At 45.7% G+C, this 60,948-nt stretch overlaps 2 protein-coding genes across 3 annotated transcripts; one reads left to right on the top strand and one right to left on the bottom strand.

Annotated features, from left to right (window-relative positions):
* Window positions 1–43,518: 43,518 nt before the first annotated feature.
* LOC123155923 (uncharacterized) lies at window positions 43,519–59,581 on the top strand. 2 transcript variants are annotated; one of them, XM_044574074.1, is made up of 10 exons: window positions 43,519–44,035; window positions 44,168–44,320; window positions 44,416–44,570; window positions 44,741–45,016; window positions 45,137–45,264; window positions 45,758–45,875; window positions 52,923–53,015; window positions 54,873–54,941; window positions 55,046–55,136; window positions 59,529–59,581. In XM_044574074.1, the coding sequence occupies exons 1-10, from the start codon at window positions 43,654–43,656 to the stop codon at window positions 59,564–59,566; spliced, it is 1,503 nt and encodes a 500-aa protein (XP_044430009.1). In that variant the 5' UTR covers window positions 43,519–43,653; the 3' UTR covers window positions 59,567–59,581. The 2 variants fall into 2 exon arrangements, with proteins under 2 accessions (XP_044430009.1, XP_044430010.1); XM_044574075.1 differs by lacking the exons at window positions 52,923–53,015; window positions 54,873–54,941; window positions 55,046–55,136; window positions 59,529–59,581 and adding an exon at window positions 47,649–47,934 and having other exon boundaries at window positions 43,520–44,035.
* LOC123155924 (uncharacterized) lies at window positions 48,953–51,025 on the bottom strand. The gene is made up of 3 exons (XM_044574076.1): window positions 50,319–51,025; window positions 50,077–50,223; window positions 48,953–49,900 (listed from the first exon to the last, which is right to left on the bottom strand). The coding sequence occupies exons 1-3, from the start codon at window positions 50,544–50,546 to the stop codon at window positions 49,856–49,858; spliced, it is 420 nt and encodes a 139-aa protein (XP_044430011.1). The 5' UTR covers window positions 50,547–51,025; the 3' UTR covers window positions 48,953–49,855.
* Window positions 59,582–60,948: the final 1,367 nt, after the last annotated feature.

A 60,948-nucleotide genomic window follows, 5' to 3' on the forward strand; every position in this document is an offset into this window, starting at 1 on the left:
TAACCATAAGCAATTATAGAAGACTATATGATAGTTGAGTATGTGGAGTTTGCTAAATCAAAGCTCTGACATAGACCCTTCCTGAAAATAGGATGAATTGTAATTGTTTGATGACTGAGAATGAAGTTTGCTAGCTTTCAAGAAAGTTTATGGTCTATGCTTTAACATGTGAATTGCTTGTTACTCGTTCGTGACAAGTCTTATGAGATGAACTACTGTTATGACATATAATCATGCTAGAAAAGGTGATTGAAATTATCATTGATCAAACTTGTGCACCTACTAGCATTCACACTTCATAAATTCTTTCTTTTATCATTTACCTACTCGAGGACAAGCAGGAACTAAGCTTGGGGATGTTGATACGTCTCCAACGTATCTATAATTTATGAAGCATTCATGCTATATTATTATCTGTTTTGAATGTTTACGGGCTTTATTATACACTTCTATATTACTTTTGGGACTAACCTATTAACCGAAGGCCCGGCCCATATTGCTGTTTTATTGCCTGTTTCAGTATTTCAAAGAAAAGGAATATCAAATGGAGTCCAAACGGAATGAAACCTTCCGGAGCGTGATTTTTGGAACAAACATGATCCAGGAGACTTGGAGTACAAGCCAGGGAAGCTTCAAGGAGGCTAGGAGATAGGAGGGCGCGCCCACCCACCCCCCACCCCCCACCCCCCTGGGCGTGCCTCCTTGTATCGTGGGCCCCTTGAGGCTCCCCCGACCGACTTCTTTCGCCTATATATTCCCTTATACCCTAAAACCATCAAATACAAAGATAGATCGGGAGTTCCGCCGCCGCAAGCCTCTGTAGCCACCAAAAACCTCTCGGGAGCCCACTGGTGGCCATCTTCATCACCCGGCGCTCTGCATGACAAGGAGGGAGTAGTTCACCCTCGGGGCTGAGGGTATGTACCAGTAGCTATGTGTTTGATCTCTCTCTCGTGTTCTCTCTATGGCACAATATTGATGTATCGCGAGCTTTGCTATTATAGTTGGATCTTATGATGTTTCTCCCCCTCTACTCTCTTGTGATGAATTGAGTTTTCCCTTTGAAGTTATCTTATCGGATTGAGTCTTTAAGGATTTGAGAACACTTGATGTATGTCTTGTCGTGCTTATCATTGGTGACAATGGGATATCACGTGATCCACTTGATGTATGTTTTGGTGATCAACTTGCGGGTTCCGCCCATGAACCTATGCATAAGGGTTGGCACACGTTTTCGTCTTGACTCTCCGGTAGAAACTTTGGGGCACTCTTTGAAGTACTTTGTGTTGGTTGGATAGATGAATCTGAGATTGTGTGATGCATATCGTATAATCATGCCCACGGATACTTGAGGTGACAATGGAGTATCTAGGTGACATTAGGGTTTTGGTTGATTTGTGTCTTAAGGTGTTATTCTAGTACGAACTCTTGAATAGATTGATCCGAAAGAATAACTTTGAGGTGGTTTCGTACCCTACCATAATCTCTTCATTTGTTCTCCGCTATTAGTGGCTTTGGAGTGACTCTTTGTTGCATGTTGAGGGATAGTTATATGATCCAAGTATGTTATTATTGTTGAGAGAACTTGCACTAGTGAAAGTATGAACCCTATGCCTTGTTTCCTACCATTGCAATACCCTTTACGCTCACTTTTATCATTAGTTACCTTGCTGTTTTTATAATTTCAGATTACAAAACCTATATCTACCATCCGTATTGCACTTGTATCACCATCTCTTCGCCGAACTAGTGCACCTATACAATTTACCATTGTATTGGGTGTGTTGGCGACACAAGAGACTCTTTGTTATTTGGTTGCAGGGTTGCTTGAGAGAGACCATCTTCATCCTACGCCTCCTACGGATTGATAAACCTTAGGTCATCCACTTGAGGGAAATTTTCTACTATCCTACAAACTTGTGCACTTGCAGGCCCAACAACGTCTACAAGAAGAAGGTTGTGTAGTAGACATCAGAGATCATGTGAGCAAAATTTGAAGTGATTTAGAGGAGGTCAAATAAATTTGAATTTGAGAAAATGTGCTCCAAATGAGCTCCCAGGCTAGGGTAAACAGCCCATTTGTAATCAAGTTTTTTTGAACCTACTCTAAATGAGCCAAATGTTTTTTTATTAACACATATTCACTTTCCATAGTGTAGATTCGAAGTCTCACTATTTTTTGAATTAATCTTCATATTTTTACATTTTCTTTTGAAAACATATGCTTTAATATAAAAACTATTAAAAACACGTTTTGAAATATGAAAATGGAAAACTAACTGCAGATCCTTCTTATTCACTTTAAAATAAAGCTTTAGTGATTTTTTTTGATTTTTTTAAAAAACAAAAACAGAAGATAACACCACCTCCTCTCCTTGAACTCTATGAAATCATGTTATGATAGCTCATATGTCTGAAGGTTTTCTCATGAAAATGACCATATACCAAGTTTATGATTTTTGGTTGGTAACATGTCACATAAGACAACATTGTGTGCAGGTTTTATATTTTTTTGATTTTTTTTAAAATTAATGGTGCTCATTTGACCTCAACCGTGCTAGCTAGGGTTTTTTTCATGAAAATGACCATAGACCAAGTTTAGTATTTTTTTTCTCATTAGTTTGTCTTATAAAACAACGAACGGCCAAGATTCATATTTTTTTGATTTTTTAAAATTAGTTATGCTCAGTCAAAGCCATCGAAACCCCGTTGACGAGCTCAAAACCCCTCTAAACCCCGCGGGGTTTCGCCTAACCCTAGCTCCCAACGTTAGCCATCCGATCATACCCTCGCACCAAGCGAAAACCCTCAGATCTGGCCTTCTATAAGGAACTAGGTGGGTTGGTTGTGTGCAGGCTCCGTGATGTTGGATCACAAGGACGGCTCCGCATCGTTGGATCGTGGGGAGATCCGCGAGAGGCAATCCTATTGGTTGTGCTCGGCTGCTCGCCCACCACTGACTCCGTGAAACAAAACGTTGTTATTGGTCCCAAAAGGAGACCAAGCTCTGGTTGGGCCGTCGAATTGCGTCATTTTTTTTGCATCGTTTGCTCTGTTTTTTGTGAACGTGCTGGCTCTATATTTTTGCATCGTTTTTTGCATCGTTTGCTCTATTTTTGTGAACATGGCGACTCTGTATTTTTGCATCGTTTGAAATCAATTGACATTGCATAGCAAATGACCAATTTTTAAGGGCCAGATTTATTTTTATCATGCAAAATGGCCACAAACTATTCAAAAATTGTCTCTTTTTGTTCATATAATATATATGACCACGGATTCCCACGCGTGCAATTAGCTTCTTTTTCTTCTTCTTATTCAAACCACTGTTTCCCACGCGTGTACACTCCCGATGCTGTGGTGGGTTTGAAAACGGGTTACTTCACATTTGACCCCATTATTGCCACGGCCAAATAACACGTAGCACTATAGCTATTTAAGCCACCCTCTGCCTCTGCCATCCCTCATCCATCTCCCTTCTTGCTCTTCGACCCCTGCTCCGTCTTCTGCACATCCCTCATCCATGCAGTACATCGGACCAACCTACCGCTTCCCACCCACCGTTCCAGAGAGGATCTACCCTACCGGTGTGTATGTTGATCGCACACTACATGCGTGGGAGATATCAAGGCTGAGGACCGCAAGGAACTTCACCGAGTTCTTCCTCGCGCCCGGCTACAACCACCTCCCGAGGGGATCTCCAACGATGTTCCATGTCGAGGAGGTCATCCAAAATCGGGTGGTGGTTGCTCTCCTTGCCCACTTCACTAACACATTCGACGCCTTCTACCTCCTAGGTCGGGTGTTTTGGTGTGGCTCCGAGTTCATCGCTTTCACCACCCACAACAGGTTCACGGAGTACAACAACATCTTCCCCACCGCGATGCGCATGCACACTCTTCCGTACCCCATCGACAACGCCCCGGAGGAGCAGTGAAACGGGCGCCCGGAGGAGGAGCGAGGTGGAGAAGGCGACGGCTAGGGTTCTAAACCCTCTATCTTTTTTTAGTCTATGTTATATTAAGTTTTAACTGAACTATGTTAGAGTTGCTATGGGCTTGTTGGCCCTTTTCTTCAATTCTATTATTAAGTTTTCTATCTATTCTATTATTAAGTTCTTCCTAGTTTGAGATATGTGATCGTGCTATGGGCTTGTTGGCCCTATATTGGGACTACATATTTGTTGATTATTTTCTTAGAGAGCTCGGCTTGTTAGTAGGGTTCCCTTGTTAGTAACCATCTAGTGCATGCAAGCAAGCTTTGTTAGTAGGGACGAATGAGTACAACTAAGCAAAGTGGCTCTTTTTTACACAAGCCACAAATATGTAGCCACCTAGCTAGAAGAGAGGAACCAGTGGCAGTGCCATCGCTGCATCCGTGGCGGCTGGCGTGCAAGAAAGGTGCTCGGTTAGTGCATCATGGCGGATGCATCGGCGCATGCAGGCTCAGTCGGCGCATCGTGGGATTGTGGCATCGACGCATGTAGGCTCGATCGACGCATGTAGGTAGGATTTGTTGGGTGCATGCATAGCAGGCTTCTGTCCTGGCGGCACGCGCAGACGTTTAATACAAGGGACGACCCAATGAAACCACGGCCCAACGGTCGAACAGTGACACCACCCAACGCGGCCCCACTTTTCAGGTCGAACGGATGACACAGTCCAGCGTGGCCCCACTAGTCAGAGTTAACGGTCAAGCCTTTGACCCGACGGCAACGTCCATTGTGCCCAGTTAAGAGGGTTTTTGGCAAGGGAGTGGGGAAATTGAGCAAAAGTTAAGAGCGCGGGGATGAATGAGTAGCGCTAAGGAACCAGGGGCACAGATGTAAAAATCCCTTAAAATTTATGGGCCACTTTTGGGCCTGTCCACGTATCAACATATCATAGGCCCATCTCGACCGTTGGATCAGTGATACCTGTGCCAACGCGGAGCTGATGCGTGGTTCCGTAGGCCAATGAGAATTTTACACATGGAAAATCAGCATTGGTCGTGGCTGTTAGCGGGTTATCGGATCCAAAATCGGACCCGATAGCTTAACGACACTTAACTGCGTCCCGTTATGGTGAATGCCACGTGTCGGTCACCCTTGACAAAAGGCGATTTATCGTCATGGAAGTGGACACTTCTGTGATGATAATTTTGGTAATGTTATGGAACACTTCTACGATGGCACAGTTATGACTATCTTGATTCTATCATAAAACCGTCATGGATGTACATGCATGACAAAAAACACGGCCTACTGTGACAAACATGTATCATCACCGAAGTGTATTTTTTTGTAGTGGCAAGCTCCAGCGATCCATTTATGGACTGGTGCAAGCCTCTCGGAGTTGGAATATACGCTTTGATAGTGTGATCAAAGCATATGGTTTTATATAGACTTTTGGAGAAGCTTGTATTTTCAAGAAAGTGAGTGGGAGCTCTGTAGGATTTCTAATATTATACGTGGATGACATATTGTTGATTGGAAATAATACATAATTTCTGGATAGCATAAAAAGGATACTTAAATAAGATTTTTTTTTCAACAAAAGACCTCGGTGAAGCTACTTATATATTAGGCATCAAGATCTTTAGAGATAGATCAAGATGCTTAATTGGGCTTTCACAAAGCACATACCTTTGATAAAGTTTTGAAGAAGTTCAAAATGAATCAGTCAAAGAAAGGGTTCTTGCATGTGTTACAAGGTGTGAAGTTGAGTCAGATTCAGTGCACGACCACTTTAGAAGATAGAGAGAAAATGTAGGTCATTCCCTGTGCCTCGGCCATAGGTTCTATCATATATGCAATGTTGTGTACCATACCTGATGTGTGCCTTGCTATAAGTTTAGCAGGGAGGTACCAAAGTAATCCAGGAGTGGATCACTGGAAAGCGGTCAAGAACATCTTAAAATACCTGAAAAGGACAAAGTATTTGTTTCTCGTTTATGGAGGTGACAAAGAGCTTGTGGTAAATGCTTACATCGATGCAAGCTTTGACACTGATCCGGATGACTCTAAGTCACAAACCGAATACGTATTTATATTGAATGGTGGAGCTGTCAGTCGGTGCAGTTCTAAGCGGAGCGTCGTGGCGGGATCTACGTGTGAAGTGGAGTACGTAGCTGCTTCGGAAGCAGCAAATGAAGGAGTCTGGATGAAATAGTTCATATCCAATCTAGGTGTAATACCTAGTGCATCGGATCCAATGAAAATCTTTTGTGACAATACTGGAGCAATTGCCTTGGCGAATGAATCCATATTTCACAAGAGAACCAAACACATCAAGAGACGCTTCAATTCCATCCGTGATCAAGTCAAGGAGGAAGACATAGAGATTTGCAAGATACATACGGATATGAATGTTGCAGAACCATTGACTAAGCTTCTTCCACGAGCAAAACATGATCGGCATCAAGACTCCATTGGTGTCAGAATAATTACTATGTAATCTAGATTATTGACTCTAGTGCAAGTGGGAGACTGAAGGAAATATGCCCTAGAGGCAATAATAAAGTTGTTATTTATATTTCCTTATATCATGATAAATATTTATTATTCATGCTAGAATTGTATTAACCGGAAACTTAGTACATGTGTGAATACATAGACAAACAGAGTGTCCCTAGTATGCCTCTACTTGACTAGCTCGTTAATCATAGATGGTTAAGTTTCCTAACCATAGACATGTGTTGTCATTTGATGAACAGGATCACATCATTAGAGAATGATGTGATGGACAAGACCCATCCGTTAGCTTAGCATAATGATCGTTTAGTTTTATTGCTATTGCTTTCTTCATGACTTATACATATTCCTTTGACTATGAGATTATGTAACTCTCGAATACCGGAGGAACACCTTATGTGCAATCAAATGTCACAATGTAACTGGGTGATTATAAACATGCTCTACAGGTGTCTCCGAACGTGTTTGTTGAGTTGGCATAGATCGAGATTAGGATTTGTCACCCCGAGTATCGAAGAGGTGTCTCTGGGTCCTCTCCGTAATGCACATCACTATAAGCCTTGCAAGCACTGTGACTAATGAGTTAGTTACGGGATGATGCATTATGAAACGAATAAAGAGACTTGCCGATAACGAGATTAAACTAGGTATGATGATACCGACGATCGAATCTCGGGCAAGTAACATACCGATGACAAAGGGAATAACATATGTTGTTATGCGGTTTGACCGATAAAGATCTTCATAGAATATGTAGGAGCCAATATGAGAATCTAGGTTCTGCTATTGGTTATTGACCGAAGATGTGTCTCGGTCATGTCTACATAGTTCTTGAACCCGTAGGGTCTGCATGCTTAATGTTCAATGACGATTTGTATTATGAGTTATGTGTTTTGGTGACCGAAGTTTGTTCAGAGTCCCTGATGAGTTCACGGACAAGACGAGGAGTCTTGAAATGGCTGAGAGGTAAAGATTCATATGTTGGAAGGTTGTATTCAGACATCGAAATGGTTCCGAGTGATTCGGGTATTTTACCGGAGTACCGAGGGGTTACCAGAACCCCCCGGGGGAATATTGGGCATACATGGGCCATAGGGGAGAGGGGAGGCAGCCCACAAGGGGTGGCCGCGCCCCCTCCCTATAGAGAGTCCGAATTGGACAAGGGAGGGGCCCCCCTTTCCTTCTCCTCTTCCTCTCCCTTCCCATTTTCCCCCCTCCGAAAAAGGAAAGGGAGTCCAACTAGGATTGAGACTCCTAGTTGGACTCCCCCTTTGGCGCGCCCCCTAGGCCGGCCGCCTCCTCCCCTCCTCCTTTATATACGGGGGCGGGAGGCACCCCAAAGATAGACCAAGATTTGTCTTAGCCGTGTGCGGTGCCCCCCTCCACAGTTTACCACCTCGGTCATATTATCGTAGTGCTTAGGCAAATCCCTGCGTGGATCACATCACCAACACCGTCACCATGCCATCGTGCTGACGGAACTCTCCCTCGGCCCTCTACTGGATCAAGGGCTCGAGGGATGTCATCATGCTGAACATGTGCTGAACACAGGGGTGTCGTACGTTCGGTACTTGGATCGGTTGGATCGTGAAGACGTTAGACTACATCAACCGCGTTAACTAAATGCTTCCGCTTTCGGTCTATGAGGGTACGTGGACACACTCTCCCGTCTCGTTGCTATGCTTCTCCTAGATAGATCTTGCATGATCGTAGGAAGTTTTTTGAATTACTACGTCCCCCGACACATGGATGGTGAGAAGAGAAGAGGGGAAGTGTGTGTTTGTGGTAGGAACACTTGGCTAGAGAGGTATATCAACCGGTGTGTGCGGGAAAGAAGGAGTCGGGGGGCCTAGACACACTGAGGGTGAATGACCTAAAGAGAAATAACAAATGTGCGCGATGGAGAGGACACTGAGGGAGGGTGAGAGGGGGCGGGCGTGTGCATGCACGATAGAAAGTTAGCGCTAGCTAGCTACAAAGACAAGAGGATCGTGAAGGTGTAAAAGACGAACAGAGATCATAATTAATTATAGAAAAGTGGATATGTATACTTGAAGAAGACATCTTAATATAGAACATTGATTACAATTTGGGATAATGTGTGGCTTTTGCAGCTCAGGGCTAAATACTTGTCATAATGTAGGGGGCGGGGCACTATACTTTGTGTGATAAACATGGTGTATGTATGGAACATGGCTTAGATTATGAATGTCTATTTAGTACATCAAATGTACTATTATCTGGAATCAACATCAAGTGTATTCAAAAAATTGAATTCGAGTTCATATAGTACACATAGTTCATATTTATCTCTATAGTAATCATGTGGTGTGTTGTTAGGTAATACACGAATGATAGTTGAAGTTGGCAACAATCATGATTGTAGATTCTTATTCAAATAGAGAAACGAATTCAAATTTAGTTTGAATTGCAGCGGTAGTATAGACATTTGGAATGCACTAAAATGTTGGTATGAGTAGGTTACATGCATTATATAGCCAGCAAAAAAAATTAATTGGACATAACATGGGTTCACAGCTCTGAATAGCATTTGTATAGTAAAATGGGACAAGACTCTCTCTTTGTGTGGTGTGAATAGTTATATTTTTTCGTTGAGGGAAGTGCGAATCGATTTGGTACGTACAAGTACAATATTGCACGTTAGGCTTGTCCCTAAAATTCAACCTGCGCCTTGTTATATCCCGAAAATTCAGGCCTCCTTTGGTTCATAGGGTAGGAAAATTGTAGGAATAGGAAAGTCAAAGGAAATGAGATGACATGTATCTCAAATCCTATTAGTAGGAATAGGAAAGGAGATGCCCTTTGATTCACATCGTAGGATTTTTTTTTCATTGAGTCTAGGATGATGTTTATGTTCCTATGAAATGTGAAGGATATGAAGAATTCCTCCATAGGAATAGGATTCCATTCCTACAAACCAAAGGGCTCTGAAGGAATTTTTCCTATAGAAATCATATCCTATGAAATTCCTACAAGATTCCTCTAAATGAAAGGAGGCCTCAGATATCGTGCTCCCAAAACTCGCGCCTTCACAACCCGCGCCTTGCTATCCCGAAATTACAATGCGCACAAAAACTCCCTCTAGCTGCCAAATCCCAAGACGCGATATCCCCCTTCTAACCCTGAGCCAAAAGGGTCGCTAGTTCAAATCGGTGAGGGTACTTTTGTAAAACACCCTACATTTCGGACAAACGCGTTCCTAAGTCAAGGTTCCCCCTCCCAGCGCCTCCTTTTCACCATTCGAAATCCCAGGCCGCCATAACCTCTCCACTCCATCCGTGAAACCCCACCCTCCTCCGTCTGCCACCTCACTGATGCCCAGCCGGAGCCTCTTCCCCGACGACGTCGTCCACCGCAACAGCTCGACATCCCTCATTCACCTCCCCGGATGAGGATCCATCATCCATCTCGTTGTCCCGCCGGTTTAGCCGCCCTGTCCTCCACCTCCAAGGAGTTGCTCCGACGATCGCCTCATCTATCGCGGCTGCTCCATCCACACATCGTCGCCTTAACCTGCTATACCAAAACCGCAACATCCTCACCGACTCCTCAAACAAAGCCAAGGCCTACTCGGCGCCACCAAAGAGGTTGTACACTCATCGCATCGCACCTTCTTCTTAACTCGACCTCCCGGGGCCGATGGTGCTCCATCTCGCACCCCCATGGCACGGCTACCTCAAAGTCGGCGCCGCGGGCGAAATCTCCATGGCGGCTCTCCCCATTGCGAGGGCCCTTCGGTGGCGGCGGCCATACCTGCCGGATCTGTTGTTGCTGCTCTGGCTCTCGCTCGCTCGCTCGTGCTGCTGCTGCACTCCCCCTCACTCGTGCTACTGATCTGCTCCGATTTAGCTACACTTCAGTCGACTGAATCGACTTTTGGGTCAGTCAATTTTCTGGGGGGGCTCACCAGAGTTAAGGAAGAACCACCCGCAGCGGGGAGTGGAGCTCGCCAGAGAGGTACCCCACTATCTATCTTAGGGTTCAGGGTGGGGGCGGTGGTCGCCGATGGTGGGGGGGCATGGTGAAAGTGCAACTATCCCTGGGTGGTTTTGGTAATTCCTAACAACATATAGCTCATTGAGCTAATGGTATTTCAAGATAAATATTTCAGGAAAGCTCAATGATTGCCATGGCATGGATGAGAAAAGTGGATCCCTCAAAATGCTAAGGACAAAAGGATTGGCTCAAGCTCAAAGAACAAGACTCTACATTTTCCATTTTAGTGATCCAAGGTCACATTGAGTCTATAGGAAAAGCCAATACTATCAAGGAGGGATGAGGTGTTGCTTAATGAGTTTCTTACTCAAAGTGCTTAGTGATATGCTCCAAAGCCCTCAACTACTTTCTCACATCCACATATGACCCAAACCAAAGTCAAACTCGGCCCCACCGAAACTGACTATCTGGCGCCACCGAGTTCAGATGTCATATCCACAGCCACAAACCCTAGTCTTTTCGGTCTCACCGATAGGGATCTCGGTCTCACCAAGATGGGATTGTAATCTCTCTGTTTCCCTTCGTAACTTTTCGGTCAAACTGAGATGAGCGATTGGTCCCACCGAGATTGCAATGTAAACTCTCTGTTTCCCTTGCGTAACGTTTCGGTCCAACCGAGATGAGCAAATCGGTCCCACCGAGTTTGCCTGGCTAACCCTCTGTGTGTCTATTACCAAAATCGGTCTCACCGAGTTTTTGTAATCGGTCTCTACGAGATTACGTTATGCCCTAACCCTAACCATATCGGTCCCACCGAGTTGACATGCCGGTCCCACCGAAAATCCTAACGGTCACATTATTTACTAAATCGGTCCGACCGAGTTTCACAATTCGGTCCCACCGAGTTTGGTATGTTGTGTGTAATGGTTAGATTTTGCGTGGAGGCTATATATACCCCTCCACCCACTCTTCATTCGTGGACAGAGCCATCAAAACATGCCTACACTTCCAACATACATTTTTTGAGACAGAACCACCTACACTTGTGTTGAGGTCAAGATATTCCATTCCTACCACATAAATCTTGATCTCTAGCCTTCCCCAAGTTGCTTTCCACTCAAATCTTCTTTCCACCAAATCCAAATCCTGTGAGAGAGAGTTGAGTGTTGGGTAGACTATCATTTAAAGCACAAGAGCAAGGAGTTCATCATCAACACACCATTTGTTACTTCTTGGAGAGTGGTGTCTCCTAGATTGGCTAGGTGTCACTTGGGAGCCTCCGTCAAGATTGTGGAGTTGAACCAAGGAGTTTGTAAGGGCAAGGAGATTGCCTACCTCGTGAAGATCTACCCTAGTGAGGCAAGTCCTTCATGGGCGACGGCCATGGTGGGATAGGCAAGGTTGCTTCTTCGTGGACCCTTCATGGGTGGAGCCCTCCGTGGACTCGCGCAACCGTTACCCTTCGTGGGTTGAAGTCTCCATCAACGTGGATGTACGATAGCACCACCTATCGGAACCACGGGTAAAAAATCTCCGTGTCAACATTGTGTTTGCTCCCTCAAACTCCTCCCTTTACCTTCATATGCAATTGTTTTACATTCCGCTGCTATACTCTTAGAATTGCATGTGTAGGTTGATTGCTTAACTTGTGCTAAGTTGCTAAAATCTGCCAAGAACTAAAATTGGGAAAAGGCTAGTTATTTATTTGGTCAAGTAGTCTAATCACCCCCCCCCCCTCTAGACATACTTTCGATCCTACAAGTGGTATCAGAGCTTGGTCTCCATTTGCTTTTATTTCCATAGTTTTTGGTGGTCATAGCCTTGGTTCCACAACCTAGTAGAGTATGGCGTCTAGGGAGGGAAATTACCATCGTAGAGGTCCTTACTTTGATGGTACTAATTTTGCTAGTTGGAAGCATAAGATGAAAATGCATATTCTTGGACATAACCCTCCGTTTGGGCTATTGTGTGTATTGGCTTTGCAAGGTGAATTCTTTGATGGGAGAGAACTGAACCATGAAGCTACCACAGAAGAGTTGAAGATGCTGCAATACAACACTCAAGCTTGTGATATCCTCTTAAACGGATTGTGCCCCGAAGAATTCAACAAAATCAGTCGTCTTGAGAATGCAAAGGAAACTTGGGATACTTAGATTGACATGCACGAAGGTACCGACTCCGTCAAGGAATCCAGATTGGATGTGCTTCAAAGTCAACTTGACGTTCACAATGAAGGATGGTGAAGGCATCGCTGAAATGTACTCTAGGCTTGCTCTCATCACAAATGAGATTGCCGACTTAGTAAGTGAAGAGATGACCGACAAATGAGATTGCCGGCTTAGGAACCACGGCTAAAAAATCTCCGTGTCAACATTGCGTTTGCTCCCTCAAACTCCTCCCTTTACCTTCATATGCAATTGTTTTACATTCCGCTGCTATACTCTTTGAATTGCATGTGTAGGTTGATTGCTTGACTTGTGCTAAGTTGCTAAAATCTGCCAAGAACTAAAATTGGGAGAAGGCTAGATTTTTTTTGGTCAAGTAGTCTAATCGCCCCCCCCCCCTCTCTCTAGACATACTTTCGATCCTACACACAGTGGTGGGTGGTGGCGTGGGGATCGCCAGAGAAAAAGCTCGGCATTGGGGGCCTAGAGGGTGGCCCGGGCGGCGGTGGACCGGCAGTGGCGAGTTGTTTTGGGGCAGCGAGGTGGCGGGGTCCGGCAGATCGGCCGATGGTGGCTGGCGGCTCAGGGTGGTGCAAGTTGAAGATGAACTGCAAGCCCTCCCTAAACTACATGTGAAGTGCCTCTCTCCTACCTTTGCGTTCAGTTTCGACAGTAGCATTCAGATTCCACAGTAAATTTCAGTTTCGACAGTTAAGTTCAGAGTCAATAGTGTTTACCTCATATGTTGTAGTCTGGTGGTTTTTGGTGATGTAAATTTTACATCTATCAGGTAATGTATTTTACACCGTCTATTGGAGATGCTATTAGAATCCCACTTGAGATTAACGATGTCTTTCTTGTGCTGCTTCAGCCTCAACGTCTTACGGTTCGCCGGGGCTGCTCCAACGACGAAACTATCCATCACAACAGAGCAGTGCCCAGATGACATCTACAGATTCCTCAGATCTTCCTCCACACCTCCAACAGCCACCTCTGCCTCAACTTCTTTAGTGACCAACCCAATGATGCTGAGGTCGACACGGCTATGGCAGAGAGGTTGTACACCTGTCGCATCACTTATTACTCTACATTCATGTCAATCCATTAGGGTTATTTTGGTTCAATGGAAAAACATAGCAATAGGAAATTTTCCTATGGCACTCTACTATTCAATTTTTCATGCATTTTGTTGAAAGGAATGGAGCAAAACATCCACCTGGACCTACTTTTCAAAATCCCATGCATGAAAACAAGACCAAGTGCATTAGTGGTAGAATAATATTCTAACTGTACACGCTTTCATATGGTTTCACTTTATTTTGGCCATGTTTCTTTGCATTCCTCTGCTCTTCCAATTCCTGTGAACCAAACACCCAAGTTGACAGAAATCATGTGTTCACAAATGCTCTGTTTCCCATGTGCATTCCTATCCTATTTTGGTGGTTTCCTATCCCTGTGTTTTTAGAATCATGCAAGCCAAATGAGCTCTTACAGAATTACTTCAGCTACAGGTAGGTGTCGAAGAAAACTTTGTGAGGTTTGTCCTGCTCCTGCCGCGATGTCGTCCACCTCACCTGAGCTGCTCCATCGACAGAAGCATCCACCAAACCAGACATCACGACTCCTGACCGCCTTTCGCCGCCTCAGATCTCCTTCCCTGCCACCGGCACCCACCACAACTGCATCACCATCATCGACTCAGAAGATGAACCTGAGGAGTACACGGGTCCATAAGAGAGGTCGCACTCTTTTGTTTCTGCTTATGTTATGCATTGCTTAATATTACATGCTACTTTATTGTCCTGTTCATCTCTTAGACTCCAAGTCAGGTCCAAATTAATGTTCAAACTTGAGTTCTAAATTAGTTGTGGGGAACATATCGAGGCAGCAATGAATAGTATCTCTGTCTAATATCTGGTTCACCCAGGGTATGCCTATGTTGTTCATCTTGGGTGGGAAACAAATAGTAAAGCAATCATCATCTATTTTTTTATTAAATTAAAGCAATCATCAGCCTGCTATCATTATTTTTTGATCCATCCACTAGTTGTTACCATCACTCTAGATTTCTGCATGCTCTCCTTACATAATCTCACTATATTTTTTTGTATGCATGTCAGATATTGTACACAGTCTTGCTGAACATGTAGAGAGAAAGAGAAGAGTTTCGCGCGGCAATACAATGTCATGCAAACATCGCTCCATGGTGGGTTCAATGGCAAACCCTCCCCCCTCTCCCGATTGTAATCCAGAGGAAGATATCTGTTCTGAGGTGGATTCAGACGCAGCTAACCACTCCTATTTGTTGGGAAACGCAGTAATTTAAAAAAAATTACCTACGACCACGCAAGATCTATGTAGGTGATGCATAACAACAAGCAGGGAGAGTGTGTCCATGTACCCTCGTAGACCGAAAGCGGAAGCGTTATATCAATGCGGTTGATGTAGTCGTACGTCTTCATGATCCGACCGATCTCAGCACCGAACGTACGGCACCTCCGTGTTCAGCACAAGTTCAGCTTGATGACGTCCCTAGAGGCTGACGGAGAGTTTCGCCAGCACGACAGCATGGCCATGGTGATGATGAAGTTACCAGCGTTGGGCTTCGCCTAAGCACAACGACGATATGACCGAGTTGGAATATGGTGGAGGGGGGCACCGCACACAGCTAAACAATCAACTTATGTGTCTTTGTGGTGCCCCCCTCCCACGTATATAAAGGGGGGAGGAGGAGGAGGGCCGGCCAAGGGGGGCGCGCCTCATGTGTGGAGTCTTACTAGGACTCCCTAGTCCTAGTAGGATTCCCCTCTCCTTTCCTTTTACGGAGGGGGGAGGAAGGAGAGGAGGGGAAGAGGGAAAGGGGGGCTGCGCCCCCTCCCCTTCCAATTCGGACTCCACTTGGGGGGCGCGCCTCTCCCTTGTGGGTTGTCCCCTCTTCTCTCCCATGGCCCATAAGGCCCATAATTTCCCAGGGGGGTTCCGGTAACCTCCCGGTACTCCGAAAAAATGCCCGAACCACTCGGAACCATTCCGATGTCAAAATGCAACCTTCCAATATATCAGTCTTTATGTATCGACCATTTTGAGACTCCTCATCATGTCCGTGATCTCATCCAGGACTCCGAACTACCTTCGGTACATCAAAACACATAAACTCGTAATACCGATCGTCATCGAACGTTAAGCGTGCGGACCCTATGGGTTCGAGAACTATGTAGACATGACCGAGACTCATCTCTGGTCATTAACCAATAGTGGAACTTGTATGCTCATATTGGTTCCTACATATTCTACGAAGATCTTTATCGGTCAAACCGCATAACAACATACGTTGTTCCCTTTGTCATCGGTATGTTACTTGCCCGAGATTTGATCATCGGTATCATCATACCTAGTTTAATCTCGTTACCAGCAAATCTCTTTACTCGTTTTGTAATGCATCATCACGTGACTAACTCATTAGTCACATTGCTTGCAAGGCTTATAGTGATGTGCATTACCGAGAGGGCCCAGAGATACCTCTCCAAAACACGGAGTGACAAATCCTAATCTCGATCTATGCCAACCTAACAAACACCTTCAGAGACACCTATATAGCATCTTTATAATCATCCAATTACGTTGTGACATTTTATAGCACACAAGGTGTTCCTCCGATATTCGGGAGTTGCATAATCTCATAGTCAGAGGAACATGTATAAGTCATGAAGAAAGCAGTAGCAATGAAACTGTAACGATCATAATGTGAAGGTTTTCCAATTTTTTGATTTTTTTTTGAATTTTTTATGCCCGTTTCAAAATGCGGTCAAAACGGCGGGAATGACCGTTCCTAGCTAGTGGTTGAATCTTGGATTTTTTTGGTGTTTCTCTGATTAAATAGATACTTATGTACCTAGAAATGATTTTTGGAAAAAATAAAGAGCAAACTACGAGGTAGCCGCAGTTCAAATTTGACCCGCTTCCTACTGAATCGGCGGAAATTTGTCTTTTTCACCAGAGGTGGATCAAAACTTTTTACACCCAACCATTTGGTCAATTGTGCATTAAATATGGCCTAGTATTTTAGAAAAATTATTTGGTCCAATTTTGCAACAATTATTTGGGAGGTCCTTCACAAAAAACCTCCTTTTGGGCACTCGAAAAATGGAAAATGGTTTTTTTGTGCAAAGAAAATGAAAACTTCCTCAGGCAAGATTGTTTGCCATTCCAATATGCAGCCTTGTGCACAATATGAGATCATTTGAACAAACTATGCCATGAATGTGGCCATAAGATTGATCATTTGGCTTGAAAGCCATTGATCTCCACACATGATAGCTCGTTTCTGAGAACAGATTTTTAAAAGAATTGCCGTATTACAAGTTTATTATTTTCCCTGATAACTTGGTCACATATAATGACACAATGCGAAGGTTTTCGAATTTTTTGTTTTTTTTAAATTTTATGCCCGTTTCAAAATGTGGTCAAAACCGCGGGCTTGACCGTTCCTAGCTAGTGGTTGAATCTTGGAAAACTTTTGATGTTTCTCTGATTAAATAGATACTTTTGTACCTAGAAATGATTTTTGGAAAAAATAATAACAAACAATGAGGACGTTGCAGTTCAAATTTGACCCGTTTCCTCCTGAATGAGCGGGAATTTGTCTTTTTCATGAGAGGTGGATCAAAAATTTTGACACCAAATCATTTGGTCAATTGTGCATTAAATATGTCCTAGTATTTTAGAAAATTGATTTGGTACAATTTTGCAACAAATATATGGTAGGTCCTTCACAAAAAAAAGTCATTTTGGGCACTCGGAAAATGGAAAATGTTTTTTTTTGCCAAAAATCATTTCTCATGACATATTTTTAAAGATATTTATCTTATTTCATGTTTGTTACTTTTCCTGAAAACTTATTCACATTTGGTGACACAATGAGAAGGTTTTTCATTTTTTTTGAATTTTCTCAGGTCATAAAATAGCTGATATGATTTTAACATGCTATTTTTAGTCAACTACGACCAATTTAAATGGTCATAACGTGGTATTGCATTCTGATTGGTCAGTGGACGTCTCACGCGGATCGTGCATGGAACACCGCCGGATGCTCGTGGATCCGACGGCAGTCCTCGGCCCACCACACCAACCCCAAGCCCACCTAAGCCGAAACCCTAGCTCTACTCGTGGACGTTTTCCATCCACCCCCCCCCCTCCCGCCTCCTTTCTTTCTCTGCCTCCTTTCTTTCTCTGCCCCTTGCTCCCTCACGCACCCACAATCCCTCCCTCGAAACCCTTGCTGCCGCCACCTACGCCTCTTGTTCCGGCGTGTTCCAGCGTGTTCCGGCAGGCCTCGCTGGCGCTCATCCCAGATCCGAGCTCCCCTGCCTCTGCTCTTCCCTCCCCTCCGGCCAGATCCGCCTCTCGCATCCCCGGTAGCTCATCCCCAACCCGGTAGCTCGTCCACCCCCTCCCTCATCTCCTCGTTGCCGCCACCTCCTCCCTGTCCTGCAGCGGCGCGTCCCGCCCCTGTCCGCCCCGTCCTCCTTCCTCGATGCGTCCCGCAGCAATTCCCATCACTCCCGCAGATGTCGTCCCTCTCCCTCAATCCCCACCGCGTGTTGATGCGCCAAAGCCCTCGCCTCCTGCAGCTCCCTTGTCCTGCCCGGTAATGAGCGCTCGCCTCCGCCTCCCTGCTCGCGCCTTGCGCCACCGAGCTATGGGGGCGGCGGATCTCCGGGGACGATCGCCGCCATCGTCACCGCCCTCGGCGGGGGCCTCGCGGCCGTCGGCATCGTTCGCATGTCCAGCGCCGACGCCGTCGCTGTCGTCGCCCGCATGTTCCGGACGGCCAGGAAGGAGCCGGCTCCCTGGAGGCCCCGAAGCCACTTCGTGGAGTACGGGGTCACGCTGGACGGAGATGGGGGCGTCATTGATGAGGTAACCGCGGCTTTACTGCTCTGCTTTCGGTTGGTTAGTGTTCCCCGCGCAAACTAGTGCCTTGATTTCCCATTTTGTTCGCCAAATCTGAAGGTGCTGGTGGTGCCCATGCTGACTCCAAGATCCTACACCCGAGAGGATGTGGTGGAGCTCCAGTGCCATGGGAATGACCTTTGCTTGCGTCGCATGCTGAGGGCCTGCTTGGAGGTCGGTGCCAGGCTCGCCGACCCTGGTTAGTTGCTTGCTCTGCTCACTCACCTCCTACTGGTCTAGATTATTTACGCTTGTAAACAAATATTCTAGTTCAGTTAGTTATGGCTATGACTGAAGTTCAATAGAAACAGTTCTGTTAGCTACGGCTGTAGTTATAGTTATAGGGAAACAGTTTTGTCAGATAAGCAGACACTTTTTGTTTGAAGAATGAATGGTGAAGCTATCTTGGGATGTAGGTGTCTTATCATGAACAAACTACTTACGGCACCTCGGGACGGATAAAGAGTCCCTGTTGGTGTTAGCAGGCAGATTCATGTTGCTAGGAACCTCTCAATTGTGTTGATGCATGTTTTGCTCTGCTGCTTAGGGTGGATGCATGCTTGTTGATTGTCCGAGACTGCTTAGGGTGGATGCATGTTTTTTGTTTCTACTGCTTTTGTTGATTGTCCAGCGAGTTTCTCAACTGGGATTATGTAGGATTCTGTTCTGTTATGTCCCCCAACTTATGTATGTTCTGTTGTCTCTATATAAATAATGTATGCTCAACATATGTTTAATTTCTTTTCAGGTGAGTGAGCATCAATTGATCAGCTTGTGAACTGGATTGTGACCGCTCAAGAAGCTACAACTGAGGTTTATTTTTCCTGATCCCTTTTGTTTCTCTTTAGTGGCTGTTGCTTCATCCACTGAATCTCGATCTCGTGTTGACATGATCTAGAGTTAGAGCTAGCACATTCACTCACACTTGACTTGGGTGTTCCAGTCTCTGTAATTCTGAACATGAATCACAAGAACAGTCTTAGAAAAATCATAAAACTGCTAAAAATAAGAAGTGAGAAGTACTACTCAAACATATCTGCTGGTTGTGCTTGTGGGTTCAACGTTTCTGCTGGCTCCATCCTTCGTTCTTACACTGCAATCTGTACTAAAAACAAACAGAAATGAAAAGTACTATTGAAACCTACCAGAGAACTGATCTGGTTGAAATGCTGATCAATGATCAAGCTCTCGATAGAATAATTCTCCAGGCATGTTGTTGATGGGCGATAACTGTAGTATGAACTTCAGGTAGGATTGCTAAATTTATCATGATTGTTGTTTATGTTTACATTTTTTCTAACTTTTAACACCTAGTATATGTTAGACTAAGTCATATGCAAATGCGAGCAACCTCGTGCCTGATACATGTAAAACGGTTCTGGCATTCTCATCTCTGAGCATATTCTGTAACTGTAGCCTGCAAGGGGATTGAGCATATATGCATCTTAGAAATACTATTGTTTTCAGTTGACGGACTCAAATAATGCAGCATGCATTGTCCTTTTCCCTACACAAATAATGCAGTATGAGATGTGTGACCACATCATGTAATTATGCGCTGATGCAAGTTGTTTTTGGCTGTAATTTAAAGGAGTTGCTCATGCTGGTAGCCTTGACATGTAGGATATCTATAGTTTCTGGTGCTCATGCTCATCCGCAAGCTTTTGGATTTATTGTTAGTAAGATTTCTGTTTTACTTTTGTTTGGTTCTAGGATCTATGGGTCGTGATCAGAATTAAAAGCATTTGCGTTTGCATTCTCTGTTATATGTATCCAGCCATACCATCTTTTCGTTCTACGCATAGTTTATTGCATCTAACTAGTGCCTGCAGCTTGATTTGCTTGAATTTCTCATTATCTGATTTAACCCGTCAAGTTTGTATCTATAAGTTTATTTGATATGTTAAGCTTGACAACTACCCTTAGTTCTGTGTTTCTTGTTTTCTAACACTTGTTTACTTTGATCTTGCGGTTTCAGCCATGGGCAAGGGACAGACTTGCATCGACATCGTGGTCATTGGTGAATCGGTAGTATTGTTGTACCGGTAGTATTGTTGTACAAGTTTACTGTAGTATTTTGGTATGCACTCCTGAACAAGTTAATGTTGTATTTTGGTATGTACTGATGTACAAGTTTAATGTGGTGTTTTGGTATGTACTGCTGAGTTCATAACCATTTTGTTTTACAACATGCAGATGATTGCCTTCATTCATGTTTCAACGTGAGCTCTAGGTCGAAGTTGCAAGAAGCAAGGATTCAGGATCTAGGCATGCATGAATGCTCTCTTAGCCATGCTTCTGCTCCTTAGGAGATGTGAATTTCTAGGATTTTTGATGTACTCCCAGCATTTATCTTTTCTCTTATCTCTTTGTTGTTTTGCTAGAACCGTAAAATCCTGATGCATGATGATCATGGTTTGTTTTTGTAGATCTGTTATGATGGCGCTTAAAATTTTACATGCCTGGATTCTGATTGAACTTGTTCTTGTAGGTCTTTCCACTTCTATGATCAGTTTAGTTAGAGTTGCACATGTCAGAACACTATATACCAATAACTCCCAGCTAGTGAGAAATTTTTTGTCACTCCATTAACACATACTGGTTAGTGTTACTCATACTATTTATGTACATGGAATTTGTTGTCAATTTTGTTAGAATGCAACCTTTTGGTAATTCTGGACTTTTCTTTTGCGGTAATGTAATGATGTTACATGTTTGTTGATTGTTATATATGGGCAAGATGAATCCTATTGTTTTCTTTTTGATGTACACGCATGCTGATGGTTGACACTCATGAACAGCAAGCAACCATTCTAGTTACTACCTAGGTGTTCAGAGATTGTTGTATTATTTATGTTCTTTTTACTCCCTAGTTACTACCTAGTTACTACCTAGTTATTGTTCACATTGCCTGTTTTTCTTGGTGCATACATGTATCTCAAGCATTGTACTTCTGTGTTTGCTTAGGCGGATAGTGGGCAGATCTACTTTGCTGCTTTGCTGCTTACGATAGTGTTGCCATTGCATTTGTTTGGTTCTGGCATCAGCAGCAGTATACTAATGCTTCAAGATCTATTTATTTTTCTGTTCATTATACTAATGCTTCAGCAACAGTATACTAATGATTGGTATTCAATTTGCTGCTTACGTTAGTGTTGCTACTGTTATCCATGCCCTCATGCTTGTGTATCTGTTTATTATTCTGTTCACTATTCTTTTCCTAGTTGTTCTTTGTTGGAAGATATTGCTTTCATTGACAGCCATGATAATGATAATTTCCTCTCTTCTACAGGAGCTCTGGGTTGAAGAAGTTCGAAGAAGGGAACACTTCATCTTTGTAGCTAGTTTTATGTTCCTGGGTGTTTACTTCATGGATGTTCCTGGGTGTTCCTGGGTGTTTGTTTACTTCATAGATGTTCCTGGATGTTCCTGGGTGTTTGCACTTCCTGGGTGTTCTAAATTCCTGGATGATGTGGACTACCGCATGGTTGTAATATATATAATATACTCGTTTTGGACGTCATTTGTGAAAAATTGTGTGGTTGAAATATTGGAAATATTGATCATTTATTGTTTTTTTAGGTGATGATCCTTAATTGCTGATACATCAGAAATGAAGCAAATACTATTTGGGCCCTAAAAAGGCCACAAATCAAACAATTCAGAAAAAATGAACAAAAATCGCTTAAAAATCAATTGTGAAAAGGTGAAGGCCAAGAAAATAAAAAGGCCTAGGCCCAAAAATAACGAGGCTGGAATGTTGGGCTTGGCCCATCTACCTAATCAAAATTAATATGAGAAAAAAAACACGAATAGGATGAATTGTTGGGCTAGGCTCATGTAGAAAACCGAATTGGACCGGGCTGAATCTTGTGCCACATCAGCTTGCCACGCTGGAAGCCTACGTGGCCTGGGGAGGTTGCTAGTGACTAAAACGCCATAGTGGACATATTTTGGTCATAAACGTCCACGACCATTCCAGAAGAAAGGTCGCTATAGTCAGTTTACGACCGCCAGCTTTTGACCTTCTGTTTTTGGTCACAGAAAGGTCGCAAATGAAAAACCATGACCTTTCAGTGACCAATAGTGGTGGTCACAAGTTGACATATTTCTTGTAGTGAGAGAACTCTGCATACGGCAAATTGTCGTCCTAACTAGATCCATAATCTAGCGCACAAGCTCCCAACATGTCTTCTAGAATCTGATTGACTCTCTCGGTCTGTCCATTTGTCTATGGATGAAAGGTTGTACTGAACTCCATCCTGTTACCCAAAGTCTCATGCAACTGATTCCAAAACTTTGAGGTAAACTGGGTTCCTCTATATGCAGACATACGATCTTGGTCATATATATCTTTGCCAACTTAGCACTGGTGTAAGCGGTCTTCACTGGGATGAAATGAGCTACCTTCGTCAACCGATCGACTACAACCCATATCAAGTCATAGCCTGAACGAGTCCTCGGCAATCCCGTGATAAAATCCATGCCTAGCTTGTCCCACTTCCGTTCGGGTATTAGCAATGGTTGTAGCAATCCTGTTGGTTTCTGATGCTCTGCCTTTACTCTCTGACATACATCACATACCGCTACGTACTCCACAATATCTTTCTTCATTTCGGTCCACCAGAAACTTTCCTTCACATACAGATACATCTTGGTGTTTCCTGGGTGAATCAAATATGGCGAATCATGGGCCTCCTGCAAAATCAACTTCCTGATCTCGGGGTCATTAGGCACATATACGTGATCCTCAAACCATAAGGTATCGTGCTCATCCTCATGAAATCCTTTAGCCTTTCCGTTTCTCATCCTTTCCTTTATCTCGGCAATCTCCTTGTCAGTCTTCTGAGCTTCTCTGATCTTATCCATCAAAGTAGACTAAATTTCTAATGCTGCTACATAACCTCTCGAAACTATTTCCAAACGTAGCTCGCGAAGATCATCTGCTAACTCCTTGGGTAATTCTCCGGTCATGAGTGTATTAACATAACTCTTGCGACTCAGCGCACCGGCTATTATGTTAGCCTTTCCGGGATGATAGTGCAACTTCATATCACAATCCTTAATGAGCTCCAACCATCTCCTTTGCCTAAGATTCAACTCCTTTTGCGTTAAGATATACTTCAAGCTCTTGTGATCCATGTACACCTCACAATGGTTTCCGATGAGAAAATGTCTCCATGTCTTCACGCATGCACTACGGCTGCTAACTCCAAATCGTGTGTAGCATAATTTTGCTCATGAGGTTTAAGCCGTCGTGAGGCATATGAAACAACTCTTCCCTCCTGCATAAGCACTGCTCCAAGTCCTCGACGAGAAGCGTTGCAATACACTTGATAATCCTTGCGTTGATCTGGAAGAATCAACACCGGGGCTGTAACCAAACGCTTCTTCAACTCTTGAAAACTGGCCTCAAATTCCTCAGTCCATTTGAACTTGGTGTCCTTCTTCAACAACTCTGTCATGGGCTTTGCAATCTTGGAGAAATTCTCAATGAACCTCGTAATATCCTGCGATTCCAAGAAAACTCCTGATCTCTCCAACTGATGTGGGTGATACCCATTTAGTCACAGAGACAACCTTGGTGGGGTCTACTGCTATTCCTTCTCCGGATATAACATGTCTGAGGAATCCAACTTCCTTCAACCAAAACTGACATTTGCTGAAATTGCATATAACTGATGTTCCCTGAGCTTCTCGAGAACCAAACGCAAATATTCCTTATGCTCCTCTTCATTCTTCAACTAGACCAATATATCATCAATGAACACCACGACGAACTTATCCAAAAACTCCATAAACACCTTGTCCATCATGTTCATGAAATATGCAGGCGCGTTAGTCAGATCAAATGACATAACGGTATACTCATATAGCCCATACCTTGTGGTAAAAGTTGTCTTAGGTATATCCTGCTCTCGAATCTTCAGCTGATGGAATCCTGATCGCAGATCGATCTTGGAAAATACTTTAGCTCCTTGCAACTGGTCAAACAAATCATTGATCATTGGTAGTGGGTACTTGTTCTTGATCGTTACTTCATTCAACGCACGATAATCAACAACCATCCTCAATGATCCATCCTTCTTCTCCACTAGAAGTATTGGGGATCTCCAAGGTGACGAACTTGGCCGAATATAACCTTTATCCAGTAACTCCTTAATTTGCTTCTTAATTTCCTCCAAATCCTATGGGGGCATCCGATATGGTCTCTTTGATATTGGCCCTGTGCCTGGCAAAAGCTCAATCAAAAACTCAATGTCTCTATCTGGTGGCATGCCTGGCAACTCCTCTAGAAATACATCAGGGAAATCTTTCACCACTGGTACTTCCTCCTGTACAACTCCTGATAAGGAATTCACTTGAGTCCTCTTAGGCACATGCCGGGACACATACTTAATCCTTCTTCCTTCTGGGGTGGTGAGCATAATAGAATTACTGGCGCAGTCAATGTTCCCGCCATACTTTGATAACCAATCCATGCCTAATATTACATACAGCCCTTGCGACTCCAATATGATTAGGTCTGAGGGGAACACGTAGTTACCAATCCTTAAGGGTAACCGATCGCACCATAGGCTGGCCATATACTCTGCTCCTGGCGAGGTTACTAACTGGGTGACCTAAGGGCTTGGGTTGGCAACTTATACTTATCCACAAATCCCCTTGATATGTATGAATGCGATGCACCAGTATCAAAAAGAACGATTGCAGTAAATGACTTAACCAAAAACTTACCTATAACTCCATTGGGTTGCGCTTCAACCTCCTCCACGCTAACGTGGTTCACTTGTCCCCTGTTGAAAGGGTTGGGCTTCTTCCCAAAGCTTCCATTGCCATTTCCATTCTTTGCTTCAAAACACTCCGTGGCGTAATGTCCATTCTTCTCGCACTTGAAACAAGTAATGTGACTTAGATCCTTCTTGGCGGACGTTGCTGGGTTGGCACGGTTCTGCCGTTGCTTCCTCCATTCCCATTCCCATTCTTGGGGCCACTATGGTTATGTGAACTTCCTCCATTGGAATTATGGCCTCCATGGTTGTGGTGAATGTGCCCTCCCGAGTTCAGGGTAAAATGAGGCTTCTGCTGAGCTCCTGAATTGTACTTCCCTTGTCCATATTTCCTCTTGCAGTTGTCTATCTGTTGCTACTTCCCTTCAATCATGAGAGCTCTATCTACCAACTCCTGGTAGTTGTTGAAGGTTGCCACCATCAACTGCATGCTCAGCTCATCATTCAGTCCTTCCAGAAACTTCTCCTGCTTAGCAGCATCTGTAGCTACATCATCAGGGGCATAACATGCTAACTTACTAAACTCATCCACATACTGGCCCACTGTGCATCTTCCTTGGCGCAAGTTGTGAAACTCACGCTTCTTCATGTTCATAGCTCCTGCTGAAACATGGGCAGTGCGGAAAGCCTGCTGAAACTGATCCCATGTAACAGTGTGAATGGGGTAAGTGGTTGTGAAATTGTCCCACCATGATGTTACGGGTCCAACAAGCTGGTGTGCGGCAAAACGCACTCTTTCCGCATCTGTGCATCCTGCAGTGGTCAGCTCCCTTCCAATCTTGCGGAGCCAATCATCTGCAACAATTGGCTCGGTGCTACTAGAGAATACCGGCGGATTCAGCCTTAGGAAACAGGCTAAGTGATCAACAGGTGGTGGTGGTGATGGGTTGTTGTTATTGTTGTTCCCTTGATTGTGATTCTGGACTAGTAACTACAGCAAGGTGTTCTGCTACTGGATCAACTAAGTGAGCTCCGGCGGAAAAGCAAATCCATTGTCACGTCTCGGAGGCATCTGATGGGTTTAGAAAAGGTGAGAAAACATAATAGAATAAGGTCTAGAGGGAAAACACTACCCATATGCACATGAGACAAAAAATCATATCAACTCAATCAATTCACACAAGGGCATACAATCGGTCTAACTATCGTTACAAAAGTGCTTGGACTATACTATATACATGCGGGAATACTACTACTGATATGGGGGTCGACTAGAAGTTTTAATCGGCGGAAGACTCCATGATGTCTGCTCCAGCTTCATCAACATAGTCATCATCGCTATCGTCGGGGTCTGAGTCGGTGTCGTTGATGATGATGTAGTCCTCTGAACGGATGTCCTTGGAATCATTGTCATCTCCTCCTGGCACGGGTTCTCCCATGAATACTCCTAGCTTCCTCGTCAGATCATCATTCTTCTCCACGAGTATCGTCATTTCCTCCTCATATCCGTCCAGTGTAGACTTGAGTTCCTCCTCTAGCTCCATGATCCTGGTCATTGCCTTCTTCAGATCTATCAGGCCTGCATACATCTGGTTCTCCTGGCAACGAATGTGCTGGTTTAACTCCTAGATGAAAGCTGCAATGGACCTATCCCTCCTGGTGCTGATCATCTCCCATTGCTCATCTCGGCGCCCACATATCTGGTAGATAGTATCCCTAAGATCCTTGTGATAAACTTCTCCAATGCGTCCCATGGCGATGTGGGCTGCCATGCTCTTTCCTAGACTCCAGGTTGGTGCATCAAAGGAAAACTCTATGGGCTCAGTGACTGGCATGAACGTCCTTCCTGGAACTTGAACTCGAATCATCCAACACTCCTCTTCTAGTAAAGTGGCGATGTAGGTCCTGGTGGAACTTGGTATTCCAATGTTCAGATACCTAGTAACTTCCTTCAAGTGTCGTCCAAAAGGTGTATCTTCATCCGGTTGTGTAAACTTGTTCCTTGAGTCCGCCATCCTATAGAGTAGAAAAGGGAGAGGAGTCAGAAATGAGTAGAGAAGAGTGACCTATGGTTTTAGCTTAGTGGTCGTGTCCTACAGTCAGCATGTGCTCTCATACCATCTTGTAGCGACCAGACCTCAGACAGTCTAGTCTCTGTGCATCAGTGTCATCCCTGGATCGGTAATGCCGACACGCACAGTACTTGAGGATTTATAACAGAGTTTCAATCACACACTTATTACGTCGAATGTCTCAAAAGAGACTTATTACAATAATATGGATTAAGGCCATCTAAATAAGATAACGGCAGAAGGCTTGGAATATAAAGTGAGTCCATCAACTCCAACGGCATAGATGAGTGAACGACAATGACCTATGGCACCTTACTCGTCGTCTGAAAAGTATGCAACATGATATGTTGCAGCCCAAAATAGGTCAGCACATGGAATATGCTGGCAATATAACACACAGAGTAATGAACAGAATAAATGCTATCGCTACATGCATATATGGCTGGTGGAAAGCTCTATGGTTACAATTTTTGCATAAAGCCAATTTTTCCCTACAACAAAGGAATAAATTTTATTTAACTATCATGGTGGTTGTTGAACATTGAGAAGGTTCCTCCAACTCAATCCCAATTAAGCAACATCAATTAACCCAATCAAATTAATTTAGAGTGGTGAGATCAACATGATATCCAAGAACCAGATACTCAAAATGTCCATAACCGGGGACACGGCTAACCATGATTAGTTTGTACACTCTTCAGAGGTTTGCACACTTTTCCCCACAAGACTCAATCTCCTGTGTTGGATTTCTCGCACTTCATGGTGTTTGAGAAACGGATGACCGAGACACAGTCTTTCAGAAGCATTAACTCTTTACTTTGGGTAGACAGTACCACCTACATCCCCTACATCTGCTAGTCTACCACTGAAAGAGGTCACACAGCTTATTCAACTATGCCAGAGTCCATATTGGCTTGTGGCCGCACAAGGAAGTTTCTAGCATAAATAATCTTATGATCCCTTTGAGCCTGGGTGGCGAACCGTAGGATGATCACACGGGTACTCCGGGATATCCTAGGACAACACTGGATTCTCCAGGTGCCCTAAGAACCACTGGGTACTCCAGGGTGCCTTAACCAATCCATCCAAATGTGTATTTAAGTAGCCACCTTAAGTTAAACATTAATTAGCAATACTCACATCTGTCATGGATACACTCACCCAATCCACGTCCATGAGCATAGCATAGCAATCCTGAGCATAAGATAGAAGTAACTCCCAAAGGTTTGATAATAATAGGGCAATAGGTTCTACCTCATCATCTACTTCCCAAACCCACATGTTAAATCAGATCCTAACCATGCAATGTTTGAGGATTGAAACTAATGCATAAAAACTGGGTAATAAAGGGATATGATCAAAGTGTTACTTGCCTTGCTGATGATCCGCAAAACCTAGAGACTCGTAGTAGCACGCTTCGCACTCCGGGAATTCTATCGCAAGCAAACAATAACATAAATAAGCACTCAAACTAGAAGCATGGGTAAAACTCAAATAAAAGATCTAACCAGAAAGTTCAACTGAAGAACTCCGATTTGCAAAAAGAATCAAATCAAACGGAGCAACGAAACTCAAACTACGAAAGAAACAAGATTCGTTTACTAATCTGGATTAAAGTCAAATTTTACAGTACCAAAATCTTGTTCAAGTTGGTTAAACAAAAAGAGGGCTTCAAGACGAAGATCTAGGCGCTTGTTTCATCTGATTCGGATAAATGAGCGAAAAGATAAACTAAAACAAAGATCAGGGCAGAAATCGCGATCGAAAATAATCGCGGAAAACCCTGGAAAAATAAAACGAGATGAACAGGCTAACGAACGAATGTTCGCTGTCTGCGGCTAACTAACGAACAACGTTCGTTAAAACGAACATACGGACTAACGTCCGCTAATTAACTAAATCGGAAAAAAAACCGAACCGATCTAATTAAATAAAACTAGATCTAGGGTTTTAAAAAACCGAGCGGTCTTTTGGGAAAAACCGGGACAGCGGCGGCGGCTACCTCGGCGTTGTCGGTGGCGTCGGCTACCTCGGCGTTGTCGGTGGCGGCGGCGGCGGGATCGGGGCGGCGGTGGCAACTCCGGCGGCGGGGCGGTCGGTGGCGGCGGGCGGGATGGGCGGCGGCGGCGACGGCACGCGGCGGCGGCGGGCGGCGGTGCAAGGTGGCAGCGTCGCGGCGGCGGCGGTGCGAGTCGTCAGCGGCGATGGCACGACGCGAGGATCGAGGCGGGTGACAGGGTGGCTGGGCTGGCGGGGTCGGGCTTCAGCCTTATAAAGGCCGGCCGGGCGAGGTGTCCGGGTCGGGACGGCCCGTTAGGTTGGTGCACTCTTTTTTAAAAAAAAACTGACGCAGAAAAACTAACAAAAAATATACTAAATAGAGTCCAAAAATCCTTAAATAAATTTTCACGGTCCTCTAATAATATTGCGGACAGAGTGAACATTTATTTGGGCCACTAATGCAATTTTGGAAAACACATTTTTTTCCTAATTCAAATAAAATAGCAATAATACTCCAAATAAAATAAAATTTGATTTTAATATTTTCCTCCAATATTTCTTTTATTTTTGGAGAAGTCATTTTATCCCCTCTCTTTTATTCTAATATTGGAAATATTCGAAGAGAAAATGATTAAAACCAAATGATCCTTTTTTCAAAATTTGAGAAAAACTCAAATATGAAAATAACAAAATCCCCAACTCTCTCCGTGGGTCCTTGAGTTGCTTAAAATTTCTAGGATCAACCCAAAATGCAATAAAATATGATATGCAATTGATGACCTATGTATAACATTCCAAATTGAAAATTTGGGATGTTACATGTGACCGCTCTGTCCTAGATCCGGAGCGGACTGCATCGTCCGAAGACGAGAAGCTTAACCCCGCCACGGAGGCCGCAAACTCAGCGGCACTCAAGCCGCACATAGACCCAACATCGAGCTGGGCTTGTGTCACCGGAACCTCGGACTCGTCTCCGGCCATGGGTTCTGGACCGCTTGCATCCACATCCATCAAGCCTGATTGGGCGCCGATCTTGGAGTTCAGCCCCGCGGACATTTTCCAGCACTTGCCTTTTGGCGACGTGTTAAACTCATTAAAATCCCTCTCCTTATCGAGTGACTCTCGGCTGAACTATGTCCGGCTCGAATGGGAGGTGGATGACGAAAAAATTCGTTCCCCACCTACCACCCACTTTATACCCACTGTCGACGACTTAACCGACATGCTTGATTATGACTCCGAAGACATCGATGGTATGGACAACGATGCAGGAGAGGAGCAGGAACCACCGCGTACAGGGCGCTGGACAGCCACCTCCTCGTTCGACATATACATGGTGGATACACCCAAAGAAAACAACAGTGGCAATGAAAATCCAGTCGAGGATAAACCTCCTGAGATACAACCAAAGCACCGGCATCCGTGGCACCGCTCTAAGACACGCCATAGTAAAAAACAGCAACACTTTCGCAGGAGAAAACAATACTTCGGACGACGCCGAAGACAATGAAGACCCCGTTGAGCCAACCTCTGAACAGGACGAACGGGAAGATGGGCAAGCTAGCCCTGATGAACAGGCTACGAATGAAGATGCGGAGGAAATTAATTACCTTCCACTCCCCGAGGATGAGGTGAGCCTCAGGGACAAAGACTTTATCGTGCCCGAGGAGCCCGCCGAGCAGGAGCGCTTTAAGCACTGGCCAATAGCCACTACAAAGAGCCTCAAACAGAAGAAGCTGCAGCTTCAAGCTGATCAAGATATGCTCAACGAAAGATGGACTGATGTCCTGGCAGCCGAAGAATACGGCCTCGAGCGCCCAACCAAAAGCTACCCGAAGCGCAAACTATTATCATAGTTCGATGACGTGGTGCTGGAGCCCGCCCTACCAAGGTACAATGCGGTTGACTGACCACCATGTGGCCGGGACAAATCGGCACCTCGAGCCGAACACCAGCCCGCATTACCTCGTCGAACAAACAGAAATACAACAGCTCGGGGATATACACATGACCTGCGGAATGACTTGAAAAATGAGCAGGCCAGACAAGATCAATCTATGGATCACGGGGGTGTGCCCCGATGCGCGACGACGGCCATCCGACCGAAAGTGACAAACATAACCATGTCTGGGACGAAAACCGCAGACAAACTCCACCAGAGCTATGTCACGACTTGGCCCGATATAGAGGCGTTGCACACCCCCTTTGCTTCACTGATGAAGTAATGGGACACGATTTCCCAGAAGGGTTTAAACCCGTGAACATCAATCATATGATGGCACAACAGACCCCGCGGTATGGATTGAGGACTTTCTTCTCCAAATTCATATGGCCCACGGTGATGGTCTTCATGCCATCAAATACCTCCCGCTTAAACTCAAGGGACCAGCTAGGTACTAGTTGAACAGTCTACCCGAAAACTCCATTGGCAGCTGGGAGGACTTGGAGGACGCCTTCCTCGACAATTTCCAAGGCACATATTTCTGACCTCTGGATGCTGATGACTTAAGTCACATAATACAATAGCCCAGAGAGTCAGCCAGGAAATTCTGGACTAGGTCTTAACTAAAAAGAACTAGATCGTTGACTTTCCGGACGCCGAAGCCCTAGCAGCCTTTAAGCACAACATCCGTGACGAATGGCTGGCCAGACACCTCGGCCAGGAAAAACCAAAGTCAATGTCAGCCCTTACGGCACTCATGACCCGCTTCTGTGCGGGCGAAGATAGCTGGCTAGCCCGTAGCAACAACAATACAAGCGAACCTGGCACTTATGAAGCCAGAAACAGCAACGGCAAGCCCCGACGAAATAGACATAAGCGTCGAAACAACAGTGATAACACCGAAGACACGGTGGTCAATGCCGGATTCAGTGGCTCTAAGTCCGGTCAGTGGAAGAAGCCATTGAAGAGAAATAATCCGGGCCCGTCCAGCCTGGACTGCATACTAGATCGACCATGCCAAATCCATGGCACTCCTGATAAACCAGCCAATCATACCAACAAGGAATGTTGGGTCTTCAAACAGGCCAGCAAGTTAAATGCCGAGAATAAGGAGAAAGGGTCGCAAAGCAATGATGATGACGAGGAACCCCGACCACCGAACATAGGGGGACAGAAGAAATCCCCCCCCCCCCAAGTCTAAATGGTGAACATGATATAAGCCACCCATATCCCCAAGAGGGAGCGCAAGCGTGCACTCAGGGACGTCTACGCGATGGAGCCAGTTGCCCCAAAGTACAACCCATGGTCGTCTTGTTCGATCACCTTCGATCGCAGGGACCATCCTACCAGTATCCGTCATGGCGGTTCAGCCACACTGGTCCCCGACCCAATTATTGATGGATTCCACCTCACGCGAGTCCTCATGGATGGTGGCAGCAGTCTGAACCTGCTCTATCAGGATACAGTGTGCAAAATGGGTATCGATCCCTCAAGGATCAAGCCCACAAAAACCACCTTTAAAGCTGTCATACCAGGTGTCGAGGCCTGTTGTACGGGCTCAATCACACTGGAAGTGGTCTTCGGATCTCCGAATAATTTCCGAAGCGAAGAGTTGATCTTCGACATCGTCCCCTTCCATGGTGGCTATCATGCACTGCTCGGACGAACCGCATTCGCTCGATTCAACGTGGTGCTGCACTACGCCTACCTCAAGCTCAAGATGCCCAGACCACGCGGTGTTATAACAGTTAATGGAAACACGGAACGCTCCCTCCGTACCGAGGAGCACACCGCGGCCCTTGCAGCAAAAGTACAGAGCAGCCTTTTTAGGCATAACCGCAATTCAACATCCAAGCTCCCGGACACCGTCAAGCGAATCCAGACTACTCAGTAGCAGGACAGTCCAGCTCGTCCAGAGCTTGACTAGCAATTTGGCCTCCGTCCTAGTCCCAACAAGGCGGCGATGCTTGTGTCGCGCGTACATAATTACGCACTTAAAATACCATGGGCATGGACAGAGGCACAGCTAGACCGGGTCCATAATGCAGCTCAACCGCCCCTAGATCTGCATACCTTCACTTTTTTTTCATTTCAGGTTTTTCTCCTCTCTAGGCTTTTCTGATAACCTGATCATCGGACCTATCACGGGACGGATACACCAAGAAGGCAAGGAGCTTTGACGTATAAGGGAACCCCCAGGTGGTCTCTGCTAACAATCGTTATACCTGTTTTGAAAACCCGCATGTAGCTCGCCCTTGGTCGTGGCATGTCAAATAGCCTTATTTGCTTATCACATTGCTTGTACAATTACGCCTTGACGTATTAATCAAATTACAATGGAAAATAATTCGCAGCTCAGTATTTGCGGCTTCAGCTTATTACTTGTTTTTTTCCTTGTCTTTTTTATCAATTGCACCCGTACACTTTGGTACGCCTTAATTCGCTAGGGGCTTCATCATACCCCATAACACGGCAATAAAGTCCGAACACTTTTATAGTACAGTTCGGCACCCCGAACTTATAGCATTATATGCATCGGCTCTGAATCATGTCTTTGGTCAATAGTTGGGTTACCCGGCTCCTGTGCTTACTACCTTACGTTTCGCTATATCGGCTAGGGTAGTAAAGGGAGAACTACTGCAATCGTGTCCCGGTTCTTCCGGACGAGCACCTTAGTAGAGAAAGCCGAAAACTAACTGTAATGATGCGGCAAGAGCTGGTCGGTTGTTCGAGAGGTTTCAAATCCTTAGAGATTTTTCCCGCATTATGCGATGAGTCGGTTTTTATCCGATTAGGCGTGTATAGCGCCCCAAGTTCCGACTTCTGAACACGCCAAAATTTTCGTTATCAAACTCTTATGACTAAGTGAGCGTCATAAAGCCGTATAGTCTGATTGCCTTGTTCGTTGCGCTAAACATCTCCTTTAAGGACCAAAATTTGGAGTAAAGAGTGTTTAGATTTATCCAGAACACCCGCGTACTATCTACGTGGGGGCAGAAGCCGACGACTGGCCAACTCACAGATTTCATAAAATAGCCGCACAGGAGGTAAAAATTTAAATAAACAAGCATTATATTACATAACGATCTTGTTTCATATTACAGGACAGGATAACATGAATGTATTCGTGGGAATATGATATCCTTGGCACATTGCTCCACCACAAGGCGGGATCCCTCCAGGACACTGTCAAAGTACAGTTGGGGTCTGCGGTGCTCCATGCCCTCAGGCGGCCCCTCGGTCATCAGCTTCGTGGCATCCATCTTTGCCCAATGCATTTTAGCGTGGGCAAAGGCCATCCGCATGCCTTCGATACAAACTGACCGCTTAATGGCTTCAAGCCGAGGGCAGGCGCTGACAAGCCGCTTCACGAGTCCGAAGTAGCTGCTAGGCATGGCTGCGGCAGGCCATAGCCGGATTATTAAGTCCTTCATGGCTAGTTCGGCCGCCTTATGCAGCTCGACCAGCTGTTTCAGTTGATCTCTAAAGGGCACTGGATGTTCTGGTCCAAGGTATTGCGACCAGAACAGCTTCTCCGTTGAGCTCCCCTCTTCGGCCCGATAGAATTCCGCAGCGTCTGACACGCTGCGTGGCAGATCCACAAATGCCCCTGGAGAGCTCCAAATCCGGGTAAGTAAGAGGAACTTTTCCTTTACATATCTGCTTTGCATAATGAAAGCCTTACCCGCTGTAATCTTCTTGGCTGCCTAGATTTCCTGGAGGGCGGTCTAGGCTTCGGCTTGGGCATCTTGTGCGCTCTGGTAGACCTTGGCAAGTTCGGACTCTTGAGTCTTAAAATCGCGCTCCAAGGACTTGTACTTCCTGACGGTGTCCTGGAGCTCTTGCTGAACCTCATTGACCCAGGCCTCATGCTTTTCACGTGTGGCCCGCTCCTTGGCCGCCTTGTCCTCGGCCTCAGCCAGCGCCTTCTTGAGGGCAGCTACTTCGGTCGTGGCCCCTAATAAATTTCATGACACTTTAATCAGCACGAATCATTCGTCCTTCCTGAATATATATAAGGTTATTGCATACCTTGACTGTACTCCAACTGCTTCTTCACGCGACCGAGCTCCTCCTCGGCCCGCTCCAGATTCTGCTTCAGTCCGGAGACTTCCGCAGCATGAGTGGCCAGCAGCGACGCCTGCTTATTCACATAGACATATTAGATTAGACTCCTGCGAAAATTATTTGATCCTCTGTTCAGCTTTTCTTTCTAAACACCGGACAGAGCATCAGGGGCTACTGTCTATACTGTGACATTCTTTTTCTAATTACGTTGCTTACCTCAAAGCTTGTTAGAAGGCTAGTGCAGGCTTCGGTCAATCCGCTTTTCGCGGACGGGACCTTCCCAATCACCGTACCCATAAGGGTACGGTGTTTGTCGATAATGGAAGCACCTTTCAGCGCTTCCAGCAACCTGTCCGGTGCCTTTGGTTGGACAGAGGTCACCAGCAGGATAGGCGCACCCCTTCCCTCCGAAGGGGGTTGCTCGCCTGACTCCAGAGCCGTAGGGGTCTCCAGAATTATATTCGGATGAGGGCCGGATTGAATATGGCCCCCATCGTCAGTATCCATGGGGGTCTGCTCCCCCAACCGGCAGCCGAGGCTTCACCCTCTGGCGCCTCCCAGATGGCCGCCGGATTCTCTCCTGGGCCGGGGATCCTTCGGGACAATGCTTCGGTGCCATCCAGGCCCCGGGGAGAGGTGGCCGATGGAAGGGTTCCGCTCTCCATTGCTGTTGGGTCCAGCGAATCCTCTAAAGATGAGGACCGCTCGAGGTGGGACTGAACCGGACTATAAATGCATAATTTGAGCACATTAAAACAATAAAGTAAAGAATCCGGATGCAAATACGTATCCGGACACTTACGATTCGGCCAGGGGCTTCTCCCTAGGCTTCCACTCCCAGCTGTTGTCGGTGGCCGCTGTGGAGCTGTCCGGAAAGGAAGCTTTCCCTTTCTTGGACGCCTTGGCCTCCGGATGCATGGAGGCCATCCTTTTCTTTTTTTCCTGCAGGGGGAGTGGATTTCTTCTTCCTCCTCCTCTTCCTTCTCGTCTTCGATGGAGGAGTGTGCCTCGGCGTCTTCGGATGTCACGTCCGAAGTGCCCTTGCGGCAGAGACCACTTCTGGTCCCCTCGGCCTTCTTCTTCGGCACCTTGTAAGGCGCCGGAAACAGCATCTTCGTTAGGAGCGAAGTCTCTGGGCCTTCGGGCAGCGGAACCGGACAGTTAATCTGCTCCGCTATCTCTGTCCAGTCCTGAAATAATTGATACGGAGACTTAGATGCCTTCCTCGAATATGCAAGTAAAGGGTACACCTTGAAAACATGAGAGAACTTACCGGATTAGCAGGGTGAGTTTGGTCGTGCCCACGATCCTTGTCCGTGGCCGGCGGCACCTCATTGGCCTTAAAGAGCACCTTCCAGATTTCTTCGTGCATCGTGCTGAAGAGCTCTAATAGGGTCTGGTGTTGGGCCGGATCAAACTCCCACAGATAGCAAGTCCGGCTTTGGCACGGAAGAATCCGGCGGACGAGCAGAACCTGGATTACGTCGATGAGCTTGACTTTCTTGATTATCATGCTATGGACACGCGTTTGGAGCGCTATCAGCTTGTCCAAAGAGCCCCATGCCAGGCCTTTCTCTTGCCAGGAGGTGAGCCGCATCGGGCCTCCGGATCGGAACGCGGGGGCTACCACCCAATTGGTGTTGCGCGGCTCGGTGATGTAGAGCCACCCCGACTGCCACCCTTTGACAGTCTCCACAAAGGAGCCCTCGGGCCAGGTGACATTGGGCATCTTGCCCACCATGGCATCTCCGCACTCTGTTTGTTGGCCGCTCATCACCTTCGGCTTTACATTGAAGGTCTTCAGCCACAAGCCGAAGTGAGGTGGGATGCGGAGGAAGGCCTCACACACGACAATAAATGCTGAGATGTTGAGGATAGAGTTGGGGGCCAAATCATGGAAGTCCAGCCCATAGTAAAACATCAGTCCGCGGACGAACGGGTGGAGGGGGAATCCCAGTCCACGGATGAAGTGTGTAAGGAACACCACCCTCACTTGGGGCTCCGGGGTGGGGACGATTTGTCCCTTGGCCGAAAGTCGATGAGCGATGTCCTTGGCCAGGTACCCGGCCTCCCGGAGCTCCTTGATGTCCTTCTTCTTGACAGAGGAGGCCATCCACTTGCCTCCTGCTCCGGATCCGGACATGATTGGAGTGCTTTTCTAGGCGAAGAGAGCGAGAGCTTGGGCGCTGGAGCTCGAGAAAGGATGGGCAGGGGAAGGAGAAGGCGTGGGTGAATGAGGATGAGTCCTTGTCCCTTTATAAAGGCAGTAAAAGTTATGTGCCTCCCTGCTCGCCTTAAAATTCGCCTATTCCCCAAGCGCAATGCAGATGGCACGGTTGGGTTACCCATGCCCGTATTGATGAGAATCCCGTGATAAGGGGACGCGGTCTCTGCTTTGACAAGACGTGCGATGAAACCTTACCTCGAAATACGAAGCGGCAGGCTAAAAAACGGTTCGAATAATGACCGGGTAGTGGCGTGATGTCACGCTACAAAAAGTTACCAGCGGATTGGACTCGGAAAAATACTATACTCTCTACGATTGTGTGTGGAACTTGTTTTGCAGAGCCGGACACGATTCTTGTGTTCGAAATCTACTTTGAAGTATTCGAAGAAGGAACCCGCCTTGCAATGCCGAAGACAATCTGCGCACCGGACTCATCGTCATTGAAGCCTGGTAAAGGGGCTGCTGGGGGAGTCCTGGACTAAGGGGTCCTCGGACAGCCGGACTATATACTTTGGCTGGACTGTTGGGCTATGAAGATACAAGATAGAAGATTTTTTCCCGTGTCCGGATGGGACTCTCCTTTGCATGGAAGGCAAGCTTGGCGATTCGAATATGTAGATTCTTTTCTCTGTAATCGACTTTGTGTAACCCTAGCCCCCTCCGGTGTCTATATAAACCGGAGGGTTTAGTCCGTAGGACAACGATCATAACCTCATACGCTAGTCTTCTAGGGTTTAGCCATTACGATCTCATGGTAGATCAACTCTTATAATACTCATATTCATCAAGATCAATCAAGCAGGAAGTAGGGTATTACCTCCATAGAGAGGGCTCGAACCTGGGTAAACATTGTGTCCCCCGCCTCCTGTTACCATTAGGCTTATACGCACAGTTCGGGACCCCCTACCCGAGATCCGCCGGTTTTGACACCGACACTTGGAGCGTATTTTCATTTTACTTGTTGTTTGAATAAAATTATTGGATCTGAAATTTTGAATGAGAGAGAGAGTCCTCCCATGGCTAGTTAATGCTACTCATTGATCTTCACTTATAATCTTTCCGGAGTAGTTTTGTCATTTACTCACGTGCTTCACTTATATCCTATGAGTAAATGGTTGAATGAATTGAATATCATAAATTGAAATTATGTATGCTTCATATGCTTATCCCATGGGGAGTAATGAATTCACATATAAGAGGTATAGGTGGTAAAATTTATTGAAAGTTAGCAAACACAACATTGGTCACTTGAACAATTCATGAAAGAATATTGAAGGAAGAGAGATTTCACATATAAATATACTATCTTGGACATCTTCTATGATTGTGAGCCCCATAAATTATTTCCAAACTTGAGAAAATTAGTTGAAGTTGGATAAGGAAGACAACGTAATGAGTTATGTTTGGGTATATTTGCATAGAAGTTATATTGTTATGGATCCTCTAACATGTGATGCTTGCTTAGGATCTTTTGCTAGCCAAAAATTTGTACTAAGTAGAGATACTACTTGTGCATCCAAAACCCTTAAGCCCCGTTTCATGCCATGAGTGTCCACCATATCTACCTATGGATTGAATAAGATCCTTCAAGTAAGTTGTCATCGGTGCAAAAAAGCAATAAAAATTGCTCCTAAATATGTATGATCTTTTATTGTAAGGGAAAATAAGCGTTGTATGAACTTGTGATGGTAAAGAAATAAAAGCGACGGACTGCATAATAAAGGTTGCTATCACAAAAGGCGATACAACGTGACATTCCTTTGCATTAAGGGTTTGCACATCCAAAATTAAAAAGCGCATGACAACCTCTGCTTCCCTCTGTGAAGGGCCTATCTTTTACTTTCATGTATTTACTTCTATGCAAGAGTCAATAGTATTCCTTATTATTTCAACCTCAATTATTCTTTAGTTGGCAAGCATCACGTGGTGGGGGAAGATCCAAGCATATATGGCCATTCAAATATATTTTATCATGAATTATTATTGTTGACAATTATCTACATGATAAATAAGTTGGGAGGTGAAACACTAAGCCCCTATCTTTCTCTGTGTTCGACGGATACTAGTTGTTCTGAAAATATGATTTGAGTGTTAGCAATCATGGAAGACTATATGATAGTTGAGTATGTGGAATTTGCTAAATCAAAGCTCTTGCATAGACCCTTCCTGAAATAAGATGAATTGCAATTGTTTGGTGACTGAAAGCCTAGTTTGTTAGTTCTCAAGAAACTTTATGGTCTATACTTTAACGTGTGAATAGCTTGCTACTTTATCATGAGAAGTTTTATGAGATGAGCTACTGTTTATGATAAAAAATAATGCTAAAAAAGTGTTTGGAACTATCATTGATCAAATTTAGGCACTATGCTAGCATTCACACTTCATAAATTATTTCTTTATCATTTACCTACTCGAGGACGAGCAGGAATTAAGTTTGGGGATGCTGATACGTCTCCGACGTATCTATAATTTATGAAGTATTCATGCCATGTTTACAGCACTTTTATATGGTTTTGGTATGATTTGATTAGAACTAACCCAGACTGATGCTGTTTTCAGCAGAACTACCGCGGTGTCGTTTTTTGTGCAGAAATAGAAGTTCTCGGAATGGGCTAAAAATTTACGGTGATTTTTTATGGACAAAAGAGAACCCCAAAGCACAAGAGTTGGACCAGAAGAGTCCCGAGGCGACTACAAGGTAGGGGGCGCACCCTACCCCCCGGGAGGGTGCTCCTACCTTGTCGTTGTCTTGGGGACCCCCTTGACGTGAGACTGACGCCAAAAATTCCTATAGATACCAAAACCTCCAGAAATAAACCTAGATTGGGAGTTCCACCGCCGCAAGCTTCTGTAGCCACAAAAAATCAATCTAGGCCCTCTCCAGCACCCTGCCGGAGAGGCCCATCATCACCAGAGGCCATGGAGGAGGATCCCGGAGGGGGCCATCATCACCATGGAGGGCAAGAACCAGAGGGGGAACCTCTCCCCATCTAGGGGGAGGCCATGGAGGAGGAAGCACAAGGGGGAGACTCTCTCCCCCTCTCTCTCGGTGGCACCGGAGTGTCGCCGGGGGAACCATCGTCGCGGTGATCGTCTTCATCAACATCACCATCTTCATCACCATCCTCATCTCTTTTATGCGGTCCACTCTCCCGCACCCTGCTTTCACCCCCTACTTGAACATGGTCCTTTATGCCACATATTATGATCTAATGATGTGTTGCCATCCTATGATGTTTTGAGTAGATTTCTTTTGTCTTTTGGGTTGATTGATGATCTAGATTGGTTCGAGTTGTGTGTTTTATTTTGGTGCCGTCCTATGGTCCCTTCCGTGCCACGCACACGTGAAGGATTCCCGCTGTAGGGTGTTGCAATACGTTCATGATTCTCTTATAGTGGGTTGCTTGAGTGACAGAAGCATAAACCGGAATAAGGGGGTTGTTTGCTTCCATCTTGATACTTTAATGCTATGCTTGGGTTTTACCTTAATGATCTTTAGTAGTTGCGGATGCTTGCTAGAGTTCCAATCATAAGTGCATATAATTCAAGAAGAGAAAGTATGTTAGCTTATGCCTCTCCCTCATATAAAATTGCAATAACGACCACCGATCTTGTTAACAATTGCCTAGGATGATTCCGCACACCGATCCATCATTATTCTACACTCGCTATTTACAATATATTTTAACTTTATGTTAACAACACCTATTTTTATATTTTAGTTCTCCGATATCATGCAAAGTTATCCTATTCATACCCACAACGTAGTTTTATTTCTTGTTTCTAGATGGAAGCAAACGTTCGGTGTACGTAGAGCCGTATCAGTGGCAGATAGGATTTGAGAGAATATTGATCTTACCTTTAGCTTCTTGTGGGTTCGACACTCCATACTTATCACATCCATCTTTAGAAATTGCTACGATGATTCCTTGCACTTGAGGATTATCAAAAAACGAGGGAAGGGACAAGCTTTTCTCAACGGCAACATTGCCGCCGTCGAGAGGACCATAACCCTAACTCGAGGGAAGATGCAGAACGCGTCACAATTAGTTTAGATCATGTAATCGGATCTATTCAATATGGGAATGGGTCGGGTCGGCTTGCCGGGTCATTGGCCCACCCCAAAAAATCAAGGCCAATGGGCCGTGTGGGTCGGCCTTGGACCATAGTTGGGTCAGTGGAGCCGACATCGACTGACCCAGTGGGTCAGCAGGGTCGACCGACCTCCGAGGCCACGACTCGTAGTACGGCTGGTTCTACCCTTGTCACCGCCCCGTCCATCCATGTCATCGATGGCGTGCCTATCGCTTGTCGTCTCGCCGTTCGGCTTGCCCCGATCGTCGTTCCACCCATTGTGCAACTCGCCATCCTATTCCTCTGTCGCTCGTCCTGCTATAAGATTGTGCTTCTTGTCGGCTTCCTCACCTTCCCGACGATGCTGCCAAGCACATGTGAGACTAGCCTGAGCCTCCTGCTTCCACATGCCCTGCTTGTTTGTTAGCGCTCGTCCTCCTCTGCTTCTTATTTGCTATTAGGTGCTTGTAATTAGGCAATGAACGTCCTAATTTGTTCGATCATTTAACAGCCCGATCTTTGCTATTAGGTGCTCGTATAGTTTGCTTCTTAATGTTGCTACTATGGAGGATTTTTCTGCATGCGATCTTGTGTAGATGTTTTTTATCCAGCCTAGTAATTGTTTGCTAGTTACCTAGATAACAATTAGAATTCGGGCCGGCCCGAGATACCCATCGGGCTAGCAAGGCCATGGGCTTAGAAATGGGTCGACTCTGGCCTCCTCAAAATTTGGCCTTGAGGCCATGAGGGCCAGGGCTGCGTCGGCCCATTCCCATCTTGAAGATTGAGGAGTAGAGAAGACTCCTCAAAAAGAAAAAGGAATAGAGAAGAGATCCTTGATTTTTTTAAGGTTAGAAATTACTAGTAAAATACAGTTCGCCAACCCTAAGGGCATATACAATGTTTGATAAGATAGTCTTATTTTAAGTCTTGTATGTAATTAAGAGATGATAAAAAAACATGTCTACAATGGGTCATCTCTTAGTCTTATCTTCAATAACTAACTATTCCTAAAAATATAATGAGACATATTATGTTAAGAGATCATCTTTTATCTTCTCTTAAAAAAGAGAAGACAAGCCTTTTCTTATGAATTCTCTTTCATTCACCTCATCATTTATCCTACATGACATTGTTAAGATAGAACCATTGTACAAGCATCTCCAACGGGCGCGCTAGAAGACGCGCCCGCGCGGTAAAAGTGCTTTTTAGCGCGCGTTGACCGGTTTCGTGCGCTCCAGCGGTGGCGGGAAACAAGCGCGCGCGGGAAACGATTGCGCGCGCGGGGAAAACGATTGCGCGCGCGGGAAAAGGCGGCAGCTCGCGCGCAAGATTTGGCGCGCCGCTTCGCGCGCGCCTATATAACTGCAGCGCCATCTGCCGCTCTCTCTCTCTCTCGCTCTCTCCACTGCTTTCCCTCCTCGCCGCCGAGCCGCCACCACCGCGCCACCATGCCGCCTCGCCGCCGGGGAGGTTCAGGCTACCGCGGCGTCTGCGTGCGCCCGTCCGGCACCTACTCCGCCTCAATTCAGTCGGGCGGCGGCGTGCGCCTCGGCCTCGGAACCTTCGACACCGCCCAGGATGGCGCGCGCGCATACGACGCTGCGGCGTGGCGACTCCGCCAGTTTTATTTTGTATCGTAGAAGCAGGCTATGTGGACGTAGTAAAACTATATATCGTTGGAGAAGCCAGATTTATTTTGTATCGTAGAAGTAGGCTATGTAGACATAGTAGAACTATATATCGTTGGAGAAGTCTCAATATACGCATTTTGTATCATGTGAAGCAGACTATGTGCGCTGCATTTTAGCGCGGCTATTGGAGCCAGCGCTGCGGGCCGCGTAAAATCAGACGAAGCGCACGCGACAAAGTAGTTTTTAGCGCGCCGTGTGTTGCGCGTTTGTTGGAGATGCTCTAAGTTCCGCCGGATCTGGGCGCGCGAGCATCCAGGCGATCGTGAAGGGCCCGACGGCTGCTGGCTGCTGCCTCGACCCGACCTTGGCAAGGTCAGCAATGCCGCAAGCCGCCACTCAAGAGGGAGAGGCGTCGGGGTCCGGACCAACCCGCGCGCTCCCACGCAGCCAGAGGTCCACGGCTGCAGCAAGGCCCACGGCGACGACCCGGTCGATGGCCCTGGTACGTGCGCGGCAGTCCCCGGGCTCCCAGTCCCCACGGGAACCAACCGTGCGATCCAATACAAGGAAGAGAAAGAGGGATCCGGCTGCCAACCGGAAATCGAAGAAACGGAAGAGGACCGGGGAGGAGGAGGAGGTCTCATCTGCAGACAGCTCTCCAGTTCGCCAGCCACATATCCCGGATCGCATGTACCGACTTCATGATCTGAGTACGTCCAAAGCCATTCAGAAGGCACGAGAAGATGTTTCGGCCAAAAGAGGTATGCAATCCAAGTCGCCTCGATTCCTTTCCATGGTTCCATCACCAATGAGAAAAAGTATCGATTCCACTTCCGAGTGAAGTATTGTGTTCGGCACATGAGTGTTTACTTCGTGTACCGAATTTCTTGTAGCTCGCCATATGGGATTGGCTACTCTGAATGTGCACATGTGCAGAGCTTCCATGTGTGTTCTTGATGACCCAAATCTGGTTCCTGTTCGTGAATCTGCAAGGACGGCAGTGCTTAACGCTGGACGCTCTGTTCTCGGACTTTCATCCTCTGTTGGTACAAATAATAATGATACCATATCTGTTTATTTAGGAGCATCGTGAAATTATGTTGTTTGTTGCTGATATTTCAATGAATTTGTATATTTGTAGGTGGTAAGCCACTAGCACGATGCTGTGGTTTCTGGGTTGATTGGGATGAGAAGAACAAAATTGGCACTGCTTTGACAACTTCACGTCTCATTTGTACCAAGTCTGCATCTTTGGACAGTTGGTCAGGGCAAGAAGAGTATGATACTAATGCCGAGGTGAGTTCTTAAGGATGAGTAGAATTGATGAGTTCTATTCATTTGCTTTGCCCTATAGGTAGTCCAATCTCTAGTTGATTCCAATTCAAAATACCTCTTTCTACTTGTGGCTATCATATACTAGTCCCGCTGAAAAAAGGTTAAAATCTTGCATTCTGCACCTGCTGTAGGTCCTTGTTCACATGCAGGGTGGCACCACTGAAAAGGCCACCCTGCAGTACTATCAGAAGCACTATGATTTGGCCTTCTTCAGTGTTAGAATGGATAGGCCTGTTCATATACTATCTTTCAATGATGGTGTGATGCGTTCTGACCATGTTTTTGAGCTTGGAAGAGATGAAAGTTCGTTTCTAAGGATAAGCCATGGTGTGGTGAAATTCTTGAATCCGAACCTACTTGAACGGTATCACTATATGCATGTTCACAGTGCAGATCCACGTCCCAGGGTAAAAACTGTATTTTATCTTGAGATTGAATTGTACATTTGCTATTCTGGACAATGTATTTTAATGCCTATTTTGCAAATTAATGCTATTGTACCTTCTTGATTTCAATGCATTTTCTAGTATGGCAAAGGAGCGCCACTCATTGACTTTGGCGGAAAAATTGTGGGAATGGTCAATGGCAATACAAGCGGATATTTTATACCGTCTTCCATTTTAGTGAAGTACTTGCATTTGTGGAGAAAATTCCAGTATGTTCTTGTTTACTTCTGTTTTTAGTGCCACTAAGAAGACATGTAGCATTATTATGCCCCCTTTTTAAAGAATATTTTGTCTAGTAAGGATGCAATGAAACACATTATTGATGTTTGTGATCTATAGCAAGTGGATTTCATCAAGATCTATGCAGATTCTAGCCTTGTCTAGATCAATCCCAAACTGCACAAACTTGGTTCTTCGTCTATTACTCTTAGATCTAGTTGTTCCACTTTGATATCCTTCTATTAGTTGAATTTCCTTTATGCAGTGTAGCTTTATAAATCAACAGGATCATATGATCAGGGAAGGCAAAATTCATCTAATCAAAATATTTGGTCTAGCATGGTTCCAAAACTATTTGTCTAGCATTGGAATTTTGATGATATGATAAAATATAATTTGGTTTATTGACTCGATTCATTTTAGAAGGGTTAACACTTATGCTTACTAACTTATTAATGTATATTGGATGACTTTTTGATATAGGCGCATCCCTCGGCCCCAGCTTGGAATGAAATTTTGGTCGATCAAGTTTGTAGACATTGCTCTTGCTGAGAATATATTGTGCAAGTGTAATATTGATGATGGCCTTATTGTAAAAAGGGTATCTCTCGCCCTCTCTTTCTCTCTAGATCAAAATATAGCCACACTAAACTAGGAGCGCAAAATTGCTAATTTTACGCTCCGGACAGACTGCACGAGCCACTCCTGGGCAAACCAACTGACTACACAACCTGCAACCCACACATATATGATTTTGATAGTAAAAATGCTCTAGACCATCGTAAATCTTGGAAAGCTTGTTGTTTTAATGTCACTCATGCGATAGTTGTAAATTGTAAAATGTGCATGCAAATAGCCTTTAGTAGTGTTCTTTTAGTGCTATTATGTGAGTGTTTGTCGTAAACGTGGCTATTTATTTGAACTTAGTTGTGTACTCATCTGTTATTAGTGTGTCTGGTTGAGGTTGTAGTATTTGTCATGTTAGGTTTGTAATAGAGAAAAATTCACTGTAGGTCCTTATACTTGTCGCGTTGGCCGCATTTCTCCTCGCACTTGCAAATACCCAAAATGCAGTCCTACAACTTGTCTCAGGTGGTCGTCTACGGTCCAAAATACCATTTCCTCTACGTATGCGTTGACTTGGTTGTTGACTGGCTAGTCCACATGGGCTTTGACCGCCAGCTCAGCAGAAGACGCCCTGGGCGGGGTGATTGGGGGGAATGCGAGGGGGTTTATTGCAAAAACGTCTGGCAATAAAACATGAGCCGCCACCTGGTCGGACCGATCCATCCACCTGGTCCGACCCGACCAGACCGAGCCGCTCCGCTCCGCTCCCCTCCCTTGTTCGTCGTCGCTGCCGAGGTGCTCGCCTCCTCTCGCCGGGCGTGGCGGTCTGTGGCGGCGCCCGCCATGAGCTCGTCGTCGGACGCTGAGCCGCCGCCGTCTGCTCCGTTTGGTCGGGGCCTGCGTGACGTTCCTCTCGCTCCCTCCCATCGTCAGGATCATGCCGAGCCGCCGCTGTACGGTACATCGCCGTCGTTAGCACCTTCTCTGCCCGATCTGTCCGTTTTAGCTGGGGGAAAGAGTGCGCGCCCTACTCAATTGCGCATACGGGGTAGGGTTTAGGGTTCTTGGCCATCTTTTTCTGTCACGGGTTTAGGGGTGTAGGGTTTTAGCCGTGGATGGTGAAGTTAGTGGCAGATGCAAATTAGGGTTTCATGAGGCCTTTCGATAGGTTAGTTGTAGATGAAATATGGTTGTACAGAGGTAATAAAGGTTTTGATTGCTCGAATTGTTAGGCAAAGTGGATGCCCTGTTTTTTTGGCCGTCAATGTTAGCTTAAATTAGGTTACATGCGTCGACCATATGTTGTTTTGTTAATGAGATGACTGTTTGTTTGCCAGATCCAGCAAAGGAACAGGCTTTTGGACGTGAAAGATCACCAATTTGTTTACTTGATATGCCATGAATGCCATCATTTTGTTTTGGAAATGTCTGAACTTTCAGTTATCTATTTCTGAACCTGTATCTGATACATTTGTCTACATTTGTATACAATGTCTGCACTTACACTGAGCATATTTGTCATGTTTTCAACTACTTGAACATCTTTTGTCTGAACATTGACAGTTTTGTTATTACGGACTTAACATTTTTTTGTCTGAACATTGACAGTTGTGTTAGACTGGTGCAGTTACATTGTGTCAATTTCCTAGATCAGATGATCTCAAATAGCATGGTTGTGTCATTGTGCAGTTGCATTGTCTCTTCACCTATGTTATTACTGTCTGTTGTTGCATTGTGCAGTTGCATTCTCTGTCATCTCTGTTATTACTGTCTGTCTGAAGATTTTGTCATTTCATTTGTTTTGCAGGCCCCTTAAGCAACCATTTCTCTGTTGAGGTCATACATGGTGGCTATTTCCTATGTGCAGACAAGCATAGGGGTTATCACAAGGGCCACTCCATTTGGTATGACTACTGTGATATAGATAATTGGACACCTACAGTTGTTGCCATTCTGGTGGAGAAAATTGGGTATGAGTTTGAGGGCGGGATAAGGGCTTACTGGTGTGTTCCTGGACTGACAGTCTATAAGAATGGCTTAAGAGAAATTAAGTTAGGGGACAACACAATGACAGAGAACACGAAGGATTGTGTTCTTAATGGGAACCATTTCCAGCAGATATTTCTTGATCATGATGACAGTATGAGGTCATATATTTCCCTTGTTCAAGTTCATTCTGATGATGAAGATCCTCCTCTAGTCAAATTCAGTGGCCTGAGACCTAAGAAGGAGCAAGTGCCAGTGCAAGAGGATCATTCTGACCAAGTGCAAGAGGAAAATGCTGATCAAGTGCAAGAGGAGCAGGCTGAGCAAGATCAGTTGTATGATGCAGAAAGTGAGGAAGAGTCACAAGAAGAGGAGTACATGCCAGATCCTCCTCAGCCGGATCCGTCGCGCGCTGGCTCGCGAGCGGAGCGCGTCCAGAACGTCGAGGTGGCCGTCCCCGCGCCTGTCAACACGGCCTACTGGGACCACTATCAGCCCGACCTCCTCGGGCGCGACGACAACTCTGATTACATCTCGTCGGAGTCGGAGTACGACTCTGGCTTCGACGAAGACTCTGGCTACACCGCCGACTCGTCTTGGTCGACTGGCTGGGAGGAGCCAGAGGTGATCGTCCTCTCTGACGACGAGCCGGAGGTGCAGATGGCGGCGCCCGTCGTCCCCGAGCCGGAGGTCCAGATGGTGGCGCCTGTCGCCAGGGAGGGTGACAAGCACCGCCCAATTGACGTCGACGCGCTTCCAGATGTTCCTGACATCGTCAAGAAGGAGGTGGAGGTGGTCTTGACACTTGAAGCACATGCAGAGGTGGCTGACAAGAAGATGAACAAGAAGAAGAGGAAGATGCCTGAAGAAGGTGCAGCTGAGGTTCGCAGGTCAAAGCGCCTGAAGAAGATGGCCTGAAGAAGTGAAGGTGGTTAGTTAGGTATGCTGAAAGTATAGTATTTTCAGCATATAAGTTATAATTATAGATGTTTGGTTAGTTAGGTGTGCTTGTATAATGTGAGCACATAAGTTAATTATTACTGCTGGTCTTCTTTTGGTAATGTGAACAAGTGCTATGAAATGTTGAATGATGAATGTTTGGTGTCATGTTTGTGGACAAGTACAAACATGAATGCTGAAAGTGCTATGAAATGTTGAACTGATGTTTGGTTAGGGGATCTCTTTGGTTAGTTAGGTGTGCTTGTATAATGCTGAATGTTGCTGTCATTGTTGCTGTCATATTCAGTTGTTGTCAGTTACTATGTTGAGGAATTGTTTCTGTCATTGTTAGGTATGCTGAATGTTGTCAACATTCAGTTCAACACTTCTGTCTTTTGTCAGCACCAAATAAACATCAACTAAAGGAATCCTTGCAGTTGAACTGTTAGGTATGCATATGTGGTTAGCTACTGGATAAACAAATTGACTTGAATAACATCAAACTGGAATTTGAGCATCTAGTACAACATCAGTTCAATCAAATTAAGCATCTAGTACTACATCAGTACAACATCAGTTAAATCATTCAGCATGTAGTACAACATCAGCTCAATCAAAATCATCCAGCATGCCCTTAAGCTTCCTTATCTTCTCCTTGGTGTCCTCTTTGTGTTTGAACAAGTCACCAATCATGTATTCAAGCTTTCTCTTCTCTTGCTTTAATTTATCCCTCTCTCCAATGACTTGGTCCCTCTCTTGGATCACTTGATCTCTCTCTTTTTCTGCCTTAGCCCTGAATACCTGATGAATGCTTGTTACTGTTTTGTCATTCATCTTCCTCTTCTCAAGCTCTGCCCTAAGATCAGCCATAGCAATTTGTGTGCTGCCTAATTGGCTAATTGCATGCTCCTTCTCAGCCACAAGATTAGCAAAATCAAGTTTGAAATTGCTAAGCTCTTTTTCCAACTTCTTCTATTCCAAAATCTTCAAGTTTTCCTCAGCATTCAGAACATTTTGTCTGAGGTTCTGTTTTGTCTCCTCTTCATACATGCTCCATATCCTAGCTAGGCTCATCTTCATAGCATCAGGTCACTCAGGGTCAACCCACTCCACATAGTTGCAGCTAGGTACTTCCTATGAATTTAAAACAAATATAATTTCAGTTAACTAATCAAGAAATTCAGCTAACTACTCAACAAATTTCAGTTAACTAAACATAGCACTTTAAATGGCATACAAATTGACTACTCAAAAATAACTAAAATTTGAGCTTTTTAACCTTTTGACAGTGTGAATGAGTTTGTACTAACCTTCTGGGCACAGGTTAGGAACCTCCTGCCAGTATCAACTGATTCAAATGCCACAACCTTCTCACACAAAGTTCCATGCTGACATGTAAAACTAGGCAAATCTATGGCCAGGCCTCTCCATTCCTCACAGAAAATTGTGGCAGGAGCCTAAAACAGATCCAGATTTGGATTCAGAATGAAGAAACAAGAGAAAACCCTAGCTTTTGGTAACCCTAGTAGGAGATGAGGAGGAGATGACCAACCTTGCTGGTAACAGAGTCGTCTCCGGAAGAGCTAGGGAGATCATCCCACGACACCATGGATCTTTGTGGTGCTTGAGAAGAAGAGAAGAACTTTGTGGTGCTGGAGAAGAAGAGAAGAATGGGAACGAGGAAGATATACTTGTGGCTGGGGGAGGAAGCATAGGTGGATCTGGTGGTTGTGGACCAAAGGCAAACATACAATGCAAGTTGTAGGGTGCCAGTGTGCATTGTTGTGGACCAATCAGTTAGCTGAATATTTGTTCAGTTAAGTTCAGTTATATTTTGGCCATATCATACAAGCTCATTTAACTTAATCCTTGTTCAGTTAAGTTCAGTTACATTTTGGGCATATCAATCAAGCTCATTTAACTGAATCTTTGTTCAGTTAAGTTGATTTACAATTTGGCCATATCAATCAAGCTAAGACCAAGTGCAGTTAACTGAATATTTGGCTCAGAGAGCTCAGAGAAGACAAAGTTAACTGAATATTAACAACAAATTGGAAGATTCAACACTGACATCATAGATACATCATATCCATTACAACCATACAGCCAAAATAACATCATATCCATTACAGCCATAGATACATATCCAGCTCAGACAGCCATAGATACTAATTTATCAACATCTCACTTCTTCATAATGAAGATGAAAGACAACACACAAAGAACCACAACACTAGCCATAAGAAGCTTTAGCACTAGAAGGATCTCTCTACCTAATCCAAGAAGCATAGCAACTTGCTGCTTGGTAGCAAGGTTTTTCTCACTAGGGCTGTCAAAATTCACCCTGCCTGCAATGCCTCTTCCAGCCAAGGCCCTTCCAGCTAAGTTTCTTCCTGCCATCCACTCAGTCCTCTTCCTCTCAAGATCTTCCCTCCTGTCCTCAGCTGCACCAATTGCATCTACAGCAGCATTACCAACAAGAACTCTAGTTTCAACCAGATGCTGCACATATTCCATCTCCCAGCGCCAGAAATCACAGGTGACCTACAACCAAAGCAATGCAATGTGTGAAAATGACTGACAAAGTGCAGTTAACATGAAAAAATGTTCAGTTAAGAGATCTCTTCAGTTAACTTCTAAGCACATTCAAGACTAAAATTCAGTTAACCATGGCTACTGAGCACATTCAAGACTTCTAATCACATGAATTGCTGAACATTCAGTTAACTTCTAAGCACATCACAGCATGGCTACTGAGCACAGCATGGCTACTGAACAGGGCAGGTGCATGAATCGAACAGAGCAAGACTGAAGCTTACATTGTCGTGGGTGCACTTGTAGAAAACCCAACCATCGTGCTCATTGGTGCTAGAGCGGTAGCACTTGACGGGTTCGCCACAATCGGGGCATCCGACCAGTGGCACCTCAACAGAGCGGCCACGCAGACCAGAGCGCACACCGGAGCGGGAGGATCTCGCAGATGACATGCCGGTGGAGATCCAGGCGGTGGTGCCTGCGGCGACGGCGGCGAGAGGTAGCAGCAGATCTAGGCGGTGGTGCCTGCGGCGACAGCGGCGGAGCAGGCGACGGTGATTAGGGTTCGAGACGGGAGAGGAGAGGGAGAGGTGTAGGTGCGGTGTGGTGCGGTGTGTGTGGTCCGACCAGGTGGGTGCGGTCGCGATCCGACCAGGTGGGTGGGTGTGGCGCGGTCCGACCAGGTGGTGAGGCGCGGTCCGACCAGGCGGGGGGATAAACGCAAATTCATCGTTTTTGCAACAAACCCCCTTGTATTCTCCCGTGCAGCTGAGCTGGCGGTCAAAGCCCGCGTGGACTAGCCAGTCAACAGCCAAGTCAGCGCATACGTAGAGGAAATGGTATTTTGGACCATAGACGACCACCTGAGACAAGTTGTAGGACTGTATTTCGGGTATTTGCAAGTGCGAGGAGAAATGCGGCCAACGCGACAAGTATGGGGACCTGCAGTGAATTTTTCTCTTTGTAATATATATAGCGGAGTATCTAGTAAATGTAGCAAAGTACTAAAGTTGGTATGTGATTAAGTAGCACCAGAGCATCTAGTTATGTAGTAAAACCAGTTATGTGCAAGTCATCTATGCGCACAATTGTATTTTTTGCTAGTTGGTAAATGGATTTGGTACTGATATGCTTAGCAGGTGCCTTTGCTAACCCAGTTTTACTACCTTCAATTCATCATGTACCTCCTTGTCTCCATTTTGGAGCAGAGGCAAGATTTTTACCATGTGATCTCTAGGATTTACTATGTATTATACACCATAGTTTACTACATGTTTTACCGTTGAGTAGGAGGTGAGAAACCAAGGCACCCAAGTGTTGGGCTGGTTTGGATTTATGTTTGATCTTCTATTACTATATTACTGTTCATCTTTGCTAGTAGGACTTGCTAGTACTGCATCCCTGTGCACCTTTACTACTAGAACTTCAGTTTTTGTGCATGATTTGGATAGAGAAGTCAGGGATCCGGGAAGTTGTTGGTATGGTCAATCGTGCACTGTGTCTGGAGCGCAGAACACACACACACACACACACATGTTTATATTGGTCATTTCTAGATTTATGTTAGCTTTCTTGACTGTTTATGTTATCATGCATATTGAGTGGTTATTGCGGGTCTTAGGTGTCATATGGATCTCCTGCTGAGAAACTTGGAATACTGGTGGGTGACGTCATTAGTTGTTTCAATGGAGAACACATCTCTACAACAGTTGAGGTAGATGCACTGTAGATATTATGTTTGAAGTAATACGAAAGTAAGACACTCATGTTAAATTCTATTGCTTTATGCTATTAAGGGCATCTCCAGCCGTTGGCCCCCCAGGAGGGGCAAAAAAACGCCCCCTGGGGGCGCACGGCGCTAAACCGCGCACTGGGGGCGTGATGCCCCCCAGTCGCGTCACCCACGGTTAGTCAAAAAAGTCAAACACGGCGCAAAAACGACTCAAATTTAACGCAAACATCGGCGAGTTCATTCAAACTTAAACATATTTTACAAAAAAGAAAAAAAACTACCGCGGGCTACCCCCGCCGTCTCCCTCGCCGCCCGCCCACGCGGTTCTACATGCCAAGGAGGCGGTTGAACCGCGTGTAGTCACCGCCGTCGTCGTCATCATCGTCGTCGTCGTCGTCGCCGCCTCCGCCGTCCCTGCTGCATCCCTCCCCCGGTTGGCGCGGCGGGTTGGACGGTCCGGGGGCGTCGTCGTCGTCGTCGCTGTCGAGGACCACGACGCCGTGCTCGTCCTCGCGCCCACGCTTGCGGGCGGCGATCTCCTTCAGGGCCCGGCGCTGCCGGACCATCTCGTCGCGGAGGTAGTCGTCCCGCGCCCACCGCATGGCGTCCTCGTCGAAGAAGCCGCGCTGGGCTATCTCCTCGTACTCCGCGGGGAGGATGGGCTCCGGCTTGGGCTCGGCGAGGACGAAGCGGCCGGTTGGTGGAGAGGCGTTGGCGCCGCCGGAGCTGCGGGTGCGCGCGCTGACCGACGTGTCCTGGGGCTCCGGCTTGACAGGGCGGAGGCAGGGCGAGCCGCCGGACGAGGAGGACCCCCCGGTCTCCATGCGCCTCGGGGTCCAGGAGCTTCCCCGGCGGCGTGAGAAGGAAGGGGGAGCAGGGTACTCCAGGCACGGCGTGTTGCCGCCCTCGATGTACTCGAGGACGGCCTCCAACGTGCGCCTGGGCACGCCCCACCACAGACGCCGGCCGGCGGCGTTGAGCCTGCCGGAGGGCACGACGCCGTTGGTGGCCTCGAGCTGCTCGGCCTGACGGCGACGGAAGTACGGTTCCCAGAGCGGGCTGTCGGGGGCGTACCGTGGCGCCTCCCTCGCCGCACGCGGCAGGTTCGAGCGGATGCGTGCGATCTCCGCACGCCGCGCCGCGCCGGTCGGTACCGGGGGCACCGGCACGCCGCCCGCGCTGATCCTCCACGTCCCGGGCACCCGCATGTCCGGCGGGACCGGGTACTCGAGCTCGTAAAGGAGGCGAGCCTCGTCTTCGTGAAGATGGCGGCGGCCGAAGCCGTTCGCCGCCGCGCCGTCGCCCGGGAAGCGCTCGGCCATGGCTGTGAACTGGGGACGGCGAAAGAGAGGAGAGGAGAGGGAGGAAACGACGGCAGCGGGAGAGTGTGAGTCGTCGAGTGCGCCGGGGCGCTTCATATATAGGCCAAGGCGCGCGTGTCACCGTGTGTACGCGTGGCGGGCGAGGGAGGGCGAGGGACGCGCGTCGTCCGGTCTTCACTGCGCCGCCCGTGAGGCATCAATGGTGCAGGCTGAGCCGCGGGAAACGAGGCGATGAGGACGACGAAGGGCCGAGAAGAGAGCCGTGTCGCTGACGCGGCGGGCCCGCGCTTTTTCGCGCCAAAACAGTTCGCCCGGCGCCCCCGGGCGCCCCCCAGCGCGCCGGGTTCGGGCTGGGTCCGCCGGCGCTGTTTTCGGCCCAAGCCGGCGAAAATCGGGCTCCTGGGGGCGCGACTGGGCCGTTTTTTCGGCGCCGGCGCGAAAAAAACGCCTGAGGAGGCCTTCCTGGGGGCGCGGCTGGAGATGCCCTAACTTACATAAGTATTGCTGCTGTTGTCAGTTAGAGAATATGATGCTGAGCAAATGTGAGGATGAAAATAATAGCCTTAATTCTGAACTGAATGTCAAAGTAAGTTTCTTCTATGATTTGCTTTATGCATGTTGTTCACCTTTATATGGAAATAATATTAGCATAATGTTGACACCGATAAATATATGATTTTACCTTTTTAGTTTGATGTGTTTCACATACGCAAGTCTCGCTGGAGTGACAGAACATTAACTGTAAAAGTGTCTGATGACAGTGAAGTAGTTGCAACAGGAGGTATGTATCCTTTGCCAACCTATTCGATCTAAGGATCTACATTATTTCGTTTTGTAAATGGTTATTCACACATTTGCCACTGTGCCATAGTTTTTTTTACATATTTGCTATTAGTTTCTCTCACCTTCCTCTGATTTCGCCACCGTGCAATTGGTCAGCACTAGTTAGACTCAGCTGGGCACTATGTATTAGCTGGGTAGCGGAAGCATTGAGTATTTTGGGCTATTGAAGATGTGAGAATTTACCAAGTATTTACAGTAGACATGCAGACTTAAAGCTCTTGCATGTCAGGTTGTGCTACTCTTGCAGAAAGATCTTCAAAATGCAATTTTAGTGCAAGTAGTAAGATCTTAGACCTCACAGAAATGGTAGAAATTTCTCTGATGTATTACTCTACAAAAAGGTAGGCCCCAAGCATAGCTATCACACAAAATTACTAAGTGCAGCTATCAAACAGAGAAAAGTAAGCAAGCATTAGGCTGCATACATGCTACATTGAAGGTGCAAGGCTGCACACAGCATTACAAGCAATAAACTTCACAAGTTCTTACTTCCAAAAGCATCAGGACTGCATACTTGTCACACGTGTTCTTCAAAAGCTCCTGGATTGCATACTCACTAATTTCAGAAGCAGCAGGACTCCATACTTGCCATTGCAAGTCTGAAACCAAAATTTACATGGCAATAGTACCTATCGCAGCTTCTGTAGCAATCTGATCATGTGGTGATGTTTGTGGCTGGTTTTAGTGCAGCATTTTTGCTACTTCAAATCACAGATCTTTTTCTTTGACCTTTTGCCACCACTTTCTTACCAGTCTTCCTGGAGGTGCATCGGACCATCAGTTTTACAAATAGAAAGAAATGCATTAGTCTCCTGTAGCTAAAGAGATTCATCTGTTTTATAGAATTAACTAATAGCTAAATAAATGCATTAGTTTTACATAAGAACAATAGTTTTACAAAAACTAAAGAAACGCGTTAGGCGAGGAAGAGTACCGAACAGTGCTTATACTAATACAGGGACCAGTCTGTTCATCTTCTGAAAATTCTTGGTCAACTTACTCTTTGCAATTCTTCTGTATCTGACCAAGTTGTCCACAGCATTTGCATTTCCTCTTTGTAGGCCCAACCTTGCATCTATTTCATTCAAAGCCTGGATTATATTCTTTGTTGGTCTCCTAGGAGGCCTTTTTAGTAAAGGGCAGCCTGGTACACGTAGCTCCCGCTTGCGCAGGGTCCGGGGAAGGGTCCGACCACTTTGGGTTTTCTGTACGCAGCCTTTCCCTGCATTTTTGCAAGAGGATGTTTCTAGGACTCGAATCCATGAACTTATGGTCACAAAGCAACAGCTTTACCGTTGCGCCAAGGCTCCCCTTCAGGAGGCCTCTTTAGCAGAGGAGGATACGTTTGACATGTTGATATTTCCATAGCATTGCACGTATGCTGTTTGCATAAGCTGCTTATACTTCAACTTCCCTTCCTGGTTCCCTAAGTGAAGTGATGACGAAAATAGCATGGACACAAGGAAGGCCTTTGCATAGCCTACAGCTACATGCTCTCTTCTCAGTGTCAACTGGACGCTTCCATTCCATTCCATCCCATCTTTCTCTCTTGCATATACTTCTGCCTCGGAACTTTTGCTTCTGACCAGTCTTATCTTTAGACCTCTAGTTCTTTGATTAAGGTTCTGCATGATAGTTGTGAGAACTTAGTGACTTCTTTTTGTTGCAATTCTTTTGTCTAAGATCAGTTCTCTGCATTAATTGTGGCCTAATGGTATCCAACAAATCGACAATGGGCATAGCTTTTAGTTTCTTGGTCTTGCTGTTGAAGGAATCTGCTAGATTGTTATCTGACATAATCAACTTTGGGGACTTCATTGAACTTGCTTCTAGACCATAAATTTGGGTGGCGTTCATCCTTGTATTTCTGCACTTTAGGTTTTGCATAGATTTTCTCTATGTGGGCAGCATGCTTCATAGGGAGGTAGGTATGCACAGTAGGCCATAAATTGTCATAGAATTTAAAGACCCTTTAAACTTCTTCAGAAAATTGGCAGCTAGCTGCCTCATGCTCCCTATGCTCCACTCGCTAAAAGATGCAACCCACTGCACTCTCCCATCCCTTGCATGCATCTGTGTGATTGACCAGACCAGCTGGATGGCAAATGACCTGTTTGTCTCTCCATGAAGGCATGAATCCAGTCCTGGTGTCAGTGGATTCTGCATCCATAACTCCATAGGCTACCGGGTACAACCAATTTTGGCCATCAATACCACAAGCAGCTGCCTATTGTCCTCCGAACTTGCTTGTTAGAGCAGTTGAATCTACAGCCAAGTATGGTGGGCACCCCTCTAAGAAACCCATCCAACATGGCTTGACTGATGCAAACTCTTTGTTGAAGCACATTTTCAATTTGATTTCTTCATAATCAATATCAACAAACACTCGTTGGTGATACCATCTTTAAATCTGACTTAAATATGCATAACAATTACCAAGTGGAAACTATCTTTCCCTTGTCCTTGTAAGTGTCATCTCCTTGCATTAAATGTTCTGTGATGTGGAACTTTGATATGGCACTACTCTTGAAGTTTCTTCTGCAAATCTGTAGCACCAAGTAACTAGTCCAGCATTGTAGCAACCCATGTTCTTGTAGCTGGCGTCAGCCTCTCACTTCTTTGAGCACGCCAGCAAATATGATGACTGGGATAGGAGACAGAAATTATTAACACATGTAATCCACACATTATACATGAAGACCAACTATAAAACATTATACTTAAAAAGTTAAACCATCTTTCATATAAGTTGCATGCAGTTTCCATCCACAATAAACTCGTACCAGAGGTGGATCACCCTTTTCGGTTCCATATCCATATTCTTTTTTATCGCAAAGGTTGCAAGTGCATTCTGAATTCAAACAAGGATAATTTGTCTCCTCCAAAATTGGAGGATTATCTTTGTCATAGGACACTATTAGCCTGTCATCATCATCATCACCATCTCTGCAAGTCATTTCTGTATCCTCAATAACAGTCAGCATATCAGGGCAGCACATAGTCCCCAGGCTCATCTGTGTACCGTGTTTCACCACTAACAGTCTTAACACCCTTATATTATTCACCGTGTTCAGCTATGTTAGGGTAACTCCAACGGGGCGACGCATTTCGTCCACCCGCATCCGTTTCTATCCGCGCGGGCAGAAACCACGGCCCAACGTGGCGACGCAAACCGCTCGATGTCCGTTTTGCTGTCCGCTTTGACCAATTTCTAGCCCATATTTGGGCTCAGTTTGCGTCCGCGTAAACACGCCGCGGACGCCCGCGTTGTCCTCCCCTGGCTCTCCTTTGCCCGAATTTGGCGAAGGATGTGTGCAACCGATGCCTAGTACAATCGTAACAGTTGTGAGATAGTTATTGGCAAAGTTTGCCATGTAGAACAATGTGATGATGTGGCAGAAAATAAGTAAGTAGGGAGAGAAATGTTATATGTAAATTAACCAAGTCACAGTTGTGAAATTTGTGAAATTGTTGTTGGAAAGTTTGCCAGATAGGACAATGTGACATAATAAATAAGTAGAGAGAGAATTTGTTGAATGTAATTGAACCAAAAATTCTAGCGCAAGCTTCAAACTTAGTGTGAAATTTAATATTTCTCATCTCCTATCGAATAGCATAGACATACTCTGTTGGAGTATTGTATGATTGATTGATCATTAGTTGATAAATATACCCAAAAAATGTTGAATATGCTTTAGATGGTATTTTTGCTAGAGAACTTAGCTTGGTTAAACATCGTTGATTGTACTGTTTTTGGTTGAAAGTAGACATGTGCATGGGCAGCCCGGCCCAGAGGCCCGAGCCTGAAAGCCTGGCATCCTGTCCACGCTTGGGCTCCACTTTCTCACCCGAAGCCCGGACTGAAAGCCCGGAAGAACCCTGAAATGACCATATATAGATATTTTATTTGAAATATAGGTATAATATATTAAATATAATATTCCGAATATAAGTATTTTAATTAAAAAACAGCACTGTTCATGATTTTCGGGCCAGGCCGGGCTCAGCCTTGGGATTTTCACTTCGGGCTTTGCCAAGCCCGGCCCGGACCAGGGTATGAACAGGTCTTGAAAGAAACAGTGTTGATGGAGCGGTTATGGGTAGCAATAGCAAATGCGTACATGAGGGGAAAAATGATGCCATAGGGGGAGGGGGTATGTGAAATTTTCTTTTGTACTCCCTCCGTCCCAGAATGTAAGACTTTTTTTTGACATTAGTGTAGTGTCAAAAAACGTCTTACATTATGGGACAGAGAGAGTAGTTCATTGTGTTTGATGAGTACAGTTGATACCAAACATTTTCCTTAACTGAGACATTGCTCTTTTTGCAGTTAGTTACCCTTTCGGAGACGGGACACGGACACCATGATCAATACCATGTGACTTGACCAAACGGCCCAGGAAGATAGGTTTGGGAGTTCAGGGCAGGTACATGCTTCGGTGAATGGCAAGCGTGAAACCTGCAAGTTTCTGCTAAATGCATTTGATTTCTTTGCCGGTGTAACTCCTTGGCATATCCTTGTACCGAAAGTACTGGTGCAGGCAAGCGACTCTGCTGCTTCCTTTCTGCATGAAAACGGGAACCGTCATGTGAGCTGACTCTGTACATTTCTGGATGCTTGTTGAGTCCCTACACTTCATGTATGTCTTGGTTCGATGAACAAACAAGTATCCTGGTCCACTGAATGAACAGAAGTTGAGGATCCTGGAAGTGTATACTTACAATTCAAAAGCGGAACCACTTTGATTTTTGTGGTAATTTTGGGCCTCTTGTTTTTACCTGGTGCTGTCACGTGTTTTGGTGTGCGCGTCGCCACTGTGGTTGAATTCGGGCGGTCACCGCTTAGTACGAGCCTTAATGAAGCAACCGCTTTCTTCTCGCCTTAGTCTCATGCTCGCTCTCTCCCGGAAATCAGCCAGGCATTTTCAAAGCACCCACCAAATTGTCCCCAGATGTAGAACATCTTCAAGGCGGTTCATCAAATCGCCTTCAAATGTCTGGACTAGACGTCCTAACATTTTTAGGCCTCCAACGTGGCCCATTTTGACCCGGAGCGTTTGAAACCTCATTGGCCATCCCCAAACTGGGGAACTTTGGGGGAGTTTGGATGTTCTTTATGTTGTACTCTGACACCCTATCCCACCCAAAACCATGTTTAGAGCCTGCATTTTTTTTGTAATTCGTCCTACCTCCACTTTCTATCCACGCTCCTCGAGACTGACGTTGATGTTGTACCCCCTCGGAGCCGTGCGGGCCTTGCCGGACCTCCGCCGCCCCACCAAACCGCCTCTCCACCAAGACCCCGCCCCTACCGACGCAGTGCATGGCGGACCGTGCCTGGTAAGTGTTCAGTGCAATAGTGCAATTCTTTTATGTACTCGTTTTGTATTTTGAAGCAAACACGGTGGATGCTGACGACGAGTACTTCTACGCCGAGTTCATGGATTCTTCTTTGTCGGATGACTATGACCAAGATGATGATGAAATGGCGGTGATGATGACGATTCTTGAAGAAATGGAGTGTGCTTTCTTAACTTCAAGGGTTCAACAAAGGGACATTGACTGTTGAATCGGCAGCGGGCACGGTGCGTGTTGATCTCTACAAGGACTACTTTACCCCCGATGCGCTATTTGACCCCTATTTTCCACGTCGATGCAACGACAAATGTTAGGGCTTATGATGATTACTAAAAGCTGAAAAGGGTGCCTTTGACCCCATTAGGTTCTCTGGCCTTCAAAAGTGCATGTAT

Source organism: Triticum aestivum, chromosome 7B (genome assembly GCF_018294505.1).
Source record: "Triticum aestivum cultivar Chinese Spring chromosome 7B, IWGSC CS RefSeq v2.1, whole genome shotgun sequence".
In the NCBI taxonomy this organism is placed as follows: domain Eukaryota; kingdom Viridiplantae; phylum Streptophyta; class Magnoliopsida; order Poales; family Poaceae; genus Triticum; species Triticum aestivum.

What these genes read in the sequence shown, in the direction of transcription:
- LOC123155923 (XM_044574074.1), top strand. Translation starts at nt 43,654, where the DNA reads ATGCCGCAAGCCGCCACTCAAGAGGGAGAGGCGTCGGGGTCCGGACCA. An exon ending in AGTATGATACTAATGCCGAG is followed by an intron (nt 44,571 to 44,740) that starts GTGAGTTCTTAA and finishes CACCTGCTGTAG; the next exon opens with GTCCTTGTTCACATGCAGGG. An exon ending in ATTCTGAACTGAATGTCAAA is followed by an intron (nt 54,942 to 55,045) that starts GTAAGTTTCTTC and finishes TTACCTTTTTAG; the next exon opens with TTTGATGTGTTTCACATACG.
- LOC123155924 (XM_044574076.1), bottom strand. Translation starts at nt 50,546, where the DNA reads ATGCACACTGGCACCCTACAACTTGCATTGTATGTTTGCCTTTGGTCC. An exon ending in ACGACTCTGTTACCAGCAAG is followed by an intron (nt 50,224 to 50,318) that starts GTTGGTCATCTC and finishes GATCTGTTTTAG; the next exon opens with GCTCCTGCCACAATTTTCTG. An exon ending in TCCTAACCTGTGCCCAGAAG is followed by an intron (nt 49,901 to 50,076) that starts GTTAGTACAAAC and finishes TTAAATTCATAG; the next exon opens with GAAGTACCTAGCTGCAACTA.